This window comes from Spinacia oleracea, chromosome 2, assembly GCF_020520425.1.
Source record: "Spinacia oleracea cultivar Varoflay chromosome 2, BTI_SOV_V1, whole genome shotgun sequence".
NCBI classification, from domain to species: Eukaryota; Viridiplantae; Streptophyta; class Magnoliopsida; order Caryophyllales; family Amaranthaceae; genus Spinacia; species Spinacia oleracea.
Window position 1 is genome coordinate 98,883,303 of NC_079488.1, and position 72,089 is coordinate 98,955,391.

A 72,089-nucleotide genomic window follows, 5' to 3' on the forward strand; every position below is an offset into this window, starting at 1 on the left:
CTCCGTCGCCGCCGGTAATTCTTCCCTCCTTCTTTCACTTTAGTTTCTTTTCTTCCCTCGTCGTTTTCCCCTCCTTAACGGTGCTATTGGTTTCACAACACCACCGCTCACACCACCTACACTTTGCGCCTAGCCGCACCGCTGAGCCACCGCCTTCGCCGCCGGTATGCTTCTTCCTCCCCCTTCTCTCTTTCGTCCCTTCCTCTCTTATGTGTCGTGCTTGCTCCCCTCACTCGGTTTTCTGTTTCGCCCAGCCTCCGCGAGTCTCCTCGCCATCCGCACAACACCACCTTCGTCAGTCCAACCGACCGTCGCTGCCGCGCTGCCTGTGCTCCGCTGGCCAGCCACTCCCTCCTTGTTTTTGGTTAATTCTCAACCCTAAACTAAATTATGTTTTTGTTATGTTTTATTAAATATGTTTTATTAGTTTATTCATGTCTCTTGAATTAAATTATAGTTTTATTATTAAGTTAGGAATTTCAGATTATATACTTTGCATAATTAATAATTTAATTTTCAGATTTATATAATTGAATTAAAATAAGGATTTTAATTATTAAAACATGAATTTTTAAGGTTTTAATAGTTTTAAAATCATGATAGAATGGTTTGAATTATTAAAATTATTAGTTTTATGTTCTAAGCATGATAATTTGGTTTTGGGAAAGCTTTAAACGATTTCATATTGCTGAAAATTTAAAGTATGATGTTTGCGAAGAGTTTTCAACGAATTTCAATCACTAATTTAATAATTATGATGTTAGGAAATCAAATATTCAAGTTTGGATATTGGGGAAGGTTCTAAATATGTTTAGGATGTATTTAGAATGCTTTATTATAGTTGTGAATGATTAGAAATTGATTGGGAATCCTTGTTGGTTGTTTTAGGCGGAGAATTCTCTTTAGGCGACTTTTGAAAGTGTTAAAGTGGCCTATTAGTTGTTTATGCAAGGTACGTACATACCTGCGTGTTTGGAATGTGTGCTAATTGTTGAAACCATGTTGAATTTGTTGTTGAACTTGGTTATGTTGATATTATTATTGAACTTGGTGATGTTGATATTATGGACGAACTTGGTTATATGGAATGTGCATGTTTAATATTGTTGGACAAACTTATTGAACTTATTTTGCACTAAGAGAACTGTAACATGTTAGTATGGATGATTGATACAAACATGTTGGTTGGGAACACTAGATTATTCTATATGATTGGTTTGGATCGATTGGTTGTTGTTCCCTTTTTAGCTTTTCACTACTTTATGAGGGCCGAGGACCTTGTTTAGTAAGTTGAAACTTTATACCCATATACAGGGTTGATCATGGTTAAAGGAAAGGTTGGGTAAATTGGAATGAGTCTTGATTGATGCCTTTATGATCACGTACTTAATCCCAAGATAAAAACAGTTGTGAACGAATGTGGATTATATGCCTTATGTGATTGTTGAGTCATAACAGAGTCTCAATTTGTAAATCATGTAAAGTGAAACTGAATAGCAATAGCTTTAGACCGTGCACGTCTAAAGTGACGGACAAACAGGAGTTGGGGTTCATGGTCGTAGCCCATGGCCTTTATCTCGGACCGGATTGATCAGCGTGTCCTATTTTTATTCAAATGTTCCTCGATATCGCAGGTCTCTAAGGTTACGGAGTCGCGCCCGTACCTCGTCTTCCTTAGTGAAGGCTGTCGGACGGTCAACTCGGTCCATTGTCTATTTCAACTAAAATAATATTATTGCTAAAAGTCTAGCCTAGTCTAGTCTGGTCAAGTATGGTCGTCAAACTATCATGTTTTGTCTGCCTTTGTTTGTGTTCATTAGTATCATGTTAGGGTTGTTCGTTTAATAAAATCATGTTAGGATTATTATTGATTTAGTATGTAGTACTCAGCTTTGATGATTACGTGCTTTTGCTTGTGCATGTTGATCATGGCTATGCCTTATTGATCCTGTGATGACCCAATCTTTGGTGAGCAGTTTCTAAGGATCAATAAGCATTGTCCATCTGCAGGTTTGAAGATATTGCATCATTGGGATCGGGAATAGAGAGCTTGTATTTAGTTTTGATTTGCTAAGTTAACTTGGGTTTGTTTAATTGTACTTTAAACTTGTCGTACTATTTATATTTCCTTATTTTCGTTGGTTGATTTTTGGGACTAAATCTGTAATCGATTATTTATAAACCTAAAGTTAGTTTTATGTTTTCCGCTGCAAAATTCTGAGTAAGCCGTTACGTTTTCACACGGGCGATAATACTTTGATGATTCTCTATAGTTATATTTAAAAAGGGTTATTTTAGAAAATGGGAATTGTCGGGGTGTTACAAAGTGGTATCTAGAAGCTTATGGTTTTACTTTAGTAAATTTTTAGGCGCCTAACTATCTAGTTATTTGAAATAAATTTCTTAAAAATCGAGCTTCTACGTATTATAGTGTTCAAAAATTGGTACTTTTTTTTGGGGGGGCCACTTTCGAAATTTTTATTCTTTTTCTTATTATTTATTATTCAAAAAAAGAGTACAATTTTTTTTAGAAGTTCAATTTTTTTTTAAAGTTGTTTCAAGAGTTAGAATTCGTTATTTAGGAAATATAAATCTTTTTCGAATTAATAACTTTATTTTCGAATTTATTCGCTACGCATTTCCTTAATTTATTTTACTCTATTTATTTTATATTTATATTTATGTTATTATTTTATGTTAAAATTTTCTTATATTATCGTTCTTTTACTTTGTCATTTAAATTATTTCAATGCTTTAGTTTATGAGAGATGGGTAGTATAAGAAGGGCATATAAGATAGAATTATATGTGCATTAGTAGCTAGTCAATGGTAGCATAAGAAATTGATTGTTATGTACGTGCGTGTGCTAATTGTTTAATGTTACATTTAAATGTGCATAAAGAATTGTTTGGTTCCACCAAACTTATTGCATTATTGAACTTTGTTTATGATTTGGTTGGAAAATCGTTAGTGATACATGGAATTGTTTATTTCAGGAATAAAATGTTTCTTTCCAAGTATACCAACATAGGATCCTTCGAGAAACTTGATATAGAAACCCTGACATTTACGTGAAGAAAATTGTGTTTGGATGTGAATATCATGCTAAAGTTCTAGGGCAACCTATCTTAATGAGAAAGGATACCATAGCAGCCACTATCATTAATTGCTTACCTAACAAATTTCCATACCTAGAACTCAAGAAAAAGTTTAAAGACATGCATTCTGATAATGGAACTCCAAACTTGGCTAAGTATGGGACTTGGGATGGTAGATGGAAATATGATTCAGAAATTCTGACCACCATTATTGAGGCGGCAGAAAGTGGGTTTAGAGACGGTAAAATCGTAGGGAGTCATGTTGGAGATGAAGTTACAGAAGAACCTATGGGAGTAAGTGTAAATAATGACCTAAAGGAAAATGATGTAGCTGTGGAGAATGAGAATGTAGGTGTTGAGGCAGAGAATCCTAACCCAGCGGCCCATAAGCCAACCATTGAGATTTCTAGTGATTCAGATGCAGAGCTCGAAAGTGAACAGGAGATTGCAAGTGAGCCTAATCAAGATGAAGACATGGAAGAAGATGAAGACCCTGAGGAAGAGTTTGATGATCTTGAGATCTAAATTTCACTCCGCAAGTCTCAGGAGCAATGGATAGGCAAGAGGCCACAAATACTTTAAAGTCATAATAGTTAATTAGCTCTTTTATGTTTTAAAGAATAAGTAGCAAAGCTACCGCAATTTAACGTTAAAGCAATGGGAGTTTCAGTTATTCATTATTCTTTTCAAGGATATAATAAACCTTTATAGAGTTAGCAATAGAAGTTAAAGTATTCTTTTCCAATTTGGGATTCCAAAATTCGCCAACAGTAGTTTAAATTTATGTCATAGAACCTTTATTTTATTTTAGGACAAACACAATGTTACGATTTAGGAATTGTTATCAACATTTTCTTTCGAGGAATAAAAGTTAGATTATTGATAATCCAAATGATCAAGAGTTTATTTTGGGCAAGCGAACGAGAATATTACTACTTATTTGTTGTGATTGAACTTCCATTCATTGGTCTCCAAATTGTATTTCCTTGATGGGGATATTTTTCATGAATGAGTGACGATGATTGCTCTAATATTGGTGTACATTCTTGAATAAGTGTTTGTTGATGCGATCTCTATGATCAAATCGAAATTTCTTTCTTAGAGGTGACATATGAGTTATGTATCGTAGAATCATTAATTTTAGGTCGCACACTAGAATGACAAGCAATAATGAGTTAGTTGCTGCTATTCGCCTTTTGACGAAAAGACTGGCCCAAGAGAGAACTGAGCGTCCCGATTCTGCTAGGGACATGTTGGAGAGACTAGCCAAAGTTAAGTCACCATACTTTAAGGGGCAAAACGATCTTACTTTTTAGAGAACTAGGTTAGAGAGTTTGAGAAATTGTTTGGGGCTGTGAACTGTCCTGAGAATATGAGAGTGGGTCAAGTTGTCATGTATTTGAAAGATGAAGCTGATTTATGGTGGAGAGAGAATAGTGAAGGAAATAATGCCCTTGGTCCAAGTATGCATTCTATGTTAAGTCTAATAAATGCGGTTCAGTATTAATTAACAAGTTAATAATTCAGTGAGATCAAGTGAGCTGAATGCCTAGCTAGAGGCCGCTTCTGTTCAAGTGGAATTAATGATATTAATCCACAGCTTACTCTTGACTGAACCCGTAGGGTCACACAAATAGTACGTAAACGGATCAAGTATTTAATGGCATTAAATACTCCATCTATGGATATTCGGAATCGACGGATCTTGGTTTCAGTGGGAGCTGAGATCGTCACAGGCAAGAAATGAATACTCCGGAAACGATGATATTGCCGGAAACGGAAATATGGATCGTATCGGAAATATAAATATTATCCAAGTCGTAGATGTTGCCGGAAACGGAAACATGGTACGTATCGGGAAATATTATCGGAAATGGAAATATTGCCGGAATCGGAAATATTGCCGGAAACGGAAATATTGTCAGAATCGGAAATATTATCGGAATCGGAAAATAATTCCGGAAACGGAAATATTAAATATTTGTTCGAAACGGAAATTGATTCCGGAATCGGAAATATTAAATATTGTTCGTATCGGAAATGAATTCCGGAACCGGGAATTTAATCGGAAGCGTATCGTACGAATAAACATCGGACGAGCTTGCTAGACGCAAGGCCTAGCACGAAGCTAGGCCCAACGCCTAGCAAAGCCCGCGCGCGACCAAAGCAAGCAAAGCCCAAACGCGAGAGCAAGGCCAGCAGGCGCGCGCCCCTCGTGGGCTGCGAGCACTTGCTGGGCCTGGGCTCAGCGCGCGCGCGCGCATGGCGCCCCTCGTGGGCTGCTGCGCCTGCGTGTGTGCTTGTGCTTGCGTACGAAACCTTGATCGGTTAGGATTCGTATAAGATTGATTTCCTAAGTCTACTAGATAAATTAAGTGATTGAATTTTAGATTAATTCAGATTCACTAAATCGTTTCCTAGTAGGATTCTAATATCCGATACCCATGCCCTATAAATAGGTGATCAATGCTCACAATTTATATCGAGTATTCAAGTATTCAAACTGATTTTTGAGAGCAAAAATTCAGTCATACAATTGCCTATATGTGCCGAAAATTCTAAGTACCTTAAGGGCGATCCTAGTTGGTCAAGCTTAAGGCGGATCCGGACGTGCTGTGGACTATCTACGGAGGGACGACACTTGGAGTCCTAAAGACTTGTTCTTGTTCGGTTCGGGCGCAGCTAGGGAAGGCACGCAACAAAGAGTATGCTTCTAAACTATGCTAAATGATTATGTGTAAATAATATGCTTTCCTGGCTTTATGGTTTTTCCGCATGATTTATGAATTGTCATATGTATCATAACCTAACAAATAGAGTTAGGCTTAGCACTGCTGAAAGATTCAATTAGGATTCAATTGTTACTGCCTTAAGGGGAAGTTTTACCCTACCTTTTATGAGAAAACAAAAAGTTTAGGAATTCATAAACCTTAGTATGGGGAGCATGACCATCGATGAATACTATAGAAGATTTATAGCATGGCCACCTTAGGATTAGGTGGGGAAACCTTTACATCTCTGGATATTGTGTATGGGGAAGCTGCTCATATTTATGGTTTGCAGCCTAGAAGGGACAAGAAAAATATTGTTGTCGGGGAGAAAAGAAAAGAGTTTAATGCTGGGGAAAACCAAGGGAATTTCAAGAGAAATATGAATGAAAATGGGAATGGGAATGGAAACTTTCAAGGAAGGAACAAACAGGGTCACAACAATAGGAACCAATATGAGAGAGTGTATCACTGTAAGATGTGCAATAACAACCATCCTGGTAGGAATTGTAAGGGAGAATTAATGAACTGTAACTATTGTCAGAAAAAGGGGCATAGGAAGTATGAGTGCTTTACTAAGCAGAAAAAGGAACAAAATGGTAATGAGAGTGGTAACCAGGTGAAGTCGGGATTTAACCAGTCAAGAAATTAGAGTTCGAAGCCTATAAGGTCGCAAGCCAGCCAAGGAAACCTCCATAAGTCTGCAAGGCCCCGGGTAAACTGTCTGTGATAAGTCGAAATGAAGCTGAACGACCTGTTGACTTAGTTTCTGTTACTTTTCTATTAACTCCGTGCTAGTTAGAAAGTTATTTGATTCAGGGAAAGCTTATTCTTTTGTTTTGTCATCGCTTATTAAGAGTCCAGGTGATTGATTTACCCGTTAGTATTCCTACTGTTGTAACCATAAGGTGTACCAAATTGTTTAAGAACTTGCCTTGTGAACTAGTTTTCGGTTGTGTGAGCTAGATGTGAGTTAAGAAGTCGGAATGAAGATCGAGGATGTTCCAATTGTGAATGAATTCATGGATGTGTTTCCTAGTGAGATTGCAGGTATGCCACTTGCTAAGAGCCGTTGAGTCCCCTATAGACTTAGTTCCTAGAATGACGCATATATCTAGAGCACCATATAGAATGACACCTCCTGAAATGAGCTAATTAAGACAAAGTTGCAAGAGTTGTTTGGTCAAGGAATATATTAGGCCTAGTGCATCACCGTGGGGAGCTCCCGTGTTGTTCGTTAAGGAGAAAGATAAGAGTATGGAATTATGCATCGATTTTAGGGAACTAAACACCATCAAGAACAAGTATCCTTTGCCTAGGACAGATGACATATTAGATCAATTGAATTGGGCAAGTGTGTTCTCGAAGACTGATTTGTGTTTGAAGTATCACCAATTGAGGATGGCTGATTAGGGCCTAATTCCTCATTAGGATTCGTTATTGTCATTATGGGTTTAGAGTAATGTCTCTTGAGTTAACCGATGCACCTGCCATAATTATGGATTTGATGAATAAGATTTTCCACGAATTCCGAATTAAGTTCTTATTATGTTATTGATGATATCCTGATTTATTCAAGGAATGAGAAAGAGCATGACAAACACTTGGGAATTATATTGGACACGCTTAGAAAGAATTTATTTTATGTGAATAAAGTATACAAATCTTGAAGTCATAGGTGTATAAGTGACACCGACGGAAAAGTGAATGACTAAATTGATTGAGAACTATGTTACGTAAAGGAAATAAATTTAAGAGAAGATTCGAGTGGTCCAGGATCGTTAGAAATCATTTGCTGTCTTGAAACAATGGGAGGAATTATAGGAATTGGTGAAAGAGCTAAGAGTTAAGCCCAAAAGTTATGTACCCATGAAAAGCGTGATGAGGTTCGGTAAAAAGAAAAGTTGAGCAGAAGGAGTCTCTGTAGATCCTGCTAAGATTCAAGCTGTGAGTGAGTGACCTATTCCAAGAACGTGCCTGATATCTAAAGTTTTCTAGGCCTAGATGACCATTATAGAAGGTTGTGAAAGACTTTTCGAAGAAAGCAAAACCAGTGACCAACTTGTTGAAAAAGGAATCGAAATTCAAGTGGAGTGAGAAATGTGAAGAAGCTTTCCAGATTTTAAAGGAGCGTTTGACCTCCGCACCTGTTGCCGTGTCAATTGAAACCTTATGAGGCTAATTGCGCTACCCATGACATAGAGCTAGCTGGTATTGTGTTCGCTTTGAAGATTTGAAGACATTACCTTTATATGAAAACATGTTAGATCCTTATCGACCATAAAAGTTTGAAATTTTAGCAAAAGGGTCCAGTTGAATCTTGGGGACAACATTGAAAATGATACTGCTTTCCACTCTGCAACTGATAGTCAGCCTGAGAGGACTAACTAAACAATTAGAGATATGTTGAGAGCATGTACTATTGGCTTTAAAGAAAAGCTGAGAGATCATCTAGATTTGATTGAATTTTCGTGCAACAATAGTTACCATGAGAGCATTACGATGTCACTCGTTGAGGCATTGTGTGGAAAAAGTGTAAAAAGTCTATTTGCTGGAATAATTTTCGTGAAAATATCGTATTAGGGACATAATTCGTTGAAGGAGAAATATCCAAGTAATTCCCTAAGATGAGTTACGAGGGCGTAACTCGTTTTCTTTAAGAGGGGTAGAATGCGATAGAAATTCGCGCTTTTTACCTATTTTATGGTATTTTTATGCATTTTTATGCTTATTTTAGCAACTTATTCATGCTGATGCAAAGTACATAGATTCTCCGCATAAGAAAATGTGTTCGTGAATATTACAAGTAACTTTAAGTTGGCAAAAGAGTGCACATGAGTGGCACAAGTACTTCTCCAATAGGAATAAGTTGAAAACTTTTGAGAAATGGGTGAATTTCCGTGTCAAGTTTCAGGACGAAACTTCTTTTAAGAGGGTTAGATTGTAATCCCCTGTAAATTTATAATTTTATTAATATATTTTAACGTATAGTTATTTATATTTTAATAGAATTTACGAGTTTTAATAATAAATATATAATTAACGCATATTTATTCTAGTTAATTACATTTTAAATATTTTAACGATTTATGAAATTAAAAATAATTTTAGAATTTTATGTTGAAAAGAATTTGAATTACCAAAACACATTGAAATTTGGAAAACAAGCCTAATCGATTTTGGATTCAAACGTAAAAGTTCAATCCTAGTTCTAGCCCAAATTGTAAAAGCCCAAAATTTCCTACCCATGTTTCAATTCACGTGAAAAAAACCTACTCCTCCCTTCTCCTCACTTCACGTGAAAACTAAACAAAAAAAAAAAACCCAAAACCCTCTTTGAAATCTTTTCACGTAGCTGCTTAATTGCTTCCCCTTGATTGCTTGTGCTGCCGCCGTCGAGCCACCACCATCGGCTGCTTCCTCCCTCGTCGTCCCTCTCCGTCGCCGCCGGTAATTCTTCCCTCCTTCTTTCTCTTTAGTTTCTTTTCTTCCCTCGTCGTTTTCCCCTCCTTAACGGTGCTATTGGTTTCACAGCACCACCGCTCACACCACCTACACTTTGCGCCTAGCCGCACCGCTGAGCCACCGCCTTCGCCGCCGGTATGCTTCTTCCTCCCCCTTCTCTCTTTCGTCCCTTCCTCTCTTATGTGTCGTGCTTGCTCCCCTCACTCGGTTTTCTATTTCACCCAGCCTCTGCGAGTCTCCTCGCCATCCGCACAACACCACCTTCGTCAGTCCAACCGACCGTCGATGCCGCGCCGCCTGTGCTCCGCCGGCCAGCCACTCCTTCCTTGTTTTTGGTTAATTCTCAACTCTAAACTAAATTATGTTTTAGTTATGTTTTATTAAATATGTTTTATTAGTTTATTCATGTTTCTTGAATTAAATTATAGTTTTATTATTAAGTTAGGAATTTCAGATTATATACTTTGCATAATTAATAATTTAATTTTCAGATTTATATAATTGAATTAAAATAAGGATTTTAATTATTAAAACATGAATTTTTAAGGTTTTAATAGTTTTAAAATCATGATAGAATGGTTTGAATTATTAAAATTATTAGTTTTATGTTCTAAGCATGATAATTTGGTTTTGGGAAAGCTTTAAACGATTTCATATTGCTGAAAATTAAAGTATGATGTTTGCGAAGAGTTTTCAACGAATTTTAATCACTAATTTAATAATTATGATGTTAGGAAATCAAATATTCAAGTTTGGATATTGGGGAAGGTTCTAAATATGTTTATGATGTATTTAGAATGCTTTATTATAGTTGTGAATGATTAGAAATTGATTGGGAATCCTTGTTGGTTGTTTTAGGCGGAGAATTCTCTTTAGGCGACTTTTGAAAGTGTTAAAGTGGCCTATTAGTTGTTTATGCAAGGTACGTACATACCTGCGTGCTTGGAATGTGTGCTAATTGTTGAAACCATGTTGAATTTGTTGTTGAACTTGGTTATGTTGATATTATTATTGAACTTGGTGATGTTGATATTATGGACGAACTTGGTTATATGGAATGTGCATGTTTAATATTGTTGGACAAACTTATTGAACTTATTTTGCACTAAGAGAACTGTAACATGTTAGTATGGATGATTGATACAAACATGTTGGTTGGGAACACTAGATTATTCTATATGATTGGTTTGGATCGATTGGTTGTTGTTCCCTTTTTAGCTTTTCACTACTTTATGAGGGCCGAGGACCTTGTTTAGTAAGTTGAAACTTTATACCCATATACAGGGTTGATCATGGTTAAAGGAAAGGTTGGGTAAATTGGAATGAGTCTTGATTGATGCCTTTATGATCACGTACTTAATCCCAAGATAAAAACAGTTGTGAACGAATGTGGATTATATGCCTTATGTGATTGTTGAGTCATAACAGAGTCTCAATTTGTAAATCATGTAAAGTGAAACTGAATAGCAATAGCTTTAGACCGTGCACGTCTAAAGTGACGGACAAACATGAGTTGGGGTTCATGGTCGTAGCCCATGGCCTTTATCTCGGACCGGATTGATCACCGTGTCCTATTTTTATTCAAATGTTCCTCGATATCGCAGGTCTCTGAGGTTACGGAGTCGCGCCCGTACCTCGTCTTCCTTATTGAAGGCTGTCGGACGGTCAACTCGGTCCATTGTCTATTTCAACTAAAATAATATTATTGCTAAAAGTCTAGCCTAGTCTAGTCTGGTCAAGTATGGTCGTCAAACTATCATGTTTTGTCTGCCTTTGTTTGTGTTCATTAGTATCATGTTAGGGTTGTTCGTTTAATAGAATCATGTTAGGATTATTATTGATTTAGTATGTAGTACTCAGCTTTGCTGATTACGTGCTTTTGCTTGTGCATGTTGATCATGGCTATGCCTTATTGATCCTGTGATGACCCAATCTTTGGTGAGCAGTCTCTAAAGATCAATAAGCATTGTCCATCTGCAGGTTTGAAGATGTTTCATCATTGGGATCGGGAATAGAGAGCTTGTATTTAGTTTTGATTTGCTAAGTTAACTTGGGTTTGTTTAATTGTACTTTAAACTTGTCGTACTATTTATATTTCCTTATTTTCGTTGGTTGATTTTTGGGACTAAACCTGTAATCGATTATTTATAAACCTAAAGTTAGTTTTATGTTTTCCGCTGCAAAATTCTGAATAAGCCGTACGTTTTCACACGGGCGATAATACTTTGATAATTCTCTATAGTTATATTTAAAAAGGGTTATTTTAGAAAATGGGAATTGTCGGGGTGTTACAATAATGAAGCCACAATCTCATGCATAATTAAGACATATTTAAAGCAATAAATAACTTAAAGCATGCATAAGATAAATGTGATCTAGTATGGCCCGACTTCATCTTGAAGCTTCAACTTCAAAGTCCGTCTTGAAAATGGAAACTTCGTCTTGAATTTCACCGTGGGAGGCGCCATTTTCTCCAAATAGGATAAGCTATAATTAAAACTAATTACAACTATTTGATGGTACGCAGACCATATTTGAATTGAAAAACAAATTTGGTACTTTAGACCAATTACATTCAAATTAATGGTGAGCATACCATATTTTCTATCCTATTTGGGCCATACTAGTCACTTCATAACCTGCAAAACAGTACATATACAATATATACCATTCATCCATTCATTATCATGAATGACCCACATAATTGGTTAGTTAAAACACATTGTATGCATCATATAAACATTTGCAGCAATTAATCAAGGGCACCAATAATCTACCAATTATTCAGTCCTTATTAATTCTAATCAAGTTGTCTAACCTTAAAGGATTTGTAGACCTAATCAAAAGTTTATGACTAAAAAGGGCTCCCACTCAAACCAATAAATTCATATGCTTTACTAATTTTAAACATAAAAATGTATTTCTAGTCTAACCGGAAACATACAAATTTAATTAAAATTTAAAGCTCATATAAATTTATAATTGAATCCATTTATTTAATTTATTTTTCAGTCGAATTTTAAATTAATTCAAGGTTTTTAATTTTAGTAAAATAATTAGAATAAATAAAATTTATAATAATTATAATATTCAAAATTAAAATCCAAGAAAACAATTTAAATTTGGAATTTTAAAATTAATTAAAATCGTTTCCGAACTGAAAATTAAAATTAAAATTTAAAACTCGATAATCGTAACATGACGAGCACTTGGGCTTGCGCCCAAGCCCCATCGATTGCACGACCATCGCTGGCCCATGGCACGTCATCGCAGCAGCCACGCGCAAACGCAGCAAGCCAAGCTACGCTTGCGCGCAGCCTGCCCGCCCGTAGCATCGCAGCAGCTACGATGTGCTCGCTCGCTTGCTCGCGCAAGCATGCGCTCGAGGCCACGCGTGTTGGCGCGCTGAGCTACGATCGCTGGGCGACCAGCTCTCGCCCTCGTGCGCGCCCGCCTCTGCTTGTACTGTGCCATCGCTGCTCGCCCATCGCCCACATGCGCGCAGCGCTCGACACAAGGCAGGGCTGCTTCCTTGTGCTCGCGCGCCATCGCCTTGCTCGCTGCATTCGTACCGCATGGGCGACGAGCTCCCTTGCTCGTCGTCGCATGCCCGCACTATACAACACCCCTTAAGGGTAACACGTAGCGTCCATTGCTTTGTGCGTGCAAGTTTTATGAGCGATTGCATAAAAATTTAAAATTTTTAATTCAAAATTAATGACAAATTAATAAAACATATTAATTTCATAATTTTAGGGCGAAAAATCGAAAATTTATTAATCAATTCATTTCCGATTAATCATGGATTCAAATCTAGGTCATAAAAATTTAAAATTTAACATAAATTAACAATTTTTATGGTGGTTTTTAATCATAGGCATCTAATTAAATTATTAATTAATTATGAAAATCAAATCAATTCTAAATTATTCGAATTTCAACAAATTAATCATAATTACAAATTAGATTGCATAATTAACAAGGCTAGGCATTCAAACTTGTTAAACATATACAGTAGGTCAATCAAAAAATTCAAGATTTATCAATAACAATCGCAAATATTTAATTTAACATCTTAAATTTACAAACTTTTGCGTTCGAAAAACTAAAACCTCCGAAAAGTCATAGTTAGGCTTCGAATTTGGGAATTCTGGGTTCGGCCGAAAAACGCTGTTTTTGTCAAAATTTTAGAATGCCTTTTACATGCGGAATTGACACAAAAATCACTCGATTTGGATGAGTAACGAAGAAACTGCCGAAAAACTGCGTACATATAATTAAATAAACGCAATTTGCAATTAATTAACAATTACGAAAATTAATCACCCCTTTTAATTCCTTGCAAATTTGTAATATTTAACCATGTTTATGCAATTTAGATTATGAAAATAATAAGAGGCTCGTGATACCACTGATAGGTTATGATACATATGACAAAACATAAATCATGCGGAAAAACCATAAAGCCAGGAAAACATATTATTTACACATTATCATTTAGCATAGTTTAGGTGCATACATTTTGTTGAGTGCCCTCCCTAGCTGCGCCCGAACCGAACAAGAACAAGTCTTTAGGACTCCAAGTGGCGTCCCTCCGTAGATAGTCCACAGCACGTCCGCCTTAAGCTTGACCAACTAGAATCGCCCTTAAGGTAGTATAGATTTTCGGTTGGTTAGGGGCAAGAGAGTGACTGATTTTTCTTCAAAATCTTACCTTTAGAATACTTCGATTGTATCTATAAATTATAGCCCTAGGTACCTATTTATAGAGGTATGGAAAAGGAACTGGAATCCTATTAGAATATGAATTAATTTAATTAGAATCCTGCTAGGACTCTTATTAAATAAACTTTATCTAATAGGTTTAGGATTTAATCTTTTATCGAATCCCGATAGCTTTAGGATTCGCACACGAGCATCGCACGAGCACCGTACACCCGCGCAGGCCTTGCGGCCCACGCTGAGCGCACAGCGCTCGGCCCATGCTGCTGCCCGCGCGCGCGCCCGAGGCTTTGGCTGGGCCTGGCTTGCGCTGGGCCTGGTCGAGGCTTGGCGTTGATGCGTGTGGCTTGCTGGGCGATGGCCTGGCTTCGTGCTGGGCCTTCGTCTAGCGAGCCTCGTCCGATGCTAATTCGTACGATACGCTTCCGATTAAATTCCCGATTCCGGAATTCATTTCCGATACGAACAATATTTAATATTTCCGATTCTGGAATTAATTTTCCGTTTCGAACAAATATTTAATATTTCCGTTTCCGGAATTATTTTCCGATTCCGATAATATTTCCGATTCTGACAATATTTCCGTTTCTGGCAATATTTCCGATTCCGACAATATTTCCATTTCCGATAATATTTTCCGATACGTACCATGTTTCCGTTTCCGGCAACATCTACGACTTGGATAATATTTATATTTCCGATACGATCCATATTTCCGTTTCCGGTAATATTATCGTTTCCGGAGTATTCATTTCTTGCTTGTGACGATCTCAGCTCCCACTGAAACCAAGATCCGTCGATTCCGAATATCCATAGATGGAGTATTTAATGCCATTAAATACTTGATCCGTTTACGTACTATTTGTGTGTCCCTACGGGTTCAGTCAAGAGTAAGCTGTGGATTAATATAATTAATTCCACTTGAACTGAAGCGGCCTCTAGTCAGGCATTCAGCTCACTTGATCTCACTGAATTATTAACTTGTTAATTAATACTGAACCGCATTTATTAGACTTAATATTATATGCATACTTGGACCAAGGGCATTATTTCCTTCAGGTATCACCGCCACACTTGACAACATTATTGTCAAGTCCTAAGGCTTATAAAAGTCAAACTATTACAACTCAATTACTAGGTGATCTATTTACAACGGTACGACTGAAAAAACTTAAATTGTCATAAAAGACTAAACGATAACACTTGTGCTCCTTCAACTTGTAACTGCATTCTTCACGATCAATCTTCTCCAGTCAATCTTGACGGCTCACCATAGAGGACAAATTCCAAAAGGATCGTCGCAGGGCCACCATAAGAAAAAGACATGGCCGCAAACACACATAGAAAATAAACACACGTCAGCAAAAAGCCGAGTAATCACCTGTAATATAACAAATATATAGTAATAGATGCTCACTTAAATAATGTAGTACGAGACTACATTACACAAATAATCCCAAATATATAATTGACTCAATGCTCTATAGATCTTCTCTTCGACTAGATCTCAAATGTATTGATATGATCATTTCCTCTACTAAACTTACTTAAACCAATATATACGTGCCTTGCTCTTTGTTCTACACCTAACCTTGGACATGGGTAATTCGAATAAATAAACCAACAAGTATAAAAACTTGAAACTCGCAATAGCTACTAAGAAAGACTCTCTGAGTCAAGGCCACTTTTGGACCAAATCCCACTTTGGGGATATTAAGAAAAGACTAAAGATTGTATCTTGCTCCTCTACCCATGGTTATCATCTACTTAACAACATTCCAAGGACTAAGGTTTATAACGTCGAGCCTCAAACCCATAATATAACAATCATTCTCAACTTTGATCTCGTGATCTCATAATACGATCAAAACTCACCTAGGGCCAATAATATATTTCTCAAAAATGGCACAATATCCTAAAATAAGATCATAATCTCCAACCCTTTTGTTTTTTTTTGCGACAAGCGAACAAGACTAATACCAAAATACAAGGTACAGTACTTGATCAACCCCCAAGAGAAACATACTCAAACTCTAATTAGTCCACAAAAGCATATGCGGATTAACCTCAAGACTAGATTAGAGTAACTTGCACACTATTTCATTATAAACAAAGTTAATTACATCTAATTAATAACCAAATTAACAAATATAACTTGTCAACGTAATATCATCAAACTCACATTCACGCAAAGGGCAAATCAATGTCTATAGCAAATCAAAAACACGATACTAGCTGTTAATTATTTTACAACCCCGACCCAAACACGATTAATAAACAATAGTACGCATTTAAACATATAACTCCAAAATAATGAGTGTGATTACAATAACTATACAAACAACTCGAGAGACTAATTAAGCGTGTGTGATTACCTTCCCAAAAAGTATTACCATATGCAGACTATCCACAAAGACCCACAAACTAATCCCCTTGTGCACCGCTTTGATCAACTTGTAAATGCTTTGAAAGAATTCCGCAAGATCAATCCATGATCATTAAAGAATTATGTTTCTTGTTTTTGAAATCTAATGCACGAATAAGAGGAGAGTAAGAAAATAAGATTGATAGACTGGTCTAATAAACTAGCAAACGGCTGCCCCCATTTTCTTTAAAAATATTAGGGTTAAAGGATATTTATATTATTTCGTAAAAAGAGTCCTACTAGGTTTAAAATAGCATTTTATACTTTCCGAAAAATATTAAAGGAGATTATTTAAATAAGGAAATTTGTTAAAAAAAATAAAGATAACTTTATTTTAGCTATAAAACGTATTTTATGAAAACATAAAATATTGGGGCATTACAGGTAGAGATGGCATATATGTGTTTTTTTACCCCTCGTTATACGGATTGAGAGGGGTGGGTACTGCTCCTATCGTGGGTGGTAGAGATGGAGATGAGAATTTAGATGGGTCATGGTCTGAAGGCTCCGCCTCTCCCCGTCCCACTCCGTCTCACCTCAAAGTTATCTCTAGTTGAATAAAATTAATGGTAGGGGGTAAATGTTAAGTGATCGGGTAATGATGTAGATGAGGCGAGTTTTAAGTGGGTATGAGTGTATGACACTTCAAGGTGAAGGGTAAATGAGAATAAAATTATGATTGACAGTGGTGATAAATGAGGATGGAAATAATTTTGTTTATATACTGTTATTTGTTTTAAGTTTTTTAATAAAGAAGACACCGAAGGGGATAGTAACCAATTTATCCATCATTAGTTTTAATGAGGAGAATATCTATAAGCTTTATTTTGATGATAATTGTCTACCACTATAGGTTAAATTTATATTTAGATTATAAATCGCGCAACGCACATATACTACTACTGATGCTATAAGCAAACAAGCATAGAGCGTTCTGTTGTAGGGTGATCAAGGTGTCCATGGATACTACCCTCAGAGAAGACTGACCTCCCAAGATGGTGAACGAGTAATTTCTTAAGAAACTACCAATTTAAGCTCAATCAATGTTTAATAAATGCGAAATCAAATGCGTAAGATTAACAACAAACAAAGATATCATTGATTGATATGCAATAAAAATTAGACAAACATTAAATCACGAGAATGCTACCTCCATGGTTGAATGCTTGGAAAGATGCACTAGCACCGGTATACCTCGAGGCTTTCAATATATAAGGAACGCTAAGAAATACGTTATGTTACTGCTAGGCTACAAAGCATAGGGCTAACTATGCGCTAAAGCTAAAAGCTAAAAATATTAGATATGTTATGTGTTTTTGATGTTGTCTTCGATCTTTTTCATTGGTTATTTATACTCATCATTTGTTGCAGTTGAAGTACGATTAAGGAAAGATGAGAGTTATCTCCCTTAACCGCCATAGTGGAAGGAAAGACATGTCTTATACCGGTTCATGGTCACATCATCCGCTTCCCCCTTCCTTGACTCGGTCCGTGCTTCTCCTTTGTTATGGATGCCATTAAGTCTTCACTATTAGGCTTTGCTCGTCTTTGCTTCACTCATTTTGGGATGACCTTGCTCTTATTTCCGGACCTTTACACTTTAGGTCTGACCATATAATGTGGGTCAAAGCCTTATTTTTTGAATCCATTTAATCGACAACATACCATTTTTAACGATAAATTTGTAACACCCCGACAATTCCCATTTTCTAAAATAACCTCTTTTTAAATATAACTGTAGGGAATTATCAAAGTATTATCGCCCGTGTGAAAACGTTACGGCTTATTCAGAATTTTGCAGCGGAAAACATAAAACTAACTTTTAGGTTCATAAATAATCTATTACATATTAGGTCCAAACCAATTAACTGAATTAAGGAAATACGAATAGTACGACAAATTTCAAATCCAAGTTAACAAATTAAATCACTTAATTAAACGAATAGAACTACAAGCTCTCTAATCCCGATCCCAATGATGCATCATCTTCAAACCTGTAGATGGGCAACGCTTATTGATCCTTAGAGACTGCTCACCAAAGATGGGTCATCACAGGATCAATAAGGCATAGCCATGATCAACACACACAAACAAAGCACGTAATCAGCAAAGCTGAGTACTACATACTAAAACAACAACAATCCTAGCATGATACTATCAAACCCACAACCCTAACATGATACTAATAAATATAAGTAAGGACAGACAAACCATAATAATTTGACGATTATACTTGACTAGACTAAGCTAGACTTAATAACCATAATATCATTTTAGTTGAAATAGACAATGGACCGAGTTGACCATCCAGAAGTCTTCACTAAGGAAGACGAGGTACGGGCGCGACTCCGTAATCTCAGTGACCTGCGATATCGAGGAACGTTTAAATAAAAATAGGACACGGTGATCAATCCGGTCCCAGAAAAGGCCATGGGCTACCACCATGAACCCCAACTCCTGTTTGTCCGTCACTTCAGACGTGCACAGTCTAAAGCTATTGCTATTCAGTTTCACTTTACATGATTTACAAATTGAGATTCCGTTATGACTCAACCATTACATAAGACAGACAATTCACCTTTGTTCACAACTGTTTTTATCTTGGAATTAAGTAAGTGATCATAACAGCATCAATCAAGACTCATTCCAACTTAACCAACCTTTCCTTTAACCATGAGCAACCCTGTATATGGGCATAAAGTTTCAACTTACTAAACAAGGTCCTCCGCCCTTATAAAGTAGTGAAAAGATAGAAAGGGAACAACAACCAATTGATCCAACCCAATCATGTAGAATAATCTAGTGTTCCCAACCAACATGTTTGTATCAAACATCCATACTAACATGTTACAGTTCTTATAGTGCAAAATAAGTTCAATAAGTTTGTCCAACAGTATTAAACATGCACATTCAATATAACCCAGTTCGTCCATAATATCAACATCACCAAGTTCAACAATAATATCAACATAACCAAATTCAACAACAAGATTCAACATGGTTTCAACAATTAGCACACATTCCAAGCACACAGGTATGTACGTACCTTGTGTAAACAAACTGATAGGCCACTTTAACACTTTCAAAAGTCGCCTAAAGAGAATTCTCCGCCTAAAACAACCAACAAATAATCCCAATAAATTCCTAATCATTGACAACCATAAGAAAGCATTCTAAATGCATCCTAAACATATTTAGAACTTTCCCCACTATCAAAACTTAAACATTTGATTTCCTAGAATCATGATTATTGAATTAGTGATTGAAATTCGTTGAAAACTTTTTCAAACATCGTACTTTAAATTTTCAGCAATATAATTTCATTTAAAAGCTTCACCATGGTCAATCTACGTTCCTAGTATCTCAACACAACCAATTCAATGATCCATACTCAACCTATCATGATTAATAATCATAAAAACCTTGAATTTCATACTTTAAACAATCAAAAACCAATATTTCAATGTAATTAGATAATCTGAAAATTAATAACTTTATTATAAAATTCATATAATCTCAAATTTATAATTTAAATCACAAAACCCATAACTTTAATTCAAGAAAACATAATTCAAGTTAATAAATTATGATTAAGCCCTAATCTTAATTTTAATTACTCAAAACTGAAATTAATTCGTTTATAATGACAACACTCAAATCTGAAAATCATATTCCACAATAAAAATTATAAATTTAATTCAAGAATATCATTTAAATTAACAAACTATAATTAAAATAATTAGTTACTTAGGGTTTAAGAAATAACCAAGAAAGAAGGAGGAGTAGGAGTGACCGGCGGACAGAGGTGGCTCGCGGCAAAGGGGCTGGACACGGCGGTTGTGTGCGGTGGCTGCTGCGCGAACGAGTGGTGGTCAGCCACAATCAGTTGAATACACAACCACAATCAAAAGAATAAAATAGAAAAGAGAAAGGGAGGAGGAAAGAGAACTACCGGCCGGCGGTCAGGAGGTGTTGGCGGCGGCAGGGAGTCGGCGGCAGCGAGTCTTGGTGGTTACTGGTCCCACACACCACAAGTAAGGGTTTGCAAGAACAAAAATTAGCACTCAAAGGAGGAACGAAGGAGGAGAGATCGAATGAGAGGGAGAAGGAAACTCACCGGCGTCGAGGAGTCCGGCGGCGAGAGCTCAGTCGTGAGGGAGGAGAGCAGCGGCGAGGAGAGAGAGAGTTCTTGAGGGTTTGCAACTTACGTGAATAGTGAAGGAGGGTTTTGGTTTCCTTTCTCTAGTTTTCACGTGAATCAGGAAGAGAAAGAGAATAGGGTTTTATTTTTTTGTTTTACATGAATTAGAAAAGAGAAAGGAGTATGGTCATATGGGTTTTGTTGGTTTGGGCTTTGCCCAATTGGGCTAGGAATAGTAATTAGGATTTGCTTTCTAATTCCAATAGAACGTGATTTCAAAATTCGAATTCGTTTCAACGTAAAATTCAAAAATACATTTGATTTCGTAAATCATTTAAAATATTCAAAATGTAATAACATAATTATATTTCAATTACATATTCATTTCTAAAATTCGTAAATTTACATTTAAATATATTAAATATACGTTAAAGTATATAATTAAAATATAATAAAATTACGGGGGATTACAAAATTAGCTTTTGAGGGAAATTATATACTGGGTATTAAGTCGTATTTTAAAGTGCTAATTTTGTTGAAAGCTGGTGATTTTAATGGAAATTATGATTTATATAAAGGTGAAATTTGAAAGTTGAAAAAAATTAAATTAGATGGCGAATTAGTGTTGAGTGGTTAAAAAAGACGATGGAGTGGAAGATGTTGAATGAATATATATAAATTAAATGGTGAATTAATGTTGAATGAAGAAGATGAAGTGGAAGAGGCGTTGAAGTTGTAAATTGCATACTTCGTATACCATACAACAAAAGAAAAATCCACCAAAATAAAATTCATGGTTGAAAGATGGGGACCGCCGACACGTGTCATATATTCATACATCCATGGTTTTCCTTTTTAAATAACATAGATAGATAGATAGATAGATATATGTTATTGGGTATGCATAACATCACAATTCAAATGTCCCCGGCAAGTGGGTTACATCTTTTATTTCTTTCCTTTATTTGCATCAAATTGTATCTAGATATTGGGTAATAACAATATTTGACTAGACAAGTGAAATTTCAACCCGTTAGTTACCCGATTCACCCGTGAATAATAATTGGAATGGATGTGGATGAAGGTTAAACACGTGACCGATAGGTAGAATGACAAATGGATAATTAGCTGATGGATGCGAATTGAGCTCCACCCCATTCACCTCCAATCCATTGTCACCCTTCTATTGAGCAATGTAATGTTTTTCAATATCGCAAAAGTAAAAAAAAGTTTTTTAAAAAAAGACTATTGAAAAAAAATACTCTCTGTCTTCCTAAATGTTTTTCCCATTTCCCTTTGGCACATGTGCAAATGCACATTTTTATATCGTTAATATCTATAGTTACGTGTTATTAAAAACTATAAAATTTTCATCTTATTAAAGTAGTCATTCAGACAAATCAAACAAGACCACAAATGACTATGTTTTTTTTCTTATATACTCCGTATCGAACTTAATTCACAAGTTTTTTTTCCTATTCACAATCAAGGATCTAAATGAGGGTATTCATCATTGTCAGATCTCATCTACAACGTTCGTGGTTTTGCCGGATTAGCATTTTGTTTGATCCAAATTATTTTGTACTTCCTCCGTTCTTTTTTAAATGACACAATTATTTAGGCACGTTTACAAATGCACGATTTCAAACATTAATATCTCTAATTGTTGGTTTCCAAAAATTATAAAAAATTGATATTTAAATAATATTTACTGATATGAATCTAATAAGACCCCACACGACTATGTTTTTACTTATGTATAAACCACAAAAGGAAGTCAAAGGTGCTTGTGTGAATAGTGTCTAAAACCCCATTGTGTCATGTAAATAAGAACAGAGAAAGTATTTGTTAGTTTTGATTTCTATTATAGATGTCGTATGACCTATTTTATCAATGAACTAATTTTTACCTTAACAAAAAAAAAAAAAAAAAAAAAATTAAAAAACTGAGGAGTACTCCGTATTTTGTACGAATGAATTTTCTGTAACTCCAAATCTGGCAAATCACCCAGGCGCATCTGCTCTGCATCTCCTCCTCCTCCTCCTCCTCCTCCTTGTCGGGAAATTACAACAGCAGCATCTTGTAGTTGTATCACCATTTCACTACCTCTAGTCGGCGGTGCCTCTGTCAACCATCTCCTCCACTGCTGCTGCTATTCTCGGTAATGGATCAGGGACGGGCCTGATTTTAGAGAGAAGGAAAAACGGAGCAATCGAAAATGCTGAGATTACGGGCATTTCGGCCGACGAATGAGAAGATTGTCAAAATTCAACTTCATCCAACTCATCCATGGCTAGTCACCTCTGATGCCTCTGATCATGTCTCCGTTTGGAATTGGGAACATCGCCAGGTCTATACATACTTACTCTTACATTTCCCCATTTTTTGGGTGTGAATTTAAATGTATGAAATGAGTATGTATGAATTTGTGTTTTTTTTTTGTTGCTGTTTGGTTTTGATTATAGGTTATTTATGAGCTAAAAGCTGGTGGAGTTGATGAAAGGCGGCTTGTTGGTGCCAAATTGGAGAAGCTTGCCGAGGGCGAGTCTGGTAAATATCCAACGATCTCTTGTTCATTTATCCAGCATATGAATTGTGTTTGGGGGTATTTAATGTTATCACTTCTGTATTGAGTTAGAGTGCTGTTTGTTGCTTTGGTTGTATGATCATGAGATTAAACTAAGGCAGCTTTTATTTGAACTCTATGGTTTTCATGAATAGTGATATAGATATACAAATGAACACTCTCGATGCCCACTTCACTTCGTAAGAAACTCATAGTTTGTGTAGTGTGGATAAGCTCTTGAGTCTTGCCTTGCTCGATGGAGCGAGTACATGTTTTGTAGTTTGAACATGCAAAAAAGTATAATTTGCCATTTAACCATTCAATACATGAACACCGCCTCCTCTATTGTCTATGAAATGTTGATTTTAACATGCAAAAGCTGTTGCTACTTGCAAGGGATTAGATTGTAGTTTGATGTTGGAGTAAGGTATCCTCTATTTTATCAGAAGGGACTAATAATATCTTTCTACAAACCATCCTCTTAACAAACTGTGAAGACGGTATTGCCAACTTTTCCATCCATTGTTTTAGATTATGCTCTCCACCGACTTCAGTTGATAGGCTTTTCTGCAACCTAATTTTTTTCCACCCGTTTTAGCCACTATTTCTTTCCTCAATTTTCCATTTTTTTTTTGTGAGGGGACAATTTTGCTTTCTTAATGCTAAAATGTCTACTCAAATGTAGCAGGCTGTTGATTCTTGTATGATTTCAGAATTTCTTTTATTTTGGTTACCCATCTAGTATTGTATTTTGTATATATATGAAGGAAATTGGGTTTCTATGTTTTGGCATAATTTGGTCTCTTTATTTTCTTGTTTAATAATACTTCCTTTGTTTATTTTAGCTGTTTCATATTGACTTTGGGCACTATTCACATGTTTCTCTCTGACCTTTGTTAGGCTTTTATAAAATAAATAGAAAACAATCATTTGGATCTTGTTAGATTCGTCTCAATATGTAGGTTACACATATAACTTTTTATAATTTTTACTAATCAATAATTAGAGTTGTTAATCGTCAAAGTTGTGCGTTGACAATCGTGCTAGTCAAAGTGGAACAACTAAAAGAAAACAGAGGAAGTACAATATATCTGTACATTGAAATTGCAAAAAGGAAAATATTAAAACATTCCCACCATTTTCCAATTCCATCAGAGCACCAATGTCCTTAAATCGCAATTTACATAAAAGAGATACCAAGAAGAAGTAATTCACATACAAAATTTGATGCTTTACTCCGGGCCTCTCAAGACTACAACATTGTCTCCTCAATTGAGGTTAATAGTTGATTCCGCACGACAAAATACAGTGGCTTGTCCTTTTTCTATATTGTTACATCATTTTTGTGTGTGTGCACTGTTTTAGATGCAACTTATTTTGATTGATGAGAGAATTGGTATCCACCCTTCTGGCTTCCAAGTACTTCATTTTTCTTTTCTAAGCCATAAAGCAGATTGTTGGCTGTTTTGCAATAAGCAGAACAATTCCAATTAAGGGCAACCTCTGTTTAGTACATTAGTAACCAAGGACACACAAGTACATAATAAAGTGACCCCTTGCCTTCTTCCAAAGGTCGCACCTACTACTATAAATCAAGTGGAGTATTATTTATTTGAGAATCTTATGTAACAGCTTTCCCCTTGATACTTTCCTAGCTGTAATGAAATGCTTTTTGAACTCCAATTCTCCAAATGGCGAGGGAGGGAAGTCTGATCAATTGGCTTGGCTTCTTCAGAAGCAAGTATTGTATATCAAGCCTATATCCTTATGCAACCAGACCATATCTGCATGCGAATAGGATGGTAGTAGAACTGAGTAGATTTAACTAGATTCATAATGGATAGCTTGTCCTTAGATTTATAAGGAACTGAGTTATCTTGTGAGATTATAACCGAGCCTGGCTTTAGACACACAAATATGAGCTCTGGCGTAGATTGACACCCTTCCTCTTTTACTGCGTGTTAGAGTAAAAATTGTTACCCGAAGATAACATTGTAAGAAAAGGCGTGAAATTCTTGAAAGTGCACTAGATGGATGCTGAATAATTGGTTTACCTATACGAGGATATTTAATTTCCCAGCTTGGCATATTTACGAGTTAGCGGTTAGCCACATCAAGACATCAAGTTGAGATTTTACCTAGGCTAGCCTTAGTGTTGGTCAAGCTGACTAAACTTTGCTAGAGGCTATCACACATCTAACAGATAAAATCGTGTTATATCTGGTGTACTCAGTGAGTTATAACGTACTAGTATTTCTCCCTCCGTCTAATACTAGTTTTGACGCTCATCAAGACACAAAGTTTTGGGAGATAGTTGTTGTTTAGTTATCAAATATTATTTATTGGAAATGTAGACGTGAACAGATAATGAGGTATTATTTTATTGAAAAGTAAATGTGATAGAAGATAGTGGAATACTTTTTTAATTAAGTGTGAGAGAGTGTGGGACCCTACATTTTTGGCAGTGGGAAGAGAGTGGTATTAAAATAATTGTTGGGCTTTTCCCAAAATAGAAGTGTAAAAACTACTCCCTCCGTCCCTTAATACTCGCACCGGTTTGACCGGTGCGGAGTTTAAGACACTTGAACTGACTTATTAATTTAATGGGTGTTAGTTGATACTTGATAGTGGGGTATTTTTTTTAATATAGTTAGTGGGGAATGTGCAAGGGGTGGGGAGTGGGGGGTGTCAATTTTTAAATGATTTTTTGTAGGGAGTAGGAGTGTAGGTGGATTAGTAGAATAGTAGGTAAGTGTGAGAAATAATATAATATTGGTAAAGAATATCCATGTATAGAAGCGGCGCAAGTATTAAGGGACGACCCGAAAAGGAAAGCGGTGCGAGTATTAAGGGACGGAGGGAGTAATCTGGAATGGATAACAATGGAAAGTGTAAATTCTAAATATAGGAGAGAGGGAGTAGTTTATAACTTCATACTATAATGTGATATACTAGTGTGTCATTTACTTGCTTTTTTTTCCCTCAAAGATTATTATCATGATTGGTTGCTTATCAATTATTAGCAAGTTAGAAAGTAAAGGTTATAGTGTTATACCATTGAGTGTAAAATATTTTTTGATTTATCATGTGACTGTTCTTGTCATTAATGTGTTTTGATTAGCCTTCGCTGATACTATTTTACTGTCGTTGACATCTTTCATCATGCTGTTGTTAGAGTCTAGAGGGAAGCCTACTGAAGCTATACGTGGAGGAAGGTGAGGTGTTCTTACTTTCTTTACTTGCAATGGTTGTTTAGTTTCCTACTGTTTCGAGGTACAAATTGAATTTTACGTGGCTGTTTTTGGTTGAAGTGTTAAGCAAGTCAACTTTTATGATGATGATGTACGGTTTTGGCAACTTTGGCGTAATCGAGCAGCAGCTGCTGAGTCTCCATCGGCAGTTAGTAATGTCACTTCTGTTTTGAGTCCTCTCGCACCAGCAACAAAAGGAAGACATTTTCTGGTCATCTGTTGTGAGAACAAAGCTATATTTTTGGACTTGGTAACAATGCGTGGTCGTGATGTTCCCAAGCAAGAACTTGATAATAGATCCCTAATGTGGTAATGCTACTAGAATCTCTAAATAAATTGTCTTTGTATATATACCCAAGATATTGGCATGAGGGGAAGAAGAAATTAGCAGTAATGCCTGAGTAGGAGGTGTGCATTTAGGCAAAACACGGTGCACAACTGCATAGCTAAGAGTAGTCATTCATATAAAAGCCATTGTTTTTTTTTTATATTAGTGCATCACGATATACGTGTCACATAAAGAAGAAAAGTACTTCCTCCGATTAGAAATAGTTGCACCACTTTGACTTTCACGTTTGCCAATGCACACATTTGACCGTTAATGTCTCTAATTATCTATTAGTAAATATTTTGTGATTATTTGAAAAGTAGACACTGAGACTAATCCAACCACGTTTTTATATGATAACATTTATATTTTATGTATGTGTAAAAAGAGAGTCAAAGTTAATATATGCATAGTGCATAAAGTGAAAATGGTGCAACTATTTCTAAACGGAGGAAGTAGGATTTATGTCTTTTGAATCTTGAAGCATTTCAGAGCCTGATATAATTACTTAATCTGTTACTCCGGCACATCTCTTGTGCCTCAAGCACTGCAATGCTTTAGACTGCCTCGAGGCCCTCAACCGTGCCTTTTGACATGCTTACCATGTTACTTGGCAACTGGCAAGTCATACATGATCTATTTTAAGTCTTTGCATCTCCGCTTTACCATCAAAGAGAAATCAATGAAAAAATATGAAAGGGGTTTTGATCCTGATATAAGATTGGACTCTAGGGTGGCTGTTGCATATGCCATTGCTTACTCGTGTTTAAATTTGGATTTGCAGTATGGAATTCTTGTATAGATCCACTGCAGTTGAAGGTCCACTAGTTGCTTTTGGTGGATCAGATGGTGTTATACGAGTTCTTTCGATGATAACTTGGAAGGTCAGACTGTGAAGCTTTTCTGATTCCTGTTGACTTCTGATATTTTGTTTCATAGAGTGTCTGATGCTTCGTTACAGCTTGCCCGAAGGTACACTGGAGGCCACAAAGGAGCTATAAATTGTCTCATGACCTTCATGGCTTCTTCAGGCGAGGTAATCCTTCGTAGAATTTGTATAAACAGCTTAACACCGACTACTGGTGCATTTGTCAAACTAATTTGTTGTTTTTTGACATCTTCTCTACTGTTTGGAGGAGTAAAAAGCATGAATCTGGTAAGATGGAGGGTCAAATAAGCCTCATCAGTTTCTTTGCCATCATTGCCCCTTGGGTCTGAGTTTCTTTTGATAATGGTATATTGGTTTAAGCCTGTGTACACTTGTTTTACTGTGGTCTGAAGTATCATTTCCTTCAGTTGCTGTTATATTCCATACTTCACAGTTCACACCAATGTCACCAACCTCTCCATGAAACATATGCATGCTTTAGGCATAGGACCATATGGTTTCTCATTCAATTGTTTCAACCATAAAGGTTGAGCTAGTTTTGGAAAACTCCACCTCCGTCCTGAAATAGATTTGACCCTTGGGTTTGGCGGGAAGATTAAAAATTGTGGATAGAGTGATAGACAGAGAAAAAGCAAGAGAAAGTTAGTTGAAAGCAAGTGTTGAAGTTTCTCAGACATCTATTTAAGGCAAGGGTGAAATCTTCTTAAAAACCAAGGGAGTAATATTTTAGCTGTCTATATTGAATTCATGCTGACTGTTAAGAATTTCCTGGCTGTTGGAGGGGAATGTGGAAGGGATTTGGAGGCTCCGAAGAACAGATGTTCTATTGTTCTTGGATATGACTACAGGAGAAGAGGTGCTAGATTATGTTTGTTACTTTGGAACTTGCTATTATAAATTAGCACACCATGTTTGGATAGTGGAATGGATATTTTTAGAGTCCTGTCACATGATGGGGATTACCTCTCTATATACGTGGATCTTGTTTGGTTGGTGGCTACCATGTCAATATTGTTGATTGATCATCACTTTTCACGTGATTATAGGCATTGCTGGTCTCAGGTGGAAGTGATGGTTTACTAATACTTTGGAGTGCCGATCATGGTCACGATTCACGAGAGCTTGTACCCAAACTTAGTCTAAAGGTAGCTGCTCTGTTCTCTTTCTTCTGATCTTATAGTCGAATATGGTAATTTCATGATGATGTTTGTTTCTTATTGGCTACTTTCATCGAGAGTTAAATTTGAAACCGTTCAACTTGCAAGCCTGTCATCATTTCTTAATCTTTTTGTGATCCATCTGAAATTTCTTTATGTTTCTTGGTACTTTTGAAGGCACATGATGGTGGAGTTGTGGCTGTAGAATTATCAAGAGTTTCTGGTGGTGCACCGCAGCTTATCACGATCGGTGCTGATAAAACATTGGCTATATGGGATACAATCTCATTCAAGGTAGGTTGTGAATGCTGCTGAGTTTTCTTTTTGGCAGTTTAATGCTTTCTGTTGTGCAGTTTCTGATTAAACTATGAGTACTATACTGGTATGTGAACAGAAAAATTAATTTGCTGTTTTATTTCTGGTATAAGATTGAGGAAACTAGGCCATTGATTGCAAATGTTGATATATGCTATCATAACAGTTGAGTTCAAGATTTTGGAATTTTTAATTTAAAGGGGCAATATCTGCTGTATAGTCAGTGTAGACGAGATAAATCTTTTTCCTGATGATTGTTCTAGATTTGCACTCTCACATAGTCACATGATTGTTCTTCTTTCTCAGGAGATGCGGCGCATAAAGCCAGTTCCTAAGATGTCTTGCCATAGTGTGGCATCTTGGTGCCATCCTCGTGCTCCAAACCTTGATATATTAACCTGTGTGAAGGATTCACATATATGGTAATGCATCTGCACTACTATTTAGATTTTCCTGACATCCACTTCTATGTTATGTTGGAAAGTGCTTTAGCAAGTTGCTTGGAGATTATTTTTGTCGTGATTAGAAATGACTGGCACTCTTTCTTACATGGGGATTATTGTCCTTTTGGCAGGGCCATTGAACATCCAACTTATTCAGTCCTGACAAGACCATTATGCGAACTTTCCTCCCTTGTACCTCCACATGCTCTTGCACCGAGCAAAAAGCTTCGGGTATGTACCATTGCAAGTTTTTTCGGTGTCGTTAGTAAGTCTGAAGTAGTAATTATGGGAGGCTTGATAATTTTGGTGAAGCTGATCATGTTAAATTATGGTTTTTTTTTTGGGTCCATGTGTTCGTGTTCGCGTTTGTGTTTTATTTTGTTCGTGTGTTTGCGTTTTTATTTTTATTTTGTGCTATTTCTTTTTATTTTGTATAGTGATATTGTAGCATGTAAATCTTAGAGCAGTTGACCCGAAAGCTAACAATATCTCAATACTTCCTCCGTCTCTTAATAGATGCATCATATTGACTTTTCACACTAGTTATTTATTAACTTTGACTACATTTATTACTAATATGTAAAGACAGATTTTGTATGTTTCATTGTAACTGGGTTAATCTCAATATATAACTTTAAAATATCTAATTTTTTTATTTTATTTTATTAATAATGTAATTAAAGATATCAGTTAAAGTTAGTGTATAAATAGTTAAAAAGTCAACATGATGTATCTATTGTGAAATGGAGGAAGTAAGTGGATAGGGGAAAATTCTAGCTTCTGATAATATCCCCTGTGAAAAAGGCTCCTGATCTTGTAGGGATTGAACGTAGATGTATGGATAAAAAGTTGATATGATGTAGGGCCCTAAGCTATGGTTGGATTCAAATCTTGTCGGTGGAGATAATGCTTAGTTCATAGGCCACATTTTCACTCAAGTTATTCATTTTTAAGATTTAGTTTGTTCAACATAGCAACCTCAGGTAAGCTTATTGTTAAAATTGCCAAACAGGATTAACATTTGTTAACAAGTATTGCTCCTTGCAGTAAGAGAGTGGTTGAAATAGTAGTACGGAGTAATATTTATTGGTAAATGTTGAATGTTAATATGATTGTAAGTCATTTGGTCTCACGGATCCTAGTGGCGGTTAACACATGTTTGAAGTCTTGTTTTGTGTTTTTGGAACCACCACAGGTATTTTCTTTTTACTGTATAACCTCAGGAAGAGCATATTGATTTCTGTCCTATATTTAAAGTTTCACTAAAATTTAAGCTTTCAAGTACTGTTCAAGTTGGTGTACTAGTATCCTGGCTGCATGGGAAGTACCGGAGCATTCACCAATGCATTAGTTTTGGGGGAAAAGGTTGTCTTCCCTGAATCCCCGCCAAGAATTAGAAAGGTAAAAAAATAGTAGACACAATTAGAGGCCTGTTAATTCTGGTAAAGGAAAGGGAAAGAAACGAAGAAAGAGAATTTGATTAGTTTATTTAGTTTCAACAGGGAATTAAATCTCATTCCTTTGAGCAGAGTTTTTCTTCTTAAATTACAAGGGAAAGTACCCTCATCTGTAATTTATCTATTTATCTGTTTGACCCTTTTTGGTTACTCAGTTCTCCACGTTCCTCCCTCTCCCATCCTCCATCTTCGGATCTTCCACAACTACCACATCCTCCAACCAGTTAAGACCACTGTCTCCTAGTCCTTCCTTGAAGCAGCCAGACTCTGGCATCCAGAAATATTATTGTTCTTTTGGATGTCAATATTTTTTTTCCCATTGAGACTCAATTTGGAGTTCGGTCAATTGGTGCCTTGCTGGTTGGGGGATTTGTTTCTTCTACTTGTTTGATTTTTGTCATTTCTCTCATGAGATATTTATATCTACTCGTATCTCTCCTAAAGTGTACGGTGTACCTTTAAACTTTTCCGGAAAGACCCACTTTGTTTTCCTCTTATCTCTTTTGATCTGATTTGGAGTTTGAATTTGCAAAGTACCAACTACGAAGTATTAAAGGTTTTGAAAACAGAGAGGCTGAAGAACTGGTGGTGGATTTGGGTCGAACTGTTCTCTATAAATGAGTTTCACATTGTTTTGGTTGGGGCCTTGGGGGGAGATGTTTTTGGTGTCTTTAGTAAAGAGAGAAGTGGATTTAGGTTGCTGGAGAGGGCTGTGCTGGGGCTAGCAGTCAAGCTGGGGTTGGGTTGATATTATAACATATTGGACGGAAGATAAGTTGGGGCTGGTCAGCTGGTGGCTTGAGGTCCATTATGTCAGAGGCCAGTTGCCAGGATGGTGAGGGTTGGGGTGTCTGGCAAAAGAGAGTGGCGGTGTTGACGAACCTGGTCGTGGTGGGTGATTTTGATCAGCTGAGAGTCAAAACTAAAAACCAAATTTGGGGAATCTACACTTTGTTTGGATAAGAGGAAATGGAGAGAAAGGGAGGGAAAGGGGAGGGAAAGGAAAGGGAGAGGGACAAGCTCTCTTTAATCTTTATTGGATAAGGGGTTGGCAGAAGGAGACGGAGACATCCATATTCTCTGCCTTTTTTAATCAACATCATCCCTCAAAATTGGAGAGTTTTGGTGCTCCACCTCCTCCTCCCTTTCTTTCCCCTCTCCTCCCCTTCCTTTCCCTTTTATTAGTATAAGTCCCAAGTGCGGTAGGGGGGGATCTTAGAAAGGGCATTTGTGGTGCACCCATTTAAACAAAGCAGAGAAGGGAACCAAAGCAAAAGTTAACTAAAATCTAGTAGGGGTAAAAGAAAATTCCCTTCCCTACTCTGAAGTCTGAAAACCTCTAACCAAATGTCCAGTTGCGGTTTGTCTTCCATATGAAATGTTCTACATGCTTCTGTCAAAATTTGAATGTCAATGCGGTTGATGCTTAATTTGATTGTTTTAGAGCTGATGTAAATCTCTCAATACATTATTGGTAAGGATAAGGGGTAATTTTCTCTAATTAGTTATTAATCAGTAAGCTTTTGTAAGTTTGGATTTGTCAGCAACTCAACGTTGACAATTTTTTTGCATTGACTGAAATAGAATTTTTTTCAACATGGATTCAAGGATTGATGCAATGTAATTGTTAATCTCTTGTAGCGTGTTGGCAGTTAGTAGGGGTAGGTATAGACGTATAGTGACTGTGTAGTATTGTAATCCCCAAAGGATTCTTAATTAGATGCTGTCATGCAGGACATGGTATTAGTAAAATTGATGGCAACCCCTTTGACTTTCTCCTTTCCATTTTAGATATGTATTTTACTTTAGAGAAATCTGTTTCACGCTGCTTCTGAAGCACAGATCATGAAGCTTGTTTAGGTAATATCTTTGCTGAACTTATAGTGTATGTCTTTTTCTTATTAAATTTCTGTACCGATCTAGTCATTGTTAATATAGTTTTTTAGGTAATATCTTTGCTGAAGTTATAGTTGATGTCTTTTTCTTATTAAATTTTTGTACTGGTTTAGTCATTGTTAATATGGTTTTTTGAAATATACTGAGATCTATTCCGTAAGGTGACAGAAAATCAAAGATTAAATAGTGAAATTATTACTTTCTACTGCAGGTTTACTGTATGGTTGCACATCCTTTACAGCCACATTTGGTTGCTACTGGAACAAATATTGGTGTAATTATTAGCGAGTTTGATTTTCGAGCTCTTCCACCTGTGGTTGCTCTACCATCACCACCCGGAAGTCGAGAGCATTCTGCTGTATATGTAGTTGAAAGAGAACTCAAATTATTGACCTTTCAGTTGTCTAATACAGCAAACCCATCTTTGGGTAGCAACGGCTCGTTGACCGAATCAGCTAGGTCTAAGGTGGATTCAGAAGCATTGCAGGTCAAACAGATAAAGAAGCACATAAGCACACCTGTTCCACATGATTCATATTCAGTTCTTTCTTTAAGCAGTACAGGAAAGTAAGTGTCTAGTACGTGTCTTAATTTTTGCTAGCTTAACTCCATGCATGTATGGCATATTGCCTACAGCCCTACACTATTCAACTCCGGGACGATACTCATGGTTTGGATTTTGAAAGTTACCACTCTTGAGGTCAAAATATTTACAAGTACAACATTGTTTCTCCAAGTGCTGATGGCTATAAAGCTGTTTGAAATTAATAGATTGATTTTCTACAGATGTTTTAAAAATGGTACTTGATAATACTTTGGAGGGTATTGGTTTGGTATAAACAATATATCGTTTGATGTATGCACATAAAAGGTTGTGACATAGTGGTAAAGTATTACAAAATTGTCTATGGTACAAAAATGTTTGTCAAACAGTTTTTTATTAGGTATTATAAGCATAAAGTTTCCTCATACATTATCATATTTATTCTATTTGATCATAAGAGAGTTAAAGAGACTAAAATTAACACCTAATCTATCAAAAAGGGACCAAGAGATCCCTATATAATCTGAAGTGTCCCATCTTATTGTGTTATCCACCAGAAATTTATATTCTGTACCTTATCTTACTTATGGTTTGATGTAGGTATCTCTCAGTGGTGTGGCCCGATATCCCGTACTTTTCTATATACAAGGTCAGCGACTGGTCCATTGTTGATTCAGGCAGTGCGCGACTCTTGGCATGGGATACCTGTCGTGATAGATTTGCAATATTAGAATCTGCTGTTGTTCCACGAATACCTGTAATTCCAAAGGGGGGGTCATCTAGAAAAGCGAAGGAAGCAGCAGCAGCTGCAGCTGCGGCTGCTGCAGCTAGTGCGGCGTCTTCTGCCTCTGTTCAAGTGCGTATTGTACTTGATGATGGGACATCTAACATATTGATGAGATCGATTGGTGAAAGGAGTGAACCGGTTTGTTCTGTATTCACTCTGTCAATTAGTGTTTCTATTTTCTACAACTTGATATGCAAAAATGTGTTAATTATGGAAGGTTTGACATGATTGGCTTTTACGGTTTCATTCTCTTCACCTTGCCTTATTTTTTCACCTAGGTTAGATGTTAACTGTTACATACTCTCTCCAATTTTGTTTTTCCGACAAGAAGTGAGGGGGTGGAAGAAAAAGATGGATAAAGTAAGAGAGAGTGAGTGGAATGGTGTAGATATTATGGGAAAAAGGTTAAGATAGTAAAATGTGTAAGCCAAAAATAGAACAAAGTAGAAGTGTGTAGAACCAAAAAGAACACCCCTTGATGGAAAATTGGTATAACAAAAGAAAACAGAGGGAGTATATATATAAAAGGGGGTAAATTTGAATAGGTTACTTCAGAATTTCATTTGTAGTTTTTGCATTGCTCACCCTGGTTTCAGCTGATGACATTAGTGGTCCTATTGGTAAATGAGAATTAGGGAACTGCTTTTGACAAAATTGTGTAGCAAATGAAACCATATGTGCAGTTAATGAAGTACTATCACCTCTTCCATTATCTTTTCCTTTTCCATTTCCTTTCAACAATAAGCTTCTACCGTTGTACTTATCAAGATTATTGATCAGAAGCCGAATTTGATTAGGGTGACCCTTTTCATGTCAGTGGAGTTATGTGTAGGATTATAAAATCGAATTGAAGTGGAAAAATTGCCCACCTGTTTTGGAATTAGATGGATGTCAGAGGAGGTAAAAGCTTTCTTGTTCAAGAAGACAGGTTATGAATGAGTGTCTATCTTCTGAGTGGTAGCTTCTTGTTCTGTGTGCGTGCCATGAATGGCGGGGGACTGAAGACTCTTCTATGGGTCCTGGGACTTGGGAGAGTGATGTCCATGCGCTTCTGGTTGGTGATTCTGTGCAGGGTAGTGGCTAGAATTGAGGTTATGCTGCATGGGTCAGGGTTTGGGAGCAGTAGAGGCTAATGAGTTTTGGAATGCAGAACGTCAGGGAGAAATCCTCCCTTGGTATGGTTTGGAAGTTGGTGTGCTTCTTGACACGTGGAGAACACATGGAACAGGATTTGGCACTATTTTTCTTAAATGTGGAAAGTGGTAGATTGATGATAATCACCTTATAATGATAATGGTCACTAGAACAAGATCTTGGGATTTCAAGCAATCAACTTGTATCTTATTATCTTCTATCTGATTATGATTGTGCATAAATAGGTTTTCCATTACGGGTGTCGATGATGCATTCTTCAAATCACCCAGTTTGTAATTTTCTATGTATGGTTTGTATAACTGACGTTAGGGGATCTGTTCAGCCTATTTTGCACATCATAATGTAATTGTAATGATTTTTCAACCAGGTTATCGGTTTGCACGGTGGTTCACTCCTTGGTGTTGCATATAGAACTTCTCGCCGTGTTAGTGCTGTTGCAGCTACTGCAATTTCAACAATTCAGTCAATGCCATTGTCAGGGTTTGGCTCCAGTGCATCTTCATTTAACACATTTGATGACGGCGTCGGTTCTGGTCCTTTATCCACTCAAAATTTTCAGCTATATAGGTGAGCCATTCTGCTTCCGTTTGGCACAGTGTGTCCTGTATTATGTTAAAAAATTATTAACTACATGCTAGTTTTTGGATTATCTGCTGATAGATGAGCTATATCTATGCTTTACTCTATATTGACTGTTAATGGTTATGTATAATGCATTATTTATTATATCTCTTTACATATAGAAAAGTTGGGTAATGTCCATTTCCGATGGAGCCAAAGATTCATTTGTTCTTTTGGTTGTGGATGTAATGGACTAAATCAAAATGGCTCTTAAAACCTCTTTGCTTCCTTTCCATGAAGTAGGAGATGGTCGTCCCGGCCGTAGTTTCCCGTTATCGCTTTTGGGTCAATTGGAAACAACCTCTCTGCAATTGCAGGGGTAAGGTTGCGTACACCCGATCCCCCCTTACCCCGCTTCTTGCGGGAGCTTCTTTGAGGCAATGGGGTAATGATAATGAATGAACATATAGAAAAGTTGGGTATACAATCAATAGGAATTTATATTATTATCTCTGTACCTAGTATATGTCTTTGTGTAGCATTAGTAGTTGTAATCCAAATCAAATGGATGAAGGGGCATGCACTTTCTTTTCTTTTCGTGTATTCTAGGCGTTGTATGCTTCTCTAGAATATCATTAAGTTTTGTTCGTCATAGCCCATGAAAGTTCATCTCTGAGGTATCTTCTTTGTATATTCCCTTGGTCAAGGGTCCGACCCTCTGGTGGGTATAGGGACAAATGTGGATTTTAGAAGGGTTATCACTTATTATGCTTCTTTTTCATAGTTCTTGGAAGGCGAGAACTAGTTTTTCTGAACCAGTAGCTTAGAAGAAATCCACAAGATGAGCTTTGCTTAGTCGTAAATCTCGTAAAATCTTGGATACTGGTCCTCAATGCAAATGATAGACTTTATGCATATTTAACCAGTTAAGTAGGGTCGTGTGTAAGTTAGGAATTGATATGGCATAAAATTTCATATTTACCCAGAAAAGATGGACTTCCGGAGCAGATGGTGTAAGTTGATTTTCTTCTGCACCCTTTTCATTTGCTTTTCAGTGTGGTTAATGTAAACCTATATGTTTTAAATCTCTACCGCTTGAGGACTTCAGGTTCATTTCAAGTTGATCCATTATTCTAGTTATTCTTTCTGAGGGAGACTGGGTTCTTCAGTGCTTAGGTGAATAATGCGAGATTATCTGCTGATTGTTTATCCATAGGAATGCTCATTTGCAGCTGCTTGTGATCTTGTATATCTCATTTGCTTCAGTTTGGTTGGTGATATCCTACCTGAAAACACAGCGTCCTTTCCCTTTTAATTTTCTGTTCAGTTTCTTATATTTGGTCATGTTAGCTTACTTTATCTTTTCAATGTTTATCTGATTAATTTTCTGCCTGCAGCTGGGAAACTTTTCAACCTGTTGGCAGTCTTCTCCCACAGCCAGAATGGACAGCTTGGGACCAAACTGCTGAGTATTGTGCTTTTGCGTATCAGAAATATATTGTCATATCTTCCTTGCGTCCTCAGTATAGATACTTGGGAGATGTTGCAATTCCTTATGCAACTAGTGCTGTTTGGCATCGCAGACAGCTATTTGTTGCTACTCCAACAACCATCGAGTAAGCTATTTGATCTTCAGCTATGTTGTTCAACACCATTAGCTATGATTTAAAATAAGTGTCCCTTCTTTGTCCTTTTTAACTCTTTTTTTAGTTGCACCATTTTTCTTGTTTCATGGTCTCCAACACACGCCTTTGACCATTAAACCTTTAATTTTGTATTTTTAATTTTTTTTATCTAATAAAACCCCACATGATAATAATTTTGTATATATTCGTAGATAAATGTGGTTGAGGTTCACAATATTTGACAAGGAAAAAAGAAAGGGTGCAACTAAAAAGTTATCCGGAGGTTGTATACACAAACATCTATAGCGACATTAATATTGAACGGATATTCTTATGAGAGTACCTTTTAAATAATATTAATATTACTTCCCGTTTTCTATCTATGTGCACATAACTTTTGTAAATAAGTGGTCAAAATATACAATTTTCCCTTCTACCATTTCTGTTTTATTTTTGATAAAACAACTTACTACATTGTTACTTTGTCTGAACTTCGGTTTTTGATATTTCTCTCGGTATATACATGTTTCCCACTTTAAGCTTTTTACTATATATGTCATAACTTTTGCACATAACTTTTGTAATCGAGTGTGATAGTTTTGCTCTATCTTTTCTTACACCTTGTTTGGTTAGCATTTGTGGTTGGAGAGGGAGGGAGGATAAAGAGGGAAGAGAAAGGTGAGGTGAGGGAAAGAGTGAACTTCTGTTTTCCTCCCAAATCTTTCCAAAAATGAAAGGATTTGATTAATGAAAAAGGGAAAGAAAATGGATCCTTGAAATTCCCTTCCCCTATGTCTTATCCAAATAATGCAACATGTATCCTTCACCTTCCTCTCCCTCTTGTGTCCTTCAAATCTTCCTATCAAAATATAGTGTTATACTATGGTAGTCTCTAGGCGTCTTTCTCACGTCATTCTATTTTATTAAAGAAGCTAAAGGAAAGGAGCTATTTATGGGCAAGTCACAGTCAAGAAGGTTTAACAATTTAACATTAATTGGTAATGCTATATAACTATATTAACCTAGTTAAGGACTTAAGTATATGTATTGCAACATGAAAACAGATGTTAGGGTTTAGTGGAGGTGTGACTGAGAATTCTTCAATTATGACTGCATTACACGAAGGAAGGTTTTGTGGAACAATTTTTCAATTTCGACTGCATTACACAAACGAACTGTAAGTCTTTTCCTCTTCGCAACATTTTTGGATGAAGTAGTAGGTATATCCAAAGAGATACCGTGGTGTTTGCTGATGTTATTGTGTTGATTGATGAGACTGGAGCTGGGGGGTAAGTAATGTGGAGTGTTTGGAGACAAAAGAGAGAATCTCAAGGGTTCAGGTTAAGTTGGAGTAAAACCGAGTACACGGAGTGTCATTTAGTATTGGGAGGAAGCGTAGTGAGGCTCTTGTGACTTTAGATGGTAATTAGTTAATGTTTTAAGTATCTCAGATCGATTTTACAGGGATAAATATCAGGATGTAACTCATAGGATTAATACCTTGTGGCTAAAATGGTAGCAAACTGGGTTATTGTGTGTTCTTAGTGTGCGTTTAAGGTTGAAAGGAAAATTCTATAGACTGAGTATTAGACGGACGTTACTATGTTGGTCCAAATATTGGCATTTAGCAAGTAAGAAGATGATTGTGGCAGAGATGCGTTAAGATGGATGTGTGGGAATACCTTCAGGGATGAAATTAGGAATGAAGGTATTCAGATGAAAGTTGAAGAAGCAAACAAATGAATATGAGATAAGGGAGAAACAACTGCATTGGTTTAGTCATGTACACCGTTGACAAGAGGATGCACCTGCCAGGAATGTGGAAGTTGGGATAAAGGAGATTTCAGAAGAAGCCGAGAGAGGCCAAATATGGCTCGAATAGAGGGATTTAAGAATGACATGAACAAAGTGGCGTAGCAAGAGCATGTAGCAAGATAGAAGTGAGTGGAGAAAGAAGATCTGCGTGGATGACCACAAGAAATAGATTCCTGATAGTGCATCCGACCCCATCCAGCTGGGAATAAAGCTTTGGTTTTGTTGTTGTTGCAAATACCTAGTGAAAAGCATGTAAATAAAAGCGATGTAGTACAGGAAGAACTAGGATCGATTTTAAAGAGCATAGATCCTTAGAAGAGACGATGTTGATTAGAATGATAACAAAAATGTCTGCATGTAGTGCTAGCAGAATTCGTGTGCTCTGTGATAGTAGATTGGTTTGCTGTTACAGCTCTAATTTCAGGGTTTTGTTGGCAATGCCAGTTGGTGCTGCCCCTTCTTTATTAATTCTCTGGGCTTGTGCACTATTGTTCACCAGAATACTCTGATTCTTTTATACCAACAATTATCGTGGGCTCTTTAGGCTTGAATTTTCATGAAGTTTGCTTCCTCGAACGTGTTTACGTTATCTTTATAAACTTTGCCAGGGTTGTTTTTGTGGATGCTGGAATTGCTCCAATTGATCTAGAGACAAAGAGGATGAAAGAAGAACTGAGACTAAAAGAGGTACAAGCTAGAGCTGTTGCTGAGCATGGTGAATTAGCTCTGATTTCAGTTGATGGTCCAAAAGCCGATACAAATGAAAGGGTATCTTTTAGACCACCAATGCTTCAGGTATATTGTTTTCTTCAACTATGTATGCTCCCATTGGATAGTAAATTAATTGTTTTTGGAGCAATGAAACTAGTTACAACTTACAAGGATAATTTCCGATATTTCTACATGTGATGAGGTTACAGAGTATTCAGTTAAATTTGGGATTACATTGTCCTTTCTATGAGAGCATCTGTTGCAAGATCTTTTATAATTGGTTGATCTTTTAATACAATGTTCCACTCATGACGTAGCGACTCTGCTATCACTTGTATGATTAACAAATGATTGATGCATGGAATATCATTGCAGGTCGTGAGATTAGCTTCATTTCAGCATGCTCCTTCTGTGCCACCTTACTTAACATTGCCAAAACTATCGAAAATTGACGGGGATGATTCAGGGATGCCCGAAGATAGAAGAGCTAATGACATTGCTGTTGGTGGTGGGGGTGTCGCTGTTGCGGTAACTCGCTTTCCTATGGAGCAGAAACGACCAATCGGTCCACTTGTAGTCGTGGGGGTTAGAGATGGAGTACTCTGGCTGATTGACAGGTACCAATCACATCTTAACTATAGTAGAACCGTAAAATCATGTGTGGCTGCAAAAAGCTAAATCTTTGGGTGCTTTCTTCTTTTTCTTCTTCTTCTTCTTTTTCTTCTTCTTTTGTCCTTTGGAAATTTAAGGTTTTTTGATGCTTACCAGAAAAGAAAAACCAGAAAATTGACTTTGGCATTTCAACCCATCTTGTCTTTAGATGTTTGATATTTCTACTTTGAGTTGGTTCTTTATATTTCAGTTTTCATTTTCATGCATTGCTGGAAATTTCCTCCAGGTATATGCGGGCCCATGCTTTATCTCTTAGTCATCCTGGTATTCGCTGCCGCTGTCTTGCTGCCTATGGGGATGCTGTCAGTGCAGTTAAATGGTAATGTTTTTCTTCAAATTTCCAATGTTAGCTGGATGTATATGCTTAATGAGGTGGTCCATTAATTACTTCTGCACCTTCAGGGCTACTAGACTTGGCAGAGAGCATCATGATGACTTGGCTGAATTTATGCTCGGAATGGGTTATGCTGCTGAAGCTCTTCATTTGCCTGGAATATCTAAGAGGTGAAGCTCATGCCAAAAGCTATATAAGATGTTCATTTCAACAAAGTGCTACTTCTGCTTTTGACTGGTCTTTATGATTTGTTGTGGATGGCAATTATAATGCTTGTTTTCATTGCATAGAATTTGGTCAACGTTTTGACTATGAATTAATACTCCAACATTTCTAGAATATGTGATAATCTTTAATATGCGATTCCATCTTTTCTATCGCAGATTGGAGTTTGATCTGGCCATGCAGGGAAATGATCTGAAAAGAGCCCTTCAGTGTCTTTTGACAATGAGCAACAGCAGGGATATAGGGCAAGAAACTTCAGGGTTGGATTTGACAAACCTGTTAAATGTAGCTGCTAAGAAGGAAAATATTGTAGATGCAGTTCAAGGGATAGCAAAATATGCAAAACAGTTCTTGGAACTTATTGATGCTGCAGATGCAACGGCACAATCTGAGATTGCCCGTGAAGCTCTTAAGCGGTTAGCTGCTGCTGGTTCTGTAAAGGGATCTTTGCAGAGTCATGAATTGAGGGGCTTGGCCTTGCGACTTGCAAATCATGGGGAGTTAACACGCTTAAGTGTATGTTCCTTCTATTCTCTTCTACTATAGTGTACTTGGATACTGTTGTTCAAGCTATTAGAGTATCGACCCTGAAAAGGAGCTTCTGGATTTACTTAGTATGCATTTTATTTTATTTTTCATATTTTCCTCAGCTATTTATGATAATTCAGGACAAGTGAGGCGTCTCTTGGGAATTTCTATCTATAAATGTGGATATCAATGGCTCTCCTTTATTCCGTTGCATCTAGCAACTTTTAGAATATCTCCACTCTTCAATAACAATAAAAACCCATTTTTTAATATAAACTGGCAATAATTGCATCCCATCATTGAAACCTGAATTTTAACTGAGGTGAAAAGAGGGAAGTGGGCCATTTTGACTTTTGAAGTAGGAATAGCATCATCTTTATTTAAGTTTTTACGAGTCTGCCTTATATCAGTGCATATCCTTGGACAAAAAATCCGTTCCCTCTTCCCGGAAAGTAAATGTTTCACAGAACATGGTGATGGATCTTTGCCTTTGGATCTTGGTCGGCTTGGTTTATTCCCTATCTTTGTCTCGGTCTCTAACCACATATGACCTTTTAGATGATACTGGGCTAGTGGTACCCATCCTTGCGACCTTGCACGACTTCAGAAATGTACTTATTGTTTCATTTTCTCTTCTTCGTGTCTCTCCTTTCTGTAATCATTTGTTTTGAATGTTCCAACATAGCTGCTGTACAAGTGGTAGAAATAGTACAGCAAAATTTGTATTTTTAGAAGTTAGAATTGTTAAACGGAGTAGGTATTTGGGAGAGACTAGGAAATTCAAATTTTCAGCTTCTCTTTGTTGCAGTGGATGCATTAACTGAAGTGGTGAGAAATAAACTCGTGAATTTCTATCTGAAGTGATAGTTTATGTCCGGCATCACTTTATTTAGTTTTCAAATTCGGAGGTCTTTTGGTAACGGATTGTGGACCCAAGCATGTATTCCTTCATCTTATTCTTCTGGTAGTAGTTATACTTGGAGTTTTAGGTGTGTTGGAGAAATGTTGTTTAATGTAAGGGTCAGTTGAGAACAGCCTCCTCTATTGTCACAGAGGTATGTCTGCAAAGATCAGAATCCCCCTCCTCCCTTTTTACCTCGCCGAGGGTGGGAGCTTTATAGGAGGTGTTGGAGAGATGTTGTTTGTATTTATGGAGTGATATGCTTTGGAGGTTTCTTACCTTCTAAGTTGGTCTTTTAGCTTATCAATAGGACTTTAAACTTTTTTTTTTTGCCTTTAACTCCATGCTGTGAAATGAGAATATTGTTTGATTTCGCGGGAGTACTGGTCGCTGTGACGCTCTCACATCCCCTGGGTGTTATAGAACTTCTTGGCTACTTGAAAAAGGGTGTTTGTCTTTCTAGAGGGACCACTCTCCATTTTTCCAAAGCTGCTGAAAGAGAGAATAATTTCACTCTTCATTTAATATTACCTTCTCTTATCGTACAAGTAATACATACCCAGAATTTCTCATAATTCTCACATCAATGTTTTGCTCCACTTATGAATTGATTAATTAATTTACTCCTTTTTCTTGGAACTAAGCTTAATTTCCAAAACTTGATTACACCCTTTAACTATGTTGTCGAAAATGGCCAAATTTCAACAAAGCATACAACAAAGAAGAATGAGTGTTCCTCTTCCTCGTCACGTGAGCTTCATTTTTCTTCACTTCCTCTGCTTCAACATCTTATCAGCCCTCTCTTTCTCTCTCCTCATTTTTCCATTTTTTAACTAACAAGCACAACTATTTTAGTCTAGAAATAAAACGGGTTTCCATTTTTAGTCTTAAAACGGTGTAAGGGTGAAAGAGGGTAGTGTTGAGGGATTGGAGGAAGAGAGCGGTGACTGGAGTTAGGGTTTCGAGGGCGGTAAGGATGGTGGTCTGGTGGAAAAGTTTCAGATCTGAAAATTCCGGCTAAAATCGACCACCATAGGGTCGAAACTCAACCACTAGAGAAAGGAGGCAAAGGAGGAGAGAGAAAATTCAGTGTTGAAAAGAGAAGCATGAGGGCTCGTCGGTGGTGAATGGTGATGGTGGACCGGCAATATGAGGGGGGTTGTGGGAAATCAACTATTTTTAAAGTGCTGATGTCAAAGAAAATGATAGCAATCATTCTTGATATGGGTCACGTCGTACATGGTGGAGTTACGCTGGTGGGGGCACCGGAGAGATGATGTCGGTAGAGCCGGTGGTTAGAGGTGAGAGGAAAGAGGTGTTTGGGATGGTGGAGACACTTTGTATGTTATGGAGAAGGGGGAGGGGGGGGGGGGGGGGGGGGGGGAGAAGAGAATTAGAGAAAATGTGAGTTTACGATTGACATTTCATTATACAACACTTACCTAAAATAGGAACACGTCAACTAAAAAGAAATTTCCCAGAAAGGAATACGGGTCAACTAATTTGGAACGGAGGAAGTATGGTCTATAAGAGGCTGAAGAGCATTGTCTTCCCGCATTGTGTAGAGGACCTAAATATCTTTCTGTTATTTTCTAGTTCCCTCTCATTATGTAGATAGAGCTATGGATTTTTTCATATCAGAATTTGTTGAAGCCAATAATTTGTGATGAGAAACTTTGAAATACCAATTATTTGGTGCTTCTCTGAAATATGCTGTAAATTTCAAGCAACTCCTTTGCTGTGATTTTATTTAATGTATTATATTTCATGCGTAGTAAGATATAGTACTTCCTAGCTTTTGATTTAGAGTCGTTGAACATATTTCACTTATTTTCATATGAACACCAGCAGCCCAACCCAATATAGGCACCTTTCTGCTGAGGTAGTTGAGGGGAGGGTCCGAGTAAGGAAGGAAATAGTTTTCTTTTAATTTTATTCATTTACGCCAATAGTAGCCCTTTTCAATTTTTCATCATCAAAACCTTCTTTTTTCTCTCCTTTGTGATTACATGGCTTGTGGGACTCAAAATTATATGATGCTCCAATTACTTGCAGACTCTGGTGAATAATTTAGTCTCACTTGGTTTGGGACGTGAAGCTGCATTCTCAGCTGCAGTTTTGGGTGACAACGCTCTCATGGAGAAGGCATGGCATGAGACAGGGATGCTTGCGGAGGCTGTACTTCATTCTCATGTATGCTATTTCAAGTTTCAAGAATCCCTTTTTTTTATTGGTATTACTGCTTTATCTGACCGGTCCATATTTTGTCAGGCCCATGGACGACCAACTCTTAAGAACTTGGTTGAGTCTTGGAATAAAATGTTGCAGAAGGATCTTGAGCATACTCGAACAACCAAAACAGATGCAACTGCTGCATTCCTGGCTTCATTGGAGGATCCCAAGCTTCCTAGTCTAGGCGACACAGGTAAAAAAGCTCCTATTGAAATTCTTCCTCCAGGGATGAGTGCTCTCTCGCTCTCTATATCTGCTCAAAAGAAGCCGGTGCCTGCTACAAAGGGTTTACAACAGGAGCCTGGTAAGCCATTGTTATTAGGAGCACCTCCTACTGCAGCACCGATTAATGGTGTTACACTGCCACCGAAAGATTCTGGTGATTCGAGTGTGCCACCTCCAGCAGATTCCAGCCAACCTGGAGCGTCGCCTCCAGCAGATTCCAGTCAACCTGGAGTTCCAACTATAGCAGAATCCAGCCAATCTGGAGCTGCTCCTCCAGCAGAGTCCATCCTGCCTGGAGCTGCTCCTCCAGCAGCTGCCAGCCAACCTGGACCAGCTCTATCAGATTCTATCCAGTCTGGTGAAGTTGGAGCTGCTTCTGCGGAAGTTTCTGATCAACCACAACCAGGAGCACCTTCTTTAGCAGATTTAAGTGATCCAGGATCTTCAACTCATGTTGATTCTGGCCAGTTGGAAGCTTCTAAACCCACGGATTTTAGTCAGTCCGTTGCTCTACCACCAGTTGAATCAAATCAACCTGAAGCTTCACAACCTACATCTGACTCGACTCAATCAGTCTTGGATCTCAAGGCTTCTGAGCAACAATTAATTGACAGTATAGGTTCAGGGGTCACGAAACCAAGCAACTCAAGGTCTCCATTCGCGGATCTAGAACAACTGCTTATGTAGCCAATAAGTGAAGAGATATGTACTTTCTAGTATATTCCATTGAAATTTAACATTTTGGTGTGTTAAGATATCAGTTTGTCTATGTAATATTTGTCCCTGAGCTTCTTTGCTGGGATTTCTTGGGTATGTTGCAGGCAATTTCACCATTGATTTTTACGATCAATATTCTTTGTATTCAGTAAATCAAGGTACAGTTAGGGTTTTCTGGAAGCTGTATACTAAATTTGTAGATTTTCCTATCATTTTTGTGAGTGATTTGTTACATATTTGTCGGACTAATTCTGGTTTGGCTATTTGACTAGGAACAACTAAGTGCTTATTTTGTTTCTAACATATATGATCCTCTCGACTATCCCTTTCCCTCTATACGCCTATGCTGTGGAGTTTTCATTGGTTTTGGTTATTTGTCGGATTTTGTCACCTGATACTTTGTGCCTCTTTCTACACGCAAAAAAAAAAACATTTAGTTACCCGCTATGATGATTATGAAATCAAAAGGCTGTGCACGCTTAAGGTTTACAATAAATTTATCATACATTTGGATAACTTTTACCTCTTTTTTTTGTGACTTTTAATACAAAGTATGTTTTTATTAACTTTTATATTATGAAAAAAGTTGATGGGTAAAGGTTAAATAATTACCTTTATACATTATAAGTGATTTTGAAGGAAAATGCTTTTATAAAATGAAAATTTATCACTAAAAAATAGATAACTTTTACATAGAGTAGAGTAATTTTTAACCATTTTGAGTTAACTTTTACTCCGACTTATAATTTTCATTGTAGAACGATTTCCTTCAATATTGCTTAAAGAACGTTAAATTCCCAAATCACTTTATAACATATTTCCCACAATAATAGATAACTTTTACATAGAGTAGAGTAATTTTTAATCATTTTGAGTTAACTTTTACTCCGACTTATAATTTTCATTGTAGAACGATTTCTTTCAATATTGCTTAAAGAACGTTAAATTCCCAAAATACATCACTTTATAACATATTTCCCACCATACCGTCCACGTCAGCATCAAAACCGGTCTATTTTTTTTAATCAATCGGTACTAAATCGTCAACTGAATAGCGGTTGACCCAACTAAACCGCTATTTCAATTAGCGGCTTAGATTTCAACCATTTTATGGCTGTAAACTGGGAACAGCAGGTTGTGAGGTATGATGCATACAAAACCGCCAACTCAAATGGGGGTTTTGTTTTAAAGCAAACCGCCATTTGAATTGGCGGTTCGTGCTGAATCGGGAAAAAAATATTTTTCTTTCTTCCATGCTGACGTAGACGATATGGTAAAAAATATGTTATAAAATGGCGTATTTTGAAAATTTAACGTTCTTTAAGCAATATTGAAGGAAATCGTTCTTCGTTATATACCACTAATAAATAAAAATGTAACGTTATGAAATTCACTAACGGTTAAGAAAATGGTATACACCACTAATATACTGGTTTAACCAATTTTTGGACTTATTGCCTTATTGGCTTGGCAATTCGTGGACTATGGACCGTGGTGCACATAGAGCTACGTACACCAAAAGAACATATGTGCATAAGTAAAAGAACACGACACTACGACAAAAGAACATGCGATATAATATTTCACTTTTTTATTATAAAAATAATTTATTATTTTACTCTTTATTAAAACCTAAATAAAAAAATACTCAGGTTCTTTTCTCGTATCCAGATGTTCTTTCAATTATATACTGTGTTCTTTTGTTGCACGTAGCTCTATGTGCACCATGATCCACCTTCTAAATTGCGTTGGCTTGGGCATCATATAGATTTTAGAAAGCCTATCCAATATCGATATCAGTTCGGATACTCCGTATTCGAATACATACGGAGAATTACAAGGGTGTCAAGAATCTCAACTAAAGTTAGGGGTAAGAAGATTAGAGTGACAAGAGAGAAGGAGATAAGGATTAAAGCTTCCAGCACAAAAATGGAGGTCGCATTCCATAACCGCTCGATGTCGGTCATCCCTCTCATCAGAGGTTAGCCTCGTTTTTCACTTTTCTCTCTTTTTATCTTAATTCTGCTTAATTTTATTTTTAAGTTTTGCTTAATTATTCGAATATTTAGTTGTCATTACTACACTATCAAGGTGACTGTTAAATTCAGACGGATGAAGTATTTAGTTCTAGTATCAACTTAATTTGTATAGTTACATAAATTACATAATAGTTTGATGATGTTTTTGTGCAATAGTTCAATGCATAATTTGCAAATTAATGGTAAATGTTGCGAGTTTTGACAACTAAAAGCTAAATGCGGCCTATTATTTTGAGGAGGTAGTAACATAAAACAGGATTTCAAGTTTGCTGACCTTAGTTAGAAACTTAGAACATACTAATGTGGATGCCAAATTACCCTATGGTTAATAAGATCGAATCCTGTCTATATTATTGGGGTGATGATAAAGGTCGCAAGTTGCGACAACATTTAGTTGTCGCAATCTTATGTGTCACAGTTTAATTGATACATATAGGCGCCACGTAGGCTATGTGTCATCCGAATATTTTTACTACCAATGCAATATTTTTACTACCAATGCAATATTTTTACTATGAAAATATGTAAATAAGGTAGTCGATATAAAAAAGGAAACTAATTAGAATATTAAGATTTTCTCACCTTTTTTGTACATATATAATATGTTATATATAAGTTAAATATTTCAGTTTCCAATTTAAATCATGACACGTAGACATGTCATGTCATCATTGTGACACGTCTTAAAGGTCGCATGTTGCGACCTTTATCATTTTCGATATTATTGTTAGGAAATTTGGTGAAACAGTTTGATGGTTTTGTAAATTGCTACCTTTTAAAAAAGAAAATTATATTTTACTACCTTATAAGTTTGGTTTGCTTGACTAGCACTACCATTTGCCATTTTTTATTGATGTTTTCCGTCTTTGAACTCCACTACAACGGTTTTTTAGTATGGCAAATGAACAAAACGACAAATGAACAGAGATATTTAAAAGAATAGAACAAATACACGGTGGAAAACATTAACGGAAAACGTCAAATGGTAGTGTTAATCGAACAAACCAAACTTATAAGGTAGCTACATTTAAAAAAGTTTTTATAAGGTCGCAATTCACAAAACCACCAAACTTAAAGGTAGTGTTTCACAAACTTTTCTTATTGTTATTCTCCTTAGTGGCTCGATATATACCAAAAGCAAAAGTTCACTCGTATGTCTCTAGTACGTTGTTGACCCCGTATACATTTGGGGAGCTTGTAAAAGGTTTCTCTTGTATTAACTCCGTTCTCAAAAGTTCTTTACGCTATAAGTTCACTTGTATGTCCCTAGTACGTTGTACATCCTGTGTACGGAGTACATTTGAGGAGCTTGTAAAAGGTTTCTCTTATACTAAGTCCGTTCCCAAAAGTTCTTTACACTTTTGAATATGGGTCAAAAGTACGAAAACTTTGACCGTAAATTCTCATTGTTATATACATAAAAATATGATCATGTGGAAATCTTATTAGATTCGTGTTATTAATTATTTTCAAAATTTCAAGTGTTATAATTTTTCACATACAAAATTGGATAAATTAGTGGTTGAATATTGCATTGTAGTCCGTGCAAATTAGTGAGTGTAAACAACTCTAAGAACGGAGGTAGTATGAATCAATATAAGGGAAAGAAACGTACTCCATAATAACTTGTTGGGAAGTTTCCTTGCCAATTGTGTGTTCTCCTCGTAAATATTTATCGACAGTTCACTCATTGTCATCTTTTCCTTACTATATCACACAAACTCCATTACTAAGAGCTTTAGAATAAGGTAGTGTACACCCAATTTTTTCTGTTGTATGGCCTGTATCCATGTGCATCTATACTGTAAAGGTTGTATGGCAGTGTCAAAATTTAAGAATAAATAGAAGGTCAAGCCGAGGTAATTTATGTGCTTTATTATCTTTCCTAAGAGGCTAAGAAACTGTCTTTTCATATCAAGTCTTTTGCAGCTTTCATATTTGGTTTGGGTTCACAACGCCTCTGCTATTGTACTTCAATTTAGCAGGGTTTGTCTTTACTTGATTTATGAGTATGTCTGTGCAATGTTTGAGTCGAGTTATTAGACGATAATTGAAAATAGTGACTCTCTTGAGGGAACAGGTAACTAAGCCAGGTAGACCTAAAAAATCATTGGTTATTCTAAACATTTTGGGAGGAAATTATCTTAAGTCTACAAGTCTTTTTACATTCAATGTTAGTTTCAAGCACTATAAATGATGACTTTGTGTTCTTCTCTGACTTCTCTCCTCAATAGCAGTGCACTTATTAAGAAGTTATGTTGCTAGATCGGAGTAACATGTAAACAGTCATATGTTACGGATTCTACTTCAAACTGTTTTGAGTTGTTTAGTTAGTGTTCATGTTCCTTGTAGTTTAAATGCTGGTTTTTTTTGCCCAGAATATGATCTGATTAGTTCGTGCAGTTCACGTAGTAAATTGTCTTGTGATTTTCATTATGTAATCTAATGAAGTGACTAGGACCCAAGGGCTTGAAGTTGCATGACCACAGAAGGAAATTCTTCAGAATATCTTCTGCATTGCCAGAAACAATTATGTCTGTGACATTAGCAACTGCAGTTGTTGGTGCAGCGGCCACTATTCTCGTTAAAAGAACCAAAGAATCTGAAAAAAGGTGTGTGCTAAAATTCTCATTACTTGCAGTGCATTTTGTTGTATCTGGGAACTCCACTGGCAGTAAAAGGATCTGTAACTATATTATATGCTTCTCGGGACACCTATTAATATAAGAGAGGTCCTCTTTTTCCTTGTCTTCTAGCCTTCTGGCCAGAGTCCTTAATGTTGAATTGTGTATCTGACTGTTAAGTCCTAAATGTTAACATGAAGTTCTGTGAATCAGGTGCAGGGGATTTTATCTACAAGTATATACCATTGCTAGTAGTCAAATGCTACTTGTGCTGGTTAGTTTACTGTTACTGGTTTCACTTAGGCTCCGTTTGTTTCAGAGAAAAACATATTCAAAGGAAAATGATTTTCCATTTCAAGGGAAAACATCAAGGGAAAATGGTTTTCCTTTGTTTGTTTTCTTACAAGAAAAATTGTAAAGAAACAAAACATAGAAGTGGGAATGAGATGATAGAAAAGGAAATGTAAGAGATTAGAGTGAAAAATGTGGCGTTCCTTCTTTTCAAAGGAAAGTTGGTTTTCCCCTAGAGAAAGTGGTTTTCCACCTTTCGGAAAATTGTTTTTCACTCTGAACTAAACAAACAAAGGAAAATGGGAACATTAATTTATGGGGAAGTGTTTTCCGTCAAAACAAACGGAGCCTTAATGGAGTCGGAAAACGACTAGTATTCTAGAAGACTCAAGAGCGTCATAGTGTCAAGTCAAGCCTTTGTTAACTCTTTCTATTTGCTTCCAATTGTTTAATCCGTGTCTTTGTAGCACTGGATACGAGAGGCCGACATAAAAAATGTGTTTGTTTTGATCTTGATGCTATAGATTTATTTCACTCGAATGTCAACATCTAATTTGTTCCTAATTCATCTCAGTTACAATAATTTGCTGTGGAACTGCGTAACTTCTTGCAAATGTGAAAGTTATAATCAATACATCACATGTGCTTGAATTTAATGGGAATACAATTTAGATGTCTGTTTTGAATCCACTCTTGATGCTGTTTGTTTGAATTCAGCTACCCTATAAGTATCTACTTCAGTTAGTTGTTGAATTTTCCTAAGATATAACCGAAGCATATTTTTGGTAACTGAATGAAGTCAGACTCCAGTAAAAATGTGTGAAGATTGTGGCGGTTCTGGTATATGCTCAGAGTGCAAAGGAGAGGGCTTTGTGCTTCAGAAACTATCAGAAGAAAGGGCTGCCCGAGCTAGGATGATTTCTAAGGATGCAGCTACTCGCTATACATCTGGGTACGTAATGATCTCCTTGTAAATATTAAAGTAGAATGTATTATACTTCGTATTTATTTTGGTTTCCTGACAGAAGTTACTGATGTGAAACAGGCTTCCTAGGAAATGGAGTTATTGCACACGGTGTTCATCTGCTCGGAATTGTAGAACCTGCAATGGGAGTGGAAACCTGAGTTTGTAATTATTTCTAACATCTCTAGTTTTATCTGGAGTTTTGATGGAATCTGTGATTAATTGAAGGCTACTATTTGTTGCTGTATAAACTACATGCATATACTCCGTAATAGATAAAGCAAGGTAGTTGTATAAAACTTTGTGCCGTGGTATACTGGTAGGGGTTAAAATTAATAAGGGACGGAGGGAGTAATTGAAGCACTTGGCATTTGATTGAAATTATATGGTACTCCCTCCGTATTTATTTAAGAGATACACTTGGTCGGGCACGGGTATTAAGAAAAAGAATTGAATGAAATAAAGTAATAAAACAAGTGGGGTTGGGTAGATATTTTAATAAGTAAAATAAGTGGGGACCATGTCATTTTAGGGGATGGAGGTGGGGGTGGAGTGTAAATAGATTATTTAATTAGATGGTAGGGTTGATAAGTTACCAAAAATAGCAAGTGTATCTCTTAAATAAATACGGCCGGAAAAGACAAGTGTATCTCTTAAAAAAATACAGAGGGAGTATTCATTTATAATCTTAAAAAGTTTGAAGATGCTTAGAATATAAAATACCTCATTTATTTTCAACCAAAAAATAAATACAATTACTAATGCAACATGTGCATTACAGGAGTGAAAAAGAAAGATGCAAGAATATGGTACGGAAACAATAAAATGCCATGGTGCCGTACAGGCGTACACCCATCATTCTCGAATTTTATTGGTCCTCCGCCTCCCTATTGAAGTCAAAAATGATTTCACCATCAATCCTCGTATTAATATAACAAGCATATTATTGTGACTTTGTGAGTACTGTTGATAAATAAACCAATACACGTCATTAAATTTAACATCTCCTAATCCACCATCCTAAAAAATTTGAATGTGAAACATCAAGAATAATGATACATGATAAATGGACATGCTTATTGAAGTCAAAATCATTTAGGGGTGGTTTGGTTGAGCTTTTTGGAATGGGTTGGAATGGAGTTAGAGCATGATCAGCCCCAAGTTTTAAAACTGGAGTTGTGCTGACGTGGTATATGAGTCATCAGTCTTAAGATCACACACATAGAAATTGTTGCATTGAAGTAGACGAGTCTTATCAAAGTCTTAAATTGAGTCTTGAAAAACTAAGACTCAACTTAAGACTTGGTATGTGAGTAAAATTAAATAAAAATGATATTGTACATAAATTTACAAGTCTTAAATGATTTAAAGGGTGAAGAGCTAAATTTAATTGAATATCAAGGAATCTTAACAATAATTTAATTATTTAATATTAATGAAATGATGACATGGCAATTGAAGAAAATCTTTAAACAAAACCCCCTTGATCTTGCTCTTAGAATCCATTCCATCCATATTGTTGTTTGACTGAGACATTTTGGTATGGAACTTCATTCCTAGGGGTTTCTAACTCCATTTCATCCCCCTAGAATCTTAAACCAACTTTATTCCCTAAGATGCATTATCCATCCCACTCAAGATACAAACCCTAACTCAAAAAAAAAAAAAAAATGTATATATAACCACCAACACAAGTACACAACAGGTAAGTGACTTTTATTTTTCAATGTTTGGTTTAATATTGGAAGGAAATGAATGGAGGAGAAAAGAAATGCATGTTAGTGACAAATTTTAATTTTAATTTTCTCTTTCCACTCAAATTCCTCCAATTTTACAAGGAGTGGAAAGTGAAAATTTTGTAAAAGGTTTTCCTCCCATTTTTCTTCCTCAATTTTCACGTCATTATCAATCAAACACGGGGAATATTATAAAAATCATTTCCTTTCTGCTTTCTCTTTTTCCTCCCAAATCCCCTCAACGAAACTAAGTGTAAGAGTTTTAACAAACAATACAATGAGAAAACTCCTTAATCCCATATGTTTTGCAAAATGTGCTCCGCGATTTCAACTAACTTAGAAGACATAACAGGAGCAGCGAGGCGGCTATATGATATGTGTTGCAAACACGTATCAGCCAACAAAACGACAAAATAGGGAAACGACAAAGTACTATTTCTGTAAAAAAAAAAAAAAAAAAAAAAAAGATATCATTTCTGATAAAAAAAAGTATCATTTCTTTAAAAAAAAAAGTATATTTCCATTTTCTTTTTGTCTTTTCTCTATTTTGTCTTTTACTATGATATTCATTTGCAAGCACATATCAGATATGCAAAAATACTATAACTAGCTTAGAAGACATAACTAATCTTAAATATGTCACCTGGCGGAAAATATAGGTAGGTACATTGTGGGCTTCTTTGATTACCAATCCCACAACCAGCTTAGCCCTATTTTTTTTTATCTTGTAGTAACAATTAAGTTAAACATGTCCAAGATCTTCTCCTTGGCAAACCGTCACATTCGGAGTCCTTCTCCGGATGTGGGGGTTAGCTAAGGAGAAGATCTTGATCAACACCGTATCTTCATTTGACTTGTAGATCGATCATAGTGACAGGGCAATGTTGGTTGTGGGATTGGTGCTTCCTTTCGATCAAGCAAAAACAAATCTTTTCCCAAAATTAGACAAAATTTGGCATTTTTGTAATATTATGGGCGCATAGCCGCATATAAAAGTTAAAGTTTTTCGAAATGTGAGGGGATAATTTATGAGTAAGACACTCAAAATGACACAATTCGAGATTGGAAGAATCAAATCTTAGTACTCTTAAAATATTTTGGTTGTTTGGTAGAAGGTTTATATTGGCGATGGATTGAAGCTACATAATATTTTGAGGATTATATAGGACTTTAGAAGTTGACATTGTCATTAGTGAACTTAATGATTCTTTTACTTAACCACACTAGTTGTTATAAAAATTAAAATTAAAATGGAATCAAATTGCCGCATATTTGAGTTTTGGCTTATGGAATTATATTAAAAATAAGCAAAGTCTAATGGAATATCCTAAGAGAGTTTAATCACATGTAATTAAGGAGGATATTCCTACTGTGCCAAGTCAATTGGGTATATTCATTGTCTCTTTCGTATTTTCTTATTATATATTGCAACTTTTATGTACTATTTTTCATATAGTTTATTTACTAGGAGAATATTCATATTCTTAATATTCTTAATACAAAGTTGCATATTCAATTCTCATTTGCTTGTTGAATTGTTGTATATAACTTCGTCTTGATTACCAAGTTTTTGCGTGTGTGATTCGTTTTCCTATCTTTTTTATTTTTCTAGTTATCTGTTTTTTAGAAAATTAAACAAAACTATGAAAATCATAAAAGTAATTTCAAACTAGAAATGGTGAAGTACAAATTGAACTGTGATTTAGGAGGCAGAATAGTAATTATTTTTATTATAATTATTATGGATTTTCTCTAAATATGTGGTTTACATGCAAATCCAGTTTATCCTTATAAAAGTTGAATTGTTGATTATTAACTACATTATTTTTCTCCTTCAAAGAAAAAGAAGCGGTGCATTAAACATACGGCCTATGAAAGGATAAAACTTAACTACCAATTCAATATGATATTGTTTCTATTATTTTATTTAAAAAAAAAAAAAAACGTTACAATGTCTCCTTAATAAATAAAAAATGGTAAATGAAAGAAATATATTAGACCAAATATTGAGTACAAGGCTAAACAGCCAAACAAACTAGGATAAAACTCTAATGACATCTGATGTGGACAAAAAGAGTATGTCCACCATGGACCAATAACTGAGTTGCACGCGTCAAGATCAAAGTGTAACACCCCGACAATTCTCTCTTTTCTAAAATAATCTTTTAATATAAAACGTAGAGAATTATCAAGGCATTATCGCCCGTGTGAAAACGCAACGGCTTATTCAGAATTTTGCAGCGGAAAACATAAAACCAACTTTAGGTTTATAAATAATCGATTACAGGTTTAGTCCCAAAAATCAACCAACGAAAATAAGGAAATATAAATAGTACGACAAGTTTAAAGTCCAATTAAACAAACCCAAGTCAACTTAGCAAATCAAAACTAAATACAAGCTCTCTATTCCCGATCCCAATGATGCAACATCTTCAAACCTGCAGATGGACAATGCTTATTGATCCATAGAGACTGCTCACCAAAGATTGGGTCATCACAGGATCAATAAGGCATAGCCATGATCAACATGCACAAGCAAAAGCACGTAATCATCAAAGCTGAGTACTACATACTAAATCAATAATAATCCTAACATGATTCTATTAAACGAACAACCCTAACATGATACTAATGAACACAAACAAGGGCAGACAAAACATGATAGTTTGACGACCATACTTGACCAGACTAGACTAGGCTAGACTTTTTGCAATAATATTATTTTAGTTGAAATAGACAATGGACCGAGTTGTCCGTCCAGCAGTCTTCACTAAGGAAGACGAGGTACGGGCGCGACTCCGTAACCTCAGAGACCTGCGATATCGAGGAACATTTGAATAAAAATAGAACACGGTGATCAATCCGGTCTCAGAAAAGGCCATGGGCTACCACCATGAACCCCAACTCCTGTTTGTCCGTCACTTTAGACGTGCACGGTCTAAAGCTATTGCTACTCAGTTTCACTTTACATGATTTACAAATTGAGACTCCGTTATGACTCAACAATCACATAAGGCATGCAATCCACATTTGTTCACAATTGTTTTTATCTTGGAATTAAGTAAGTGATCACAAAGGCATCAATCAAGACTCATTCCAATTTATCCAACCTTTCCTTTAACCATGATCAACCCATGTATATGGGTATAAAGTTTCAACTTACTAAACAAGGTTCACCGCCCTCATAAAGTAGTGAAAAGCTAAAAAGGGAACAACAACCAACATATATAGAATAATCTAGCGTTCCCAACCAACATGTTTGTATCAATCATCCATACTAACATGTTACAGTTCTCATAATGCCATATAAGTTCAATATGTTCGTCCAACAGTATTAAACATGTAATTTCAACACAACCAAGTTCGTCAATAATATCAACATAACCAAGTTCAACAACAATCTCAACACAACCAAGTTCACCAACAAATTCAACATGGTTTCAACAATTAGCACACATTCCAAGCACACAGGTATGTACGTACCTTGTGTAAACAAACTGATAGGTCACTTTAACACTTTCAAATGTGGCCTAAAGAGAATTCTCCGCCTAAAACAACCAACAAATAATCCCAATCAATTTCTAATCATTGACAACCATAATAAAGCATTCTAAATGCATCCTAAGCATATCTATAACCTTCCCCAATATCAAAACTTAAACATTTGATTTCCTAGCATCATAATTATTGAACTAGTGATTGAAATTCGTTGAAAACTTTTTGCAAACATCGTACTTTAAATTTTCAGCAATATAAATTCATTTAAAAGCTTCACCAAGGTCAATCTACGTTCCTAGTATCTCAAAAAAACAAATTCAATAATCCATACTCAACCTACCATGATTTATAATCATAAAAACCTTGAATTTCATACTTTAAACAATCAAAATTAATTTTTCAAAATAATTTGATAATCTGAAAATTAATAACTTTATTATATAATTTGCATAATCTGAAATTTATAATTTAAATCACAAAACCCATAACTTTAATCCAAGAAAACATAATTCAAATTAATAAATCATGAATAAGCCCTAACTTAATTATTTAATTAACAAAAACTGAAAATCATATTCAACAATAAAAATTATAAATTTGATTCAAGAACATCATTTAAATTAACAAACTTTAATTAAAATAATTAGTTACTTAGGGTTTAAGAAATAACCAAGAATAAAGAGAGGAGGAGAGAGACTGTCGGCGAGCAGGGGCACGGCAGCGGCGGCACAGGCTGGGCGGCGACGCGGGGGCTGCGCGAGCAAGGTGGTCGTGAGAGCTGGTGGTCAGCGACGTGGCTGTTGGCTCGAGCAACAAAAGAACGAGTGAGAAAGAGAGTCACGCAAAAGGAGAACGAAAGAGAAAGAAAGAAGGAGAAGGGGAGAGAGGTTACCGGCGGCGTGGAGGAGGAAGGGTGGTCGTGGATGGCCACGATGGCGGCTGGGCACAGAGAAGGTGGTCGCGTTCGGTGGTCGAACGGTGGGGGTTGTTGCTGGTGACGAGAGAGGAAGAAACGAAGAGGAAGGGAGGATTGATGGGCGGCGCAGCGTGGATTCCTTGACGATGCAGCGACTGCGGTGGTGCGGCGGCTGCGAGGTGGTTGATGCGCTGGTGGACGATGGTTAAGCAGCAAGCAAAGGTGAAGGAAGCAGGGTTTGGAGGTTTTTCTAATTCACGTGAAGAAGAAAGAATAAGGAGGGTTTGGAAGCTTTGATTTTTTTCACGTGAATGTTGAAACAAGGGTAGGAATATTATGGGCTTATTTACTTTGGGTTTTACCAAGTTGGGCTAAGGTTAGAATTGAGCTTTAATGTTTGAATCCAAAACCGATTAGGATTGTTTTTCCAAATTCAATTGAACGGTTTTCGTAATTCGAATTCTTTTCAACATAAAATTCTAAAATTATTCTTGATTGCACAAACCGTTAACATATTTAGAATATATTTAAATAAAATTAAATATACATTAAATATATAATAAAGTTCAAAAATCGTTAAATATTTAGAACGTACTTAAAATAAAATAAATATACGTTAACTATATATTTATTATATAAAACTCATAAATTCTATTTAAATATAAATAATATACGTTAAAATATATTAATAAAATTTATAAATTTACGGGGGATTACAATCTACCCCTCTTAAAAGAAGTTTCGTCCCGAAACTTGACACGAAATTTCCCACATTTTCCCCAAAAGCTTTTAACTTATTCTTACTAGAGAAGTACTTGTGCCACCTATATGCACTCTTTTGCCAACTCAAAGTTGTTTGTGTTACTCATGAACACCTTTTCTTATGCGGAGAATCTATTTGCTTTGCATCAACTTGTAAAATTTGCTAAAATAAGCAATAAAATGCATAAAAATTCCATAAAATAGGTAAAAAGCGCGAATTTCTATCGCATTCTACCCCCCCTTAAGGAAAACGAGTTACGCCCTCGTAACTCACCTCAGGGAATAGCTAACAAAAATTCTCTTTCGACGAATTCTATCCTCAAAATTCCTATTTCACTAAAACTACTCACTTTAGACTTTTCACAACAGATGACGAAACAAAAGAACAAGTTACCACGAATTAAATAATGCTTAACTTGCGCGGAGTTAATAGAAAAAGTACCCGAATCTATATCGGCAGATCGTTCATCCTCATTCTGATTCATCATGTATAACTTTCCTGGAGCCTTATTCGGGTTGTTGTTATCATTTGCAGGCTTATTATAGTTCTCTTGATTGTTTTGTGCCCCTCCAGGCTTTGAATTTTGACCTCCAGACTGGTTAAACCTCACTTGGTTTCCACCTCCATTACTATTTTGTTCCTTTCTGTGCTTAATGAAGCACTCATACTCCCTATGTCCCCTTTTCTGACAATAGTTGCAGGTCACTAATTCTCCGTTGCAGTTCTTACCAGGGTGATTGCTACTGCACATCTTGCAATGATGCACTCTCTTAGATTGGTTCGAGTTCTTGTGGTGCCCCTGATTGTTTCTTCCTTGAAAATTTCCATTTCCACTCTCATTCCTATTCACGTTTCTATTCTTCTTGAAATTCCTCGGTTTTTCCCAACATCAAACTCTTTTCTTTTCTTCCCAACAACATTTTTCTTGTCCCTTCTAGACTGTAAGCCATGAATATGGGCGGTTCTCTCATACACATTCTCTAAAGCTGTAAAGGTTTCTCCACCTAATCCCAACTGGATCTCATTGGTCAACCCTTGCTCAAACATCTGAGCCTTTATCTCCTCTGTGGCTACAACCTCAGGTGCAAACTTCGACAGCGCTATAAATTTGCTATAATATTCAGCGATGGTCATACTCACCATCCCAAGGTTTATGAATTCCTGTGCTTTTCGTTTTGTTATAAAAGGAGGATAAAACTTTTCCCTCAATGCAACAACAAATGAGTCCCAATTAAATCCCTCGGTAGTACTTAGCCTAGTTTCATTCTCTCTCCACCACAGATCGGCTTTATCTTTTAGGTAAAGGACAGCTTGACCTACTCTCATACTCCTAGGGCAACTCACAGCCTCAAACAGTTTCTCAAACTCCCTAATCCAATTTTCTAAGAAGGTAGGGTCTGATTGCCCCTTGAAGTATGGTGGTTTAACCCTAGCAAGTCTTTTAAACATTTCCCCTGCAGAATTGGGGCGCTCAGTTCTTTCCTGAGTCAGCTTTTCCGCCAAGAGGCGAATAGCAACGACTAGATCATTGTTGTTGGCCATTCTAGAACGCGACCTGCAATTAGTATACTCTACTTTAGGTTCGAACATCACCTATACGTCATCCCATACAATTTAATACTTGAATTGACCATAAAGATCGCCTCAACCAACAATGTTCACATTAATACACATCATTTATGAAGGCACGACAATCGTTTACGAAGGTGCAACGATCGTCTACAAGATGCAATAATCATTGAACAATAATCATCCTCAATAATTTACGAAAGACATTCACACACTGCACATAAGGCATAACATTTTGAATCACATTGGTCATGAGGGTCTATATTGGCCCTCACTTCCTTTATGTACTCAAATCATTTAATATTATTGTGGCAATTAAATTGATCCACAATTCACACTGAGTATGCAACCAATAGAAAAATTAATCCATGACGTGTTACCTAAAGGTTGGGGTATTATGGAATCCTCAAAATAGAATAAAGAACAATTCCTTGAAAACTTTAACTTTTATTGCTAACTCCATCAAGGTTTATTACATCCTTCAAAATAATAAAGAACATTTCAAACTTCAATAAACTTTAACCTTAAACTGTTGTAGCTTTGCTACTTATTCTTTAAAACATAAAAGAGCTAATTAACTATTTATGACTTCAAAATATTTGTGGCCTCTTGCCTATCCATTGCTCCTGAAAGCTTTCGGAGTGAACTTTAGATCTCAAGATCATCGAACTCTTCTTCAGGGTCTTCATCGGGGTCTTCCTCAGGGTTTGCATCTTCTCCCATGTCTTCATCTTGATAAGGTCACTTGCCATCTCCTGTTCACTTTCGAGCTTGTAGACACCTACTTTTGTCCCCATTCCCGCAAGGGAAAGGTTCGATGATGAAAGCATAAAAACTCCACTTGACAACGCATCTCCTATAAAATAAACGAATCTCGATTCCCCATTTCATTTCACCCGAAACCTGCTATTTATGGAAACCTGCTAAAAATAGTAACTGCCGTAAAAAGTAGCGTCTAAAAGTGGCAAATCATAAAAGATAGAAACCTGTCAGAATTAGGTGTTGTTAGGTTATGATACATATGACAATTCATAAATCATGCGGAAAAACCATTTAGCCAGGAATACATATTATTTACACATAATCATATAGCATAGTTTAGAAGCATACTCTTTGTTGCGTGCCTTCCCTAGCTGCGCCCGAACCGAACAAGAACAAGTCTTTAGGACTCCAAGTGTCGTCCCTCCGTAGATAGTCCACAGCACGTCCGGATCCGCCTTAAGATTGACCAACTAGAATCGCCCTTAAGGTACTAATAATTTCGGCACTTTTAGGCAAGGTATGTGACTGAATTTTTCTCTCAAAAACTCACTTTGAATACTTGAAAACTCGTTATAAATTGTGAACCCAGGCCACATATTTATAGGGGTATGGAAAGAGAATTGGAATCCTACTAGGATACGAATTAATTAAATTAGAATCCTAGTGGAACTCTTATTTAATTAATTTATCTTTTAGGATTAGGAATTTAATCATTAAACGAATTATATACGCTTTAGGATTCGAGTAACACACTTCGAGTAATACGCTAGCACCGCACGCAGGCCTTGCGGCCCACGCACAGCGCCAGCCCACTCGTCGCAGCCCCGCGCGCGCGCCCAAGCTTCGGCTGGGCCTGGTCGCATGCTTGGCGTGTGGTTGTTGCGCTTGGCTTGCTGGGCGATGGCCCGGCTTCGTGCTGGGCCTTCGTCTGGCAGGCCTCGTCCGATGCTAATTCGTACGATGCGCTTCCGATTAAATTCTCGATTCCGGAATTCATTTCCGATACGAACAATATTTAATATTTCCGATTCCGGAATTAATTTCCGTTTCGAACAAATATTTAATATTTCCGTTTCCGGAATTATTTTCCGATTCCGATAATATTTCCGATTCTGACAATATTTCCGTTTCCGGCAATATTTCCGATTCCGGCAATATTTCTATTTCCGATAATATTTTCCGATACGTACCATGTTTCCGTTTCCGGCAACATCTACGACTTGGATAATATTTATATTTCCGATACGATCCATATTTCCGTTTCCGGCAATATCATCGTTTCCGGAGTATTCATTTTCTTGCCTTTGACGATCTCAGCTCCCACTGGAACCAAGATCCGTCGATTCCGAATATCCATAGATGGAGTATTTAATGCCATTAAATACTTGATCCGTTTACGTACTATTTGTGTGACCCTACGGGTTCAGTCAAGAGTAAGCTGTGGATTAATATCATTAATTCCACTTGAACTGAAGCGGCCTCTAGCTAGGCATTCAGCTCACTTGATCTCACTGAATTATTAACTTGTTAATTAATACTGAACCGCATTTATTAGACTTAACATTGAATGCATACTTGGACCAAGGGCATTATTTCCTTCAGTCTCCCACTTGTCCTTAGGGACAAGTGTGCATTTCCTAATTCCTTTGTCGCTCGATGCTTGCTCTTGAACATAAGGTAAGAGTTGTCATCCTTATTATGTCCAGAGGTGTTCCACGGTTTCAGAGTTCAACTGATCAAATAAACAGATAATCATAGCCTATGATTCATCCGAGCACGGCCATGCATTTCACAGTTTCTAGCTCTCCGAGTGGCCTTGTACAACTTTTAAGCATCTCATCCCGATTTATGGGAGGACAATCCCAATCTTGCGATCTCGAGATTAGACTTCGTTTGATAGGTGATTACCTGAGCGTTGCCTTTATAGCCTCCTTTTACGGTGCGACGGTTGGTCAACGTCAAAGCAACCAGTTCTCAAACAAGTAATCTCAAATCACTCAGGTATTGAGGATTTAGTGTCTAATAATTTTAATGAAATTTACTTATGACAGATTTTCATCTCTTACAGTAAAGTTTCATAGGTCTTGTCCGATACTAGTCTTCCCAAAGTAAGTATCTATGCAAATGATTATGACATTGCCATGTCCACATAGTTCAAGAAACAGAACTACTAGTCATCTTGCATTCTAGTCGTCTAACATTTTCTATGCGTCCAATTTTATAGAAAACTCCGACTAGGGACCATTTTCAACCTTTGACATTCAAGTTCACTTGATAGACATTTCTTAGTCACATGACTGGTCCTGACAGTCTATCTTGAATATATCGTCAAATTGAAGGGACTCATCATTTAATACTAAACCAAGATTAAATGGAATATGAAAATACATTTCATATATGATAAATGTTCAACCCCTAATGTTTTACAACCATGGGCCTCAAACCCATCTTTAAAACAGTTCATGGAATTCAAAGCTATGCTTGATTTCCAATGCTACAACGTGAGTGTTGCTTCTCACTTGTTGCATAGGTTTAGTTATCATGCTTTGCCAATCTTAACATCCTTTTCATCGAATGTTCTTCGAGATATGGTGATAAGAACTTTTGAGTATGTTTATTTTGTGATCTAGTCTTTTTTGCTACATTAGTGGTTCTACGCATTTTGCAATGAAGAACCATTAAGTCAACAGACATGTGATCTTCCCAAGTTCAATGAAGAACTCATTAATATAAACAACTCTGTTTTATTGCTTCTTAGGCAATAAGTACTTTTACTTCAACTGTTTAGGTTGCTAGTGATGCTTTGTTTGGATTTACCTATCCAAGCAGTTCATAGATATGTGGAAGACTCTCCAACTATATCTTAGAACATAGAAATTATTATTTTAATTTCCCACGCAACAACTCATGGTCTCCAATCCATGTTGCCATTTCGAAACACGATGCTCTATAGCTCGTCCTTATCAATGGTTAACTCCAAGGGAATCTTGCTTGATCCTTTGCCAGTGTTTATGCATGTAGCATCAATATTTAGCATATCTTTATTTCCTTGAATCAAGAACTATTCCTATGTACCTTTTCAAGTACCATAAGTATTCTTGATCTCAATCTAGTTGATCTTCACTTAGATCAATAGAGATTGGTATATGTTCGTCATGCCTAAAGTCATACGATACGTTTTTGGCGATCCTCATATTATATTATATACATGATAAATTCTTTTGCAGAATAATTCCCAATTGAATTCTATTCATGTAACTTTAGCTCATTCAGTTACAGTAGATACTGAATCCAACTAAATTCTTTGACATATAATATAGGTGAAGAATCTCATTAGATTCTTTGATGTTTAACTTAGTAAATGCTTATACATAGTTCAAACATTCTTTACTCAGATTTATTCATATGGGTCGAATATCTCCAGTGGAGACTTTCGTGTTTGATTTAGTAAATGCCATTACTTAATCCAAAACATTAATATAAGATCTTTGTAAATAGATCTTAATACCCAGTATGTACTAAGTTTCGCCTTGGTCCATCATTGATGAATAATTTCAAACCTAAGTTAATAGCATTTGAATGTTATTTCACAATAGAGAGATATGTGTGTGATACACATAGGACCAATTAAGTTTCATGTACTCCCACTAAACTTCTTATACATATATAAGAATTATGTACATTTTATGAAACTAAAATACTTATTAGCTTCACTAAATACACTTCCAATTCCCAATTGCTTGCTTAAATCTGTACTTAGATTTTATAAGCTAGCTTTCCTTTTCAAGCATTTATTTGGATCCACAAATCCTATGACATACCATGTACATATTTTATTCCAACATTTGATTGTGGAATACGTTTTGTCATCCAATTGCTATATGTACCAATATGCAATCATTGCTTGATTTATAGACTTGAGCATTACGATTATGCATGAGGTTTCAACACAATTCATACCATGAATTTTCTTGTAACCTTTAGCAACTAATCTAGATTTGTGTGTGAACATAATTTCATGTTTGATGGTTTTTATCCTTAAAACAAACTTGCAACCAATAGGTGTGAAACTATTTTTGCAAATCAACAAAATTTCAATTTTGTCATCTAAACATTGAGTATGTTTTATGGCCTCTAACCATTTAAAACATTTGAGTCTATATATGGCCTCTAACCATTTTAGGGAATCTGGGTTTCGTCATAGCTTTCTTACAAGTCACAAACTCATTAATCTACATGATAATAGTTTGACTGCAAGTTGTAGGTTTCTTCACTATCTAATAGAAGAATCGCATAGCTTCAGTGACCTGAACTCCATGATTCTTCACTATTTAATAGAAGAATCTCATAGTTTCAGTGACTTGAACTCTATGCCTACTTGGGTATAGAACATCAAACAATAGAATATCAATAGCCACTTGAAAGTCCTTTGAATATTCTGTTCTCCTTGAAGCACTTGTAAAGTCTTCTAAGAGATGTCTATTCTTTAAAGCCACTTCTAAAGTCCTTAAAGAATACGTGTTCGGATTTTCTAAAGAACTTCGAAAAGCCTCCGGAATTTCCGTTTATGTTTGTTGTTCGCCTCGAAGACTTTCGAGGTATATTTTCTCCCACTTGTCATTTTGGAAACAAATCTCCAAAAGGACATTATTTCGAGCAAACAAACATTATGTTCTCAAAAATTCGTGGTAGAAACAATACCCTTGTGTCTCATTTGAATAAATCACAATGAAACATATATCTATACTTGGGCCTTAGTTTGTCGAATGACAAACACTAAGCTCCCACTGAGTTTTGCAACTCTCTACATATATTTTATGAGAAGTTATTCTGAAATTACTTTTCAATAGCTTTGACGAATTTGGTTTAGTTTGGTGGTAGTTGAGCATTTTGTTTTAGAAATTATAGGAAAAGTCCTTATGATTCATCATTAATCGAATCAAGTACTAATTGACTTCGATTATTCCAACTAAGATATGCCATATCTTATGGACCTAGATTGTGAAATTACAACACACAATCATTGATGATCATATTTGGTCTTAAGTAATCATCAACATGATCTAACCTAGATCTTTATGATTTCTTGCCAAGTGGATTTTATACTTCTGAATCTTGGAACTACCCAAACAGATTCAAGTTATATCACATTTGAGTCAATAAACCTATATTCACTCAAATCCATGTGAAATAATAAAGTCATAAAATCTTTCTTTAGCTTTGAACTCTATTGTCTAGGCGTTCTAACAATAGTTCATATCTTTTGTTACTTTCAACAAGTAAGACTAGTCGTCTTAAATTGATTTAGAAATCAATGAACTTTCAAAAGTCCATCAAAATAGAGCTTTTGAATGTTAACTTGTTGATATGGTCTAAGCAACAATGCCAAAGATTAGTGGAACTCAAATCAAGGGTTTGATTTGAACCTAGTAAAGTTCTTTAAAGAGTTGTTTGTTTTAATCAAGCATATTGACTCATCCCGTAAATGACCATTTCATTCAAATAAACAAACAAACAAGCATTGTTTTTGTTCTTCTGAATGTGAGTCTTTCTGTGTTTGAAGCAGAAATTTAGGTATGCTGATTATGGAACAAAATAGCCATTTAGTTCCAGCCTTGAAAGGACTTAAAACAAACTAGATGACCCTACAGCTAATGTAGCATTGCCATGCTTCATTTCCCACTTGTAGGCCATTAGTGTAGCCTACCTTCCATTATTTGAGTTATTACCGAAGTAAGAACCTCAAGCGGTATATGATACCAATGAAGTTTGATTCCTAGGTCACTTCTCTTTAAACATAAACTTATAGGTAGAAACGGAATTATAAATTCCTTTCATTTGTTCCTTTGTTTTCCTATTTCTTGTACCCTTTCTTATAGTCTTAAGAATTGAATTCTTTAGTGTTGACTTTTATACTTTGTTAGACATGTCCAATGTCACCAACAAGGTTCTTTACCATTTTAATTTATGTTGAATATTTTGTTTCAACTAGATGATCTTACCAGAAGCTTCTAAAGTTCTCTAAGTATCGATCTATTCGAATGTCTAGGGACTAGACTCATTCGAGAATTAAATGAAAAAAAAGATTTTAGGTTGTTAACCATTGGTAAAGCTGAGCGTTTAAACTCAATGCTTTATGATCTCAAAACTACATTGTATTTTGAATTGACAAGCACCAATCGGTTCGCCATTCGACTTTGATACTCGAAAACAACCATAAAAGTCGCTAAAAGAAACGTATATTTTAAATTGCTCATTTTCTCTCATTTCCGTGAATCGTTCTTGGATTCATTACCAATCGAGGAAATTTACTGTTACCTTTCTAAAAGGATTTATTGCAGTGCAAGATATTTAATTATAAACAATAATTAAAACATTCATTGAAGCATGCAAAGTCTAAACATTTATCATGAATAATAACTTGAAAATGAAAGCAATCATGCAATTTGAACAAGTCATTAGCATTTTATTCGAATTATGTGTTCCGGCAGGTGTGAATAAAATGATTCCAAGACCCTAAAACCATTGAAGAATTAAGCACAGTTTGTCGACTCAATTCTAAAACATTTTAGGTAAGCAAAAGCCTTTTGCTAATAGTCTAGAAACTACTCTTGGTTGATAGGTACGTCTAAGAACTTATTAGGTAAACCTATCGATTTTGCCACGACATAAAAGGACTCCTTACTTATATCGTTGAGTTTCACCAAAACTAACGTGTACTCACAATTATTTGTGTACCTTGCCCCTTTAGGACCAATAAGTAACACCTCGCTGAGCGAAAACTATTACTAGATTGATGTAAAGGATAACCAAGCAAGTGTATATTTTGGCATGGCACCTTTTAACTCAATTTTTAAGTTTGGAACTTAAGGCTCTTACTATGTTGGTTAGATTTTAAGTGAACTAAAATCCTTAATCATGCAACATAATCAAGCTTTTCATCTCATGCATTTTAAGACATATTTAAAAGCAATAAATAACTTAAAACATGCATAAGATAAATGTGATCTAGTATGGCCCGACTTCATCTTGAAGCTTTAACTTCAAAGTCCGTCTTGAAAATCTCCGTGGGAGGCACCATTTTCTTCAAATAGGATAAGCTATAATTAAAACTAATTACAACTATTTGATGGTTCGCAGACCATATTTGAATTGAAAAACAACTTTGGTACTTTAGACCAATTACATTCAAATTAATGGTACGCAGACCATATTTTCTATCCTATTTGGGCCATACTAGTCACTTCATAACCTGCAAAACAGTACATATACAATATATACCATTCACCCATTCATTATCATGAATGGCCCACATAGCTGGTTAGTAAAACACATTATGCATCACGTAAACATTTGCAGCAATTAATCAAGGGCACCAATAATCTACCAACTATTCAGTCCTTATTAATTCTAATCAAGTTGTTTTAACCTTAAGGATTTGTAGACCTAATCAAGAGTTTATGACTAAAAGCGCTCCCACTTAAACCAATAAATTCATATGTTTTACTAATTTTAAACATAAAAATGTATTTCTAGTCTAACCGGAAACATACAAATTTAATTAAAATTTAAAGCTCATATAAATTTATAATTGAATCCAAAAAAATTTAATTTAATTTCAGTCGTATTTAAATTAATTCATGATTTTAATTTTAGTAAAATAATTAGAATAAATAAAATTTATTATAATTATAATATTCAAAATTAAAATCCAAGAAAATAATTTAAATTATTAATTTTAAAATTAATTAAACGGTTTTTTCATGAAATGCCCCTGAGGTTTGCAAAAACGCACCAAATACCCTCGCGTCTTTTGAATCACATAATATACCCCTATTTTTTCGTACTGTTCATGAGATGCACTTGGAGTTAACGGACGTTAGTCCGCCGTTAGTTACGTTTTACCATTTTGCCCTTAATTTGGGTTTGGCACGATTTACCTATAATTGTTTTACAGAAATTCAAAAAAAAAATCTCAATCTTCTTTTCTTTCTCTCTCCTCTCCCCTGTTCTTCCTCCTCCTTGAATTCTACTGGAACCCTAAAAAATCTGGGTAGATCTGCAAGAACCGCAACTTTAGACATAAACTCACACTTTCTATCTCCTACTTTTTTTTTGCAAGGGTTATCTTTGCAGCCAAAAGTCGACATACACGCACGTTTTTCCGATGGCTACGCCGCCACCGGAGATTTCGCCGTTGATTTCGGCAGATGACGCAACAGTGGATGCGCCGCCAGCGCCTCCTTCGGGAACAACAGCCGCCATACCGCCTGGACCTCCAGCGGTTGTTTCACCGGTGGGCGTGAGTTCTGTTTCGTCGCTGCCGACTTCGGGGATGTCGAAGGATACATCGACTGCTTAATTCGGTGGTTGGAATTGGGTTTGGAGGGTTAATTGTTATGATTGCTGTGGGCATTTTTGTCTTTTTCTATAAGCGGAAGCAGGCGGAGGAAGATCAGTTATTAATGGCTGCTCTGACTAAATAATTAGAATTATCTGATTAGGTATTTGTTTGTATTAATTATTCATTAATTGGTTGCTTGAACTTGTACGTTGAAGGAATTTTAATGTGGGCAAAGGGAGTAGTGTGATCCAGTTTGTTCATTTTTAGATCGATCATTAACTTTCTCTGGACTGATTAGTCATTTTCATGGTGAAAATTCAATCTCCAGTATTGTTTTTCTTTTTTTGGAGTAGCAAAAATAGTAATACGATTTCATTTTGTTCATTCTAGTACTAGCTAGTAGCTAGTCTGTTCCTTGGGTATGTCTTCTTAATTAACGAGTGCAATGTGACGTATGATAGCAACCAATTACTTACAAAGCTCTTTGATCTTGTGACGATATGTCATGAGCTATGTACGAGCAATATGATACAGATTGATCAAACTTGATTATACATCTTCTGATTCCTCTGCATTTTGCCTTATTGATGAAGTTAATTTGTCTAACCCAAACAATTAATGTCAATGATCTATGCTAAAACAAAATAGTTTTCATTTTTCTATCACTTGCATTGTCCTTCCCAGATGCTTCCTGTTGTTAGGGTCCAAGGGAAGTTAGTTTCTAACACATAGACAACAAAGGAGTGACCTTGATAACATATTTATGATGCCTACCAACATAGTGTTGCATCACATAGTTACCCAATCTTTCTTTGTTGTTCCAAGTTACCAACAAGGATCCTCATTTATCATACTAGGGCAATAAAAATTGTCTTACCAAGTGAGAAATATGCAAGTGAAGTGAACGACTATATTTTGATCCCTAGGTGTAATAAAACTAGCCGTTAGATTCAATTCCTGCAATTTGGGTATTTGGTGCAAATAAGTTTACAAATAGGTGTATATTGTGCAATAAGTTTATAAATAGGGGAATTTGGTGAATTATAAACATGACTTAACGGAGGACTAACGGAAGGTCGATTTAGGGGTATTTAGTGCAAACTTGGAAAAAAATAGGGGCATATTGTGTGATTCAAAAGACGCGAGGGTATTTGGTGCGTTTTTGCAAACCTCAGGGGCATTTCATGAAAAAACCGTTAATTAAAATTACATAAACTGAAAATTTCAAATTAAAATTTCAAAACGATCTAATCGCAACGCAAACACCTCACGCATCGCACGCCCATGGGCCACACGCACACAGCCATCGCTGGCCATGTGCGCGCAGCCCATGCGCTGCGTCGCATAGCTGCTGCTTCTACCCTTCGCAAGCCATCGCGCGAGATGGTGCTCGCTGCGCGCGCGCCAGCGCTCGATGCACGCGAGCTTGTGCTCGCTGCGCGCGCGCCAGCGCTCGATGCACGCGAGCCATCGCTCGTTGCGTTCGCTCGCCAGCGCTCGCTGCACGCGGGCCAGCGCTAGCTTCGCGCGCTCGCCAGCGCATGCTGTGCGCGCTCGCTAGCGCTCGCTTGGTGCGAGCCAGCGCTCGCTGCGCGCGGCATCGACGCTGGGCGCAGCACTCGTGGCACGCGAGCTTGCGCTCGCTGCGCGCGAGGCTGCGCGCGCTTGCGCGAGGCAGTGCGCATTGTGGCGCAGCTCGCTTGTTGCCCACACGCGACTGCCGTGCCTTGCCTTCGCCCATGCCCATTCGTCCATTGCTCATAGCCCACGACACAAGGCAGGGCTGCTGCCTTGTGCTCGTGCACCATGCCCTTGCTCATTGCATTTGTGCCGCATGGGCGACGAGCTCCCTTGCTCGTCGTCACATGCCCGCACTATACAACACCCCTTAAGGGTAACACGTAGCGTCCATTGCTTTGTGCGTGCAAGTTATATGAACGAATCGCATAAAATTTTAAATTTTTTTTTTATACTTAAAATTAATGACAAATTAATAAATAATATTAATTTCATAATTTTAGGGCGAAAAATCGAAAATTTATTATTCAATTGATTTCCGATTAACATGGATTCAAGTCTAGGTCATAAAAATTTAAAATTTATCATAAATTTACAATTTTTATGGTGGTTTTTAATCATAGGTATCTAATTAAATTATAATTAATTATGAAAATCAAATTAATTCTAAATTATTCTAATTTTCAACAAATTAATCATAATTACAAATTAGATTGCATAATTAACAAGGCTAGGCATTCAAACTTGTTAAACATATACAGTAGGTCAATCAAAAATTCAAGATTTACCAACAAGAATCGCAAATATTTAATTTAACATCTTAAATTTACGAAATTTTGCATTCGAAAAACTAAAACCTTCGAAAAGTCATAGTTAGGCTTCAAATTTGAGAATTCTGGGTTCAGCCGAAAATTACTATTTTTGTCAAAATTTTAGAATGCCTTTTACATGCGAAATTGACACGAAAATCACTCAATTTGGATGAGTAACGAAGAAACTGCCGAAAAACTGCGTACGTATAATTAAATAAACGCAATTTGCAATTAATTAACAATTACAAAAATTAATCACCCCTTTTAATTCTTGCAAATTTGTAATATTTAATCATGTTT

At 36.4% G+C, this 72,089-nt stretch overlaps 2 protein-coding genes and 1 long non-coding RNA gene across 3 annotated transcripts; 2 read left to right on the top strand and 1 right to left on the bottom strand.

The window, feature by feature from the left end:
- The first annotated feature begins 22,524 nt into the window (after positions 1–22,524).
- Positions 22,525–46,202, top strand: LOC110777576 (uncharacterized). Its single transcript, XM_021982177.2, has 21 exons — positions 22,525–22,969; positions 23,085–23,169; positions 26,361–26,400; positions 26,497–26,745; positions 27,549–27,648; positions 27,726–27,800; positions 28,700–28,798; positions 28,988–29,104; positions 29,432–29,547; positions 29,700–29,799; positions 33,133–33,488; positions 34,066–34,390; positions 35,775–35,974; positions 37,366–37,584; positions 40,017–40,203; positions 40,495–40,736; positions 41,018–41,110; positions 41,194–41,295; positions 41,509–41,866; positions 44,835–44,972; positions 45,051–46,202. The coding sequence occupies exons 1-21, from the start codon at positions 22,838–22,840 to the stop codon at positions 45,921–45,923; spliced, it is 4,206 nt and encodes a 1,401-aa protein (XP_021837869.1). The 5' UTR covers positions 22,525–22,837; the 3' UTR covers positions 45,924–46,202.
- A 1,563-nt stretch (positions 46,203–47,765) lies between these two features.
- LOC110777577 (uncharacterized) lies at positions 47,766–52,170 on the top strand. The gene is made up of 5 exons (XM_021982178.2): positions 47,766–47,934; positions 50,451–50,604; positions 50,830–50,890; positions 51,711–51,859; positions 51,953–52,170. The coding sequence occupies exons 1-5, from the start codon at positions 47,883–47,885 to the stop codon at positions 52,038–52,040; spliced, it is 504 nt and encodes a 167-aa protein (XP_021837870.1). The 5' UTR covers positions 47,766–47,882; the 3' UTR covers positions 52,041–52,170.
- Positions 52,171–55,857: 3,687 nt separating this feature from the next.
- On the bottom strand, positions 55,858–58,327 carry LOC130467123 (uncharacterized). The gene is made up of 4 exons (XR_008927284.1): positions 57,998–58,327; positions 57,776–57,902; positions 57,091–57,155; positions 55,858–56,079 (listed from the first exon to the last, which is right to left on the bottom strand). It is a non-coding gene; the product is annotated as an uncharacterized lncRNA (long non-coding RNA).
- Positions 58,328–72,089: the final 13,762 nt, after the last annotated feature.

What these genes read in the sequence shown, in the direction of transcription:
- LOC110777576 (XM_021982177.2), top strand. Translation starts at nt 22,838, where the DNA reads ATGCTGAGATTACGGGCATTTCGGCCGACGAATGAGAAGATTGTCAAA. An exon ending in GGAATTGGGAACATCGCCAG is followed by an intron (nt 22,970 to 23,084) that starts GTCTATACATAC and finishes TTTTGATTATAG; the next exon opens with GTTATTTATGAGCTAAAAGC. An exon ending in GCTACTCCAACAACCATCGA is followed by an intron (nt 37,585 to 40,016) that starts GTAAGCTATTTG and finishes AAACTTTGCCAG; the next exon opens with GGTTGTTTTTGTGGATGCTG.
- LOC110777577 (XM_021982178.2), top strand. Translation starts at nt 47,883, where the DNA reads ATGGAGGTCGCATTCCATAACCGCTCGATGTCGGTCATCCCTCTCATC. An exon ending in ACCAAAGAATCTGAAAAAAG is followed by an intron (nt 50,605 to 50,829) that starts GTGTGTGCTAAA and finishes TCTGTGAATCAG; the next exon opens with GTGCAGGGGATTTTATCTAC. An exon ending in GCTACTCGCTATACATCTGG is followed by an intron (nt 51,860 to 51,952) that starts GTACGTAATGAT and finishes GATGTGAAACAG; the next exon opens with GCTTCCTAGGAAATGGAGTT.